Here is a 60,001-nt window from a genome sequence, read left to right as displayed (position 1 = left end):
GACTTAAAGGCGTGTTAATATGGAATAATTGGGATTTCAACTGTGTTTTCTTTTACTATCCAAAATTTCGTATGCCATTCTTTAAGGAAATTGTCTATTCCATTTTTTTCTAGCTCTTTATTTAATATTTTGCACATCATGATTCTGGTGTTTTTTAATACCGGATACACCGCTTTATGGGGCTTTTTTTATATTCAGCATGCCCTCTTATTTTCCCCAAATTATACATTATTACTATGGTCAGTAATTTTTCAAAGATGCTTTTCTTCTTCTCTTCTTTGGCTAGATTTGTTCTGAACTTGGTATTGGCTATCTTCCAAACGACTTTTGCTGAAAGGCATTCTTTGAATGCATGTCTTTGCGATTCAGGTTGTTTGCAGTTAGGACATTCCTCTGTTGGTGTGATCCCGAACCGTGCAAGTCTTATTTTTGTCAGGAGAACTCCCCACCGTCTTTTCCATTCAAAGTCTTTCACTTCCTTCGGTAATTGCGCTTGTTTCCAAAATTTCCACTTATGTGGTAGACTTTTTGGTACATGTTCCATATTCAACTCCTTCAGAGCCATTGTAGCGCTTATTTCTGCGGTCTTTGTCTGCTAGTGGGGTTTCTGGACAGAGTTCCTCGATCGCTTTTTTTGTGTTCACTGCTTCTTTGTAAAATTGAAGCGGGATTTCGGTTCTTGGGCCTTTCCAGATCTTTGTTGTGACAAAGCGATCAAGATTGCTAATCCAATATCTCAGTAAAGGTTTTCCAAGGAAGTTATTCTCGTTAATTAATGAGCTTACTGTTTTTGCTGCCAGAGTTCGTGCTGTTAGAGAAACGTTTGGTATCCCTAAACCCCCTCGTGATGGGGGTATTCTAGTAACTGTTTTTGTAACTGGTGCTGGTTTCTTTCCCCAAAGGAAGCTCCCTATGAGGGTAGTCAATCTGTTTGCAACCAGTCGAGGCATGTTTGCAATTCTTGCTACATAGAAGGCAGGAGAACATAGTTTTGTTTTCACTACTTCCGCTTTCTCTATTAGGCTTAAATCTTGATGGCTGGGTTTTCGGCCACTTGGGCAGCTTTCTTTAGGGGTTCGTCCCAACTTTTCGGCGAAATGTCTCCTGGTTGAAACTACAATCCGAGAACTTTTGCAGCTTGCACAAATTGCACTTCACCAAGTGATTCTTCTCCAAAATCCCCAAATCACAGTGCTTTGCTCTTTTTTTGATTAATTCTTGCTCCAGATATTATAGCATACTCTTCGAAGATTTGCAGAAATGTCTGGTAGCTGCATTCATCTTTAATAAATAAAAATATATCATCCGCAAAGGCTGAAATTTTTATTTCCCCCCAATCCTGGCAAAGGGAAACCTCTCATTCTTTTTTCTTGGTCGACTCTTCTCAGTAGCGGATCCAAAGTCAATACAAAGAGTCCCGGTGAGAGTGAACAAACTTTTCGCACCCCTCTCGTAACCGAGAAACACTCTGTGAGCGTGTTGTTAATTTGTATTTCACTTGTAATATCTTTATATATTAATTCGATGATGTCTATGAAGTCTTGAGGGAAACCGAATTGTTTCATAGTCTCATATATGTAATGATGGTTCACTTTATCGTATGCTTTCTCTTGATCTATCGTGATGAAGGCACCTTTAATTTGTTTTTGTTTGACATAAGTGAATATATCGCGGGTTAAAGTCAAAGACGCGAATATCGATCTCCCTGGGACTGCTGCTGCTTGTAGTTCTGATATAACCATTGGCAATACATCATTTAGTCTATTTGTTAAGATATTTGCTGCTATTTTATAGTCTGTGTTTAGTAATGTGACGGGTCTCCACCCATTCACATCTAGTAGGTCATTGTTTGGTTTAGCTAGTAAAATAATTCTTCAATTTGCGAAAGAAGGAGGTTTCTTCTTTTGAATGATAAAATTGTTTATCACTTTTACTAGTCTTTGTCCGATTATGACGAAAAAGGTAAGGTACAATCCTGTCAAAATACCGTCTGGTCCTGGTGCAGTTTCTCGCGTCATTTTCCTGCTTGTTTGAAATACTTCTTCTTTGGAGGCAGGGGCACACAGTTGATCGTGGTCTTCTCGTTGTACTTGTGGAAGGTTTTCAAATAATCTGGTTGCATTGCTATCCTGTATGGGGTTGATTCCTTGTAATACTTTTTGGAAGTGATCAAGGAATACTTCCTTAATAGATTCTTCATTTGTGGTGATTTCACCTTTGTCTGTCCGTATTGCTTCTATTCTTCTCTTTCCTTCGGTGTCTTGGTTCAGTTCATGAACTGGTTGACTTGAGTTCATTTGATCACATTGCTGTGATTCTGTGTGGCGTTTCCCGTTTTGTCTTATCTCTCTCAAGTGATGTTTATATTTGGCACGTAAACACTCGAGGTATTCTTGCATACAACAAGTCTGTTCTCCTCGTTCTATTATAGGTATTCGACGTAATATTTCATTCAGGATCTTAGTGTTCCTTCTTTTCATGTTTTTCCCAGCTTCTATTAGGATTTCTTTCCATTCTTCTTTTAGATCATCCCAGTTTTCATTTGTGTCATTTTTGTGTAAGCTTTTCTTTAGTTTCATTTTTATGTCTTCGCACGCTGTTTGGTCATGTAATATTAATGCATCCATAGGCCACATTCTTGGGGTGTGGGCTGGTCCTTCTCTTCCCTTTAGTGTAAAAATAACCGCTTTATGGTCACTAAAAGTTTTCGTTCCTTCTGGGCCGCTCATAGTCTTTATTTCCTCCAGCTCTGTTAGAAGACAAGGAGACATATAAGCTCTGTCAGGTCTGCTTTCTGTTTTTCCGCATGAAAGCGTGTATTCAATTATGTTACCATGCAACCATAACCATGCATCTGACATATTGTAGTATGTTAACAATTTTTTTAATTCTCTCGCGTGGTAGTTTGATTTCTCCTGTCCTGGTCCGCGAATATCTCGATTGCTATCCAGGACGCAGTTGAAATCTCCAACCACCACGCAAGGTGGTTTTTTAGGCAGGTAATTCCATAAAGTTTGAAAATACTCGTTAGTTGAACTCCTTGTTACAGGGGCATACACATTAATAAATCGCACTTTCCGGCCACCTAAGAATGTATCCACACATGTTATCCTGCCATCAGAGTTGTAGGTACAAAATGCTTGTTTCCGGTATCGGTTTGAGACGAAAATAACGCCTGTACCGCATGATCTATTGCTCGTTAGTGAAAAGAAGCCTTCTACCCCGTTGGTTTCCTTAAAAATGGCCACATCTTGTGGCGTGCGGAAGTTTGTTTCTTCATTCATTCATTCAAATAACTTTATTGAGTGCCCTGCGATTTGGTGGGGTGGGCCTAGACCCCGCCTAGGCTTCGGCCAAGGGTTGTTGGCCCTTGGCGGCTTCCTGGGCTCGCTGGACAGCCCAGAGTTGGTGCTGCAGGTCCGAGCTGAGCAACGCAGACTCCCAGCGCGTGGAGGCTGTCGCTGTTTGAGGCTGCATCACTGTTATTGTGTGTTATACCCGCACATTCCCATAGGATATGCTCTAGGGTGGCTCTAGAGTCGCAATGTCTGCACTTGTCAGTCGTGTATAAATCTGGGTGTATTATGTGCATGATAGCTGGACTCGGATAGGAACTGGTTTGTAACTGCCGCCATTCGACAGACTGTTTTTTGTTTAATTTTGGATGAGGCGGCGGGAATGTGCGCCTCTGCAATCTGTGGTGTTGTGTAATTTCATGAAATTTGGTCATTCGATCTTCCCACTCCCACTCGTCGGTAGTCGCTGAAGCGGGACTGACCGAGGCTCGGTCCGTAAGCTCTCGAGCCATGCGGTGCGCCACCTCATTACTACCGTCTGGTAGTGTGTGAGCGGGTGTCCAGATGAGATGGACACTTCTGACGTGGTTGTCACCTAACTTTGGGAGTCGTAGTGCCTCTGGGGAGATTCCACCATGGGCGAAGTTTCGTATTGCCGTCTGGGAATCACTGATGATTATATGTGCTTGTGTTTGTGCTATGGCTAACGCGATAGCTATTTCCTCTGCGGTTTCTACGTGTGGCGTGTTGACTGTAGCGCTCGTCGTGCATTTTCCCTCGTAATTTATCACCACTGCTGTGTAGGCGCATTTGTGTCTGTACCTAGCTGCGTCTACAAATATGGTGTCCTTGCTGTTACCGAATTTCTTTTGTATATCGCGTGCTCTGCTTTTTCGCCTACCCTGATGGTGGGTGGGATGCATATTCTTGGGCATTGGAGGGACGGTTATCATGCCTCTGATGTGTCTGGGCATATCTACTTTGACACCATGTTGGGCATGATACCCTATACCCAGGCGATCCAATATTTGCCTACCTGTTTTAGTTTTGGACAGGCGTTCATATTGTGCTATGCGTTGTGCCTCGATTAGCTCATCCAGTGTATTGTGAAGACCTAGCTGCAGTAGTTTATCGTTTCTGGTGGTGATGGAGAGTCCAATTGCTTGCTTGTAGATTTTTCTGATTAAGCAGTCTAATTTGTATCTTTCTGACGAGTACCATCGTAGGTACGATGCGACGTATACTATTCTGCTTATTACAAACGCTTGGACTAGCCTAAGCAGATTGCCTTCTTTCATTCCACTGTGTTTGTTGGCTATTCGCTTCAGTAGTCGCATGATTTGAGATGTTATATTGTCTAATTTACGTATGGTCTCTCCAATGTAGCCGTTACTTTCAATGATGAGCCCCAATACTCTGATCTTGTCAACCTTGGGTATGGGCGTACCATCCGCGGTAGTTAGGCGAATTTCCGGATGGTTTCGTTCCTCGTAGTTGCGTGGCTTTCGGCCACGTCGCGATGGTATATAAATGAGGAGCTCAGATTTCTCAGCCGAACACGCCAGTCCCGTTCCTGCTAGGTATTGTTCACCTCCTTCTATTGGACGTTGTAATGTGTTTTCAACCTGTCCATCGTTGCCATCGCTCACCCAGAGGGTGATGTCGTCAGCGTAAATGGTATGATTGAGGCCATCGATTTCCTGTAGTTTTGTTGGTAATCCAATCAGAGTCAGGTTAAACAGCATCGGTGATATTACTGAACCTTGGGGCGTACCTGCGCCTCCAATCTGTAGTTCTTCGGAGTTAAGGTCTCCTATCCTAATGTATGCTTTTCTGTTAGTAAGGAAGTCTCGTATATAATTGTATACTCGCTGGCCTAGGCCTAGTTCATTTATTCTGTTTAATATTGTTTCGCGGGTAACACTGTCAAACGCCTTCTTTAGGTTAAAATCCTGATAGCTTTGGTGTTCCGACTGATGTTATCTATAATTTGATGTTTAAGTTGGAGCATTGCATCCTGTGTAGACAAATTTCTCCGGAAGCCCAACATTGTAGGCGGGAGCACGTCGTTGTCCTCGAGATAGTTGGTCAGTCTCGCTAGGACAACGTGCTCCATGAGTTTGCCCACACAGGACGTGAGTGAAATGGGCCTCAAGTTCTCCAACTGCAGCCGCTTGCCTCGTTTAGGTATTAGAATAATCTGGGCCGTTTTCCATTGTAGTGGTATTTTACCGGATAGCCAGCATGCGTTTATATACTTGGTAAGTTCTTCTAGAGAGGCATCATCGAGATTTCGGATCGTCTTGTTAGTTATTCCGTCTAGTCCTGGCGCAGATGTAGTATTTAACTTTTGTAAAGCTGCTCTCAATTCCGCTTCGCAAATCTCTTCGTCTAATTGTATGTTTTGGTGCCTGTGTAATCTGGGTGAGTTGTTGGCTTAGCCCGTGATAAATACCTTGTGGCTACCTCATCGATAAAAGCTTCTTCAGTTTTGTCATATGCATGCAAGATTTTGTTTATGTTTTGTCTGTACGTGGCTTTACTTTCCTCAGGATTCAAAAGGTGCCTGAGGAAGTTCCACGTTCTGGATAATCCTAACTGATTATCCATATTAGTGCATGTTGTTTCCCATTGTTGGTTACAGAGCTGTTGTGCGTATGCTTCTATATCTCTGTTAAGTCGGGCTAGCCTGCGTCGGAGCGTCCTGTTGTGTCTCTGAGTTTTCCATCTCCTCAGGAGACCTTCTTTAGCTTCCCACATATGTAGGAGTTTACTGTCTACCTGCTCGATTTGCGCGTCCTGGGGGATTATTTGTGTGGCTGAGTTAACATCCTGCTTCAGCTGCGTGCTCCAGTCCGCGATGTCGGTGATAGTATTATCCTTGTTTTCGCGAATTTGTCTGAGTTTGTTCCAGTCTACAATTTTCAGTTGTTTGCCCTTGGATTTGCTTGGCCCTGCTTTAACAGTGATTTCGAGGATATTGTGATCGCTGCCGAGATCCTGTTGGGTGTTAAGCCAATTCGCATCCCTAATGTTCTTTGTAAAAGTGAGATCTGGCGTAGTGTCCACACTAACACTAGACCCTCTCCTCGTATGAGTCGACGGGTCTGTGATGAGGGTAAGGCCCTCTTGTTGTGCGTCTAGCCATAGGTGTCTACCTTTGGGGTTTTCAAATCTGTATCCCCATGCCGTATGTTGTGCGTTGAAATCCCCTCCAATAACTAAGGCTCTGCCTTTTGCGATAGTGAGGGTCTTGCGGCGAAGTGATCGGAAATGGGGAAGTCGGTTTCTTGGGTTACTATAAACATTAAGGACAAATAGGCTTTGATTGTTTTTTCTAGCAGGTATTAACTCGATTAATATTGTTGCAGGAAGAAAGCAGGCCCACGAGTGTAGAAGGATGTATATTTACAAGCGAAGAAATATGGCGTTCAGGCAACGGCCAGAGACTTCGTCTTCCTCTCGTTCGCGTCACCTTCTTCTTTCCCTTCACCGTAACATCACCCTCCCGGTGGGGTTAGCTCCGTCCCGGTGCAGGTTATGGAGCGTCGCTTAATGGGGAGACATAGGGCTTGAGCCTGGCGATGTGAACAACATCGCTGGTGACGTTGGGAGACACTGAAGGCTGACCGACTGCGGCGATCTCGTATGTCACGTCGGACAGTTGTCGTAAGATCTGGTATGGACCAGAATAACGGGGTGGAGTTTTTCCGACAAGCCGACTCGACGTGAAGGCGTCCAGAGAAGGACAAGGGAACCAGGTGAAAAATGGTGGTCTCGGTGCCGAAGGTCGTAGCGTCGTTTTTGAGAAGCTTGCGAGACTGTGAGGCGATGACGCGCGACCTCTCGGGCCTGGGCGGCTAAGGCAATAGCATCGCGAGCGTAACCAGTGCTGGGTGATTGTACTGCTACAGCAATCCATTTGTTTCCTTTCATAGAAATAGGAAAGGGGCCAAGGAGGTCGAGGCCCACACGGAAGAAGGGCTTTGTAGGGATAGCAATTGGTTGAAGCAAACCAGCAGGAGGCATAGCAGGCGTCTTGCGGCGCTGACACAGGTCGCAAGAAGTGACATAACGGCGCACAGAGCGATAAATGCCAGGCCAGAAGAAGCGGCGCCGCAGGCGGTCGTAAGTACGAGTGATGCCCAGATGTCCAGCAGTAGGAGCGTCGTGAAGTTGCTGGAGCACGGCCAGTCGAAGGTGCTTTGGAACGACTAGGAGCAGCTCCGGGCCATCAGTACGAACACTACGACGGTATAAAGTTCCATCGCGCAAGGTGAACATCCGCAGAGACGGGTCATTAGGCGAGGAGCTGAGGCGTTCCATAAGTGTTCGAAGAACAGGATCTTGGCGTTGCTCGTCGCCAATATGGAGAAAGCCGGAGAGAGACAGAATACTGATGTCCGAGTCTGCATCGGTATCGTCCGGTTGATCCACGGGATTGCGGGACAGGCAGTCTGCGTCTTTATGCAGGCGCCCTGACTTATACGTAATAGAAAATGTATATTCTTGTAGACGCAATGCCCACCGTGCAAGTCGTCCAGTTAGGTCCTTCAAAGAGGAGAGCCAGCAGAGGGCGTGATGATCGGTTACGACGCAGAAGCTCCGACCGAAAAGGTACGGCCGAAATTTCGCGACCGCCCATACGAGCGCGAGGCATTCCCTCTCAATGATGGAGTAATTTCGCTCGGGCGTGGAAAGAAGGCGGCTGGCGTAAGCGATGACACGGTCGTGGCCCTGTTGGCGTTGAGCGAGGACAGCGCCGATGCCATAACCACTCGCGTCAGTTCGTACTTCAGTAGGCGCAGAAGGGTCAAAGTGTGACAGAATCGGGGAGGTTGTAAGCCGCTCGATCAGGGTAGAGAAGGCTTGCTCCTGCAGTGGTCCCCAAGAGAAAGAGGCATCTTTCTTAAGAAGGTCAGTGAGAGGACGAGCGATGTCGGCAAATTGTTTCACAAATCGCCGGAAATAAGAGCATAAGCCCAGAAATCTACGGACATCGTTTGTGGAACAAGGTACAGGAAAATTGCGCACAGCGTGGACTTTCTGTGGATCAGGTTGGATTCCGGCGGCGTTTACGAGATGGCCGAGCATGGTAATTTCACGGCGACCGAAATGGCACTTGGAGGAGTTTAGCTGAAGGCCAGCCCTGCGAAACACAGAGAGTATGGTCGTGAGGCGCCTCAGGTGGCTCTCAAAGTTCGACGAAAACACAATCACATCGTCGAGGTAACAGAGGCATGTAGACCACTTCAAGCCGCGCAGCAGAGAGTCCATCATGCGCTCGAATGTAGCTGGCGCATTGCATAATCCAAAGGGCATGACTTTAAATTGGTACAGACCGTCCGGTGTGACGAAGGCGGTTTTCTCGCGGTCCATCTCGTCGACGCTAATCTGCCAATAGCCGGAGCGGAGGTCAATTGATGAAAAGTATTGGGATCCGTGAAGGCAGTCAAGAGCGTCGTCAATGCGAGGCAGGGGATAAACATCCTTCTTTGTTATCTTGTTGAGGTGACGGTAGTCAACGCAGAAGCGCCACGAGTTGTCTTTTTTCTTTACTAAGACAACCGGTGATGCCCACGGGCTACTGGAAGGTTCAATGATGTCCTTGTCCATCATCTTGTCAACCTCCTTCTGGATTATGGCCCTTTCTGTTGCGGAGACACGATATGGCCGCCTATGAATGGGGCTGGCGTCACCGGTGTTGATGCGATGCGTGACAACAGATGTCTGACCAAGTGGACGGTCGTCCAAATCAAAGATATCCCGATAAGATGACAGGAGGTGACGAAGAGCTGTTCTTTGCTCGGAAGGAAGGTCAGGGGCGATCATCTTACAAACATCGTCCGCAGGCGTCGAGCACGAAGGAATGGGTGACAAAGGTGCGTTGGTACTCAGGAAGGATTCGGAGGCCAAAGAAGAAATCTCAAATTCATCCGAAGGAGTGATAAGTGCGACGGCAATGCCGTGTGGCAGCACATGCGTCGAAAATCCAAAATTGAGGATGGGCACCCGAGCGCAGTTTTCCAGGATCCGGATTAAGGTGCTCGGTAGGGTAATATTTCGTGACAAAACCACGTCAGTAAGCGGAGACACGACGTACTCGCCATCAGGTACGGGAGGACAGGGCGTCAGGAGGACATTGGTAGCCGCCTGTGGAGACAGCCGTGCAAACTCAGCAGAACATAAGCGGGGTGAAGCACAAGTTGTTGCGTCTGCGTCGGCAGGAAGCGGCAGATCCAGCTGTACAACACCTGCGGAGCAGTCAATTTGGGCAGAGTGTTTCGAAAGGAAGGAAGTGGAGGCCGAGAATTAGGTCGTGTGGACATTGCTCGAGGACGATAAATAAAACAACGCTATAATGGCCCGCAATGGTCACACGTGCTGTGCACATTCCAAGAACAGGTGAAGTACTCCCATCGGCGACTCGCACAGTGCACGGTACGGCGGGAGTCAGAACCTTTTTGAGCCTTCGGCGGAGAGCAGCGCTCATAACCGAAAGCTGCGCTCCTGTGTCAACGAGAGATGTGACAGGAACACCATCAACTTCAATGTCCAGTAGGTTTCCACGTGTAGGCAGGGTCAACAGAGGATTTGTGGGCCGGGTCGGAGTTGCAGCTTCACCTCCGGGAGCTGCACCGCCTAGTTTCCCGAAGGGAAGCGACCGGTTGCAGATGGGGACGAAGAGCGGTGAACGAGAGGCGAACGGGACCGACGGCCTTGCGGAGACGGAGAGCGGCTGGATCTTGGTGGAGCACTGTCGGCGTTGATGTTCCGAGGCGGCGTGTAGGGCGAGAAAGTGCGATTGTCTGGTACTTGGCGGTAGTGACTCGGAGACGACCACCGAGGAGACGACGACCAGCGATTACGGCAATGACGGGCGATGTGTCCAATACCGGAACAATTAAAACAGATGGGTCTGTCATCCGGTGTGCGCCAGTCAGCGGGGTTGCGGCGGAGTGGCGGGAAGCTTTGCGTCTGGGAGCGAGCGGCCGGAGAAATCTGGTAGGTGTTCGTACGGCGGACCGAGCAGAGAGATGGAATGCCCAAACTCGCTATTTCTTCCCGAACGACCGCTTGTATAAGCGAGATAGCGGGCACACTTTCCCGACAGTCGGAACGAAGTGGAGCCGGAGCCATGGCCTCAAGCTCACGGCGAACGATACGCGTTAGATCTTCTGATCCTGTCGGCTGAACGAACCGCGGCGGGTCTGCGCACGAAGATGTCGCGGCAGTATTGGGCAGCCTGTCGAAATGTTGAGGGACGCGGCGGCCTTTCGCTTGTTCGAAGCGCCTGCACTCCTTTATAATTGCATCCACAGTGGCACAATCCTTACACATCAGGAGATTGAAGGCGTCGTCTGCAATACCTTTTAGTATGTGACCAATCTTGTCCGCCTCGGTCATGGTGTTATCAGCCTTGCGGCAGAGAGCCAGCACATCCTGTATGTACACGACATAGGATTCTGTGGACGTCTGAGCGCGGCATGCAAGTTCTTTTTTTGCTGCCAACTGACGACCGACAGGTCTGCCAAACAGGTCACGCATTTTTTCTTTGCAGACATCCCAGCTTGTTAGGTCAGCTTCATGCGTATCGTACCATTGCTTCGCAGTTCCTTTCAGATAAAACATGAGGTTTGCTAGCATCATTGTTGGACCCCACCTGTTGTTGTCGCACACTCGTTCGCACATCACAAGCCAGTCCTCGACGTCGGTGTTGTCCGTGCCACAAAATGTCCCCGGGTCCCGCAGATGAGTGAGGATGACCGTTGGCGTGGACTGCTGAGGCGTTGTCGGTTGTGTCGGTTGATCTGCCATTGTGGCGGCAGGTAGATGACGTCCACTGCGAAGTTCCGTGATTGTACCCAGCACCTTCCACCAAAATGTTGCAGGAAGAAAGCAGGCCCACGAGTGTAGAAGGATGTATATTTACAAGCGAAGAAATATGGCGTTCAGGCAACGGCCAGAGACTTCGTCTTCCTCTCGTTCGCGTCACCTTCTTCTTTCCCTTCACCGTAACAATATATTGTCTACATCCGCAATGCCTGTATCATACTGAACGACCGTGTACCTACGTTTGACTAGAGTGGTGACAGCTCTCGTCTCCCCGTCGGCACTAGAGAATGATCTGTACCCAGATAATTTGGCCTTACAGTGTGGCTCCTGTAGCATTATGACATCAGGATGTTCCTTATTAATTAGGTGTTGATGTAAGTTGGATCTTTTTCTACTGTATCCACGACAATTCCATTGCCAGATAGTATAATGGTCGTGTCGATCCATGGTGGCAGCTACAGTTTTCCGGTTCCCTCCACCGTAGGTGTCGAGGGTTTATTATATGGCTTACTGGTTGTTTTGATGGGGCCACCTCCACTGGTTTGCGGTCCCCACGTCTTCATACGAGATTCAATGTCGGCAAATTTAGTATTAATTGTGTTAAATTGTTGTTCTATTTGCGTCATAATAGCCTGTGTAACTTGCTGGGTAATTTGTGTGCCCAGATCTGTAAACTGTGTACTTATGATATCTAGCTTGCTTTTTAGAATGTCAATTTTGCTTTCGAGTTCATCCTGTCTTTTCTCAAGAGGTTTAACGGATTTGGTCTTTTTAACTGCGATCGTCTTGGTATCGTCTCTGGCTTTGCGTTTGGCTGGCACGTTAGCCTCTTCCTCCATGTCTGCCTCTTTTTCCTCAATACTATCTAGTGTGACACCTTGCCCGTTTTTAAGACTAGTGTTCTCTTTCCGCAGTCTACTGTTTTCTTCTTCTAGAGCGACAATCCGCTGATGATGTTCTAGCATCATTTGTTTCATCTGTGCTAGTTCTTTTTCTAACGCTCTATTTATAGTGTTAAGTGCAGCCTCTGCCTCCGCGCGCGCCCCGGAAGCCACGTCAGCCCAGCTCACCTGTGATGGGGGTCCGGTGGTGTGGTTGCCGATAGTGCCCTTGCTGTTGCCAATGGCCTGGGGTGACTTGGTGGGGTTGCCACTGCGGGGTCTGGACCTTGACCTTGATCGGTTGCCGGAGTGTGATCTGCTTCTGGTTCTTGGGAGGGAACCCGATCTGTTCCTGCTGGCTGTACTTGGGCTTCTTTGGTTGTCGACGTAGTTCTCGTATTCCACTTGTTCCTCTCTCCGGGCACGTTCCTATCTTCGTCTTTTGACGAGGTATGGGATTCGGTACCTTTCTTGGCATCGTTTATCCGTGGTCGGGTGGTCAATTCCACATAGTTGGCATTCTGCTTTGCATTCGTGGTCTTGCTTTGGATTCTTGCTGCCGCAACTCCGGCAAATTTTGTCAGTAGGATTGGGGCATACTAGAGCACTGCACGGGCTCGGGCTTACCCGAAAGCCCGGGCCCGGCCCGGCCCGTGGGCCGGGCCGGGCCGGGTAGAGGAGTTTTTTCACGGGCTCGGGCCGAGCTCGGGCACGGCGTAAGCTTTTTGACCCGGGCCCGGGCCGGGCTCGGGTCTTTAGAAGCGGGCCCGGGCCGGGCTCGGGCTTTCTGCGAGTTATTCTCGGGCTTCTCAACTCTGAAAAACATGTATTTTTCGGTCTCGGGCCGGGTTCGGGCCGGTTTCGAGTCGGGCTCGGGCCGGGCTCGGGCTTAAGGTAAAGGGGTGGCGGGCCGGGCCGGGCGGGTAACGTAGATTATTTCCGGGCCCGGGCCGGGCCCGGGTCTCGCCATAAAAGTTTTGATCGGGCTCGGGCGGGCCACCCAATGTAAAAACGGGCCCGTGCAGTGCTCTAGGGCATACGTCCGCTCGGTGTCCAAGTCTTCCGCATTCGTAGCAGATGTCAAATTGTTTCTTGTAAAGTGCGCATCGAACAAGCGCAGCTCCGTTGTTCACATAGCTAGGAACGTAATATCCATCAAAAAGGACGATTACGTTGTTTGTATTGCCCATACGTTTGGCGTAGAGGACGCTTGGGCTACGTGGAGTGACCAGCTTCCTAACGATGTCTTCCGGGCTTTCATCGGCAGAGATACCTCGGATGACTCCTTTCGAGGTGTTCTCCGGTGCTGCGCGATAAGCACAGGCTTCATATTCCTTGCTCCCAATGCTCAGACTGGTTATCGCGACATACATTTTGGCTCTTTCTTTTGATGGTGTGCTGAGGACTATAATGTTCTGCTTCTGGTTGAGGCAAAGATTATCTTCTTCATCCGCTGTACGTTCAACATTTGCAGCACGTCGTACGCTGTGGTAGATGCGGTCTGTACCGTGTTCAGTGACGTTGAGTCCCCCTCTTGGTCTAATAATGATCCTGTAGTCGTCTACTGGTAAGTGTGGCATGCGGCTTGCGACGATTAATTGTCGAATCTGCCGACTGCCCTTTTTCTTGTTCCATGAGGTTTCGTTAGCTCGCTGAAGTGGTGTTTTATCACTACGTGGCCGGTCCACGTCAACAGTGAGTCTTCGATGATTTCTTTTAATTTCGAACCAATGGCCTTGGTCCAAACTCTTATGGTTGAATATCTTCGCCTTCTACACGTACAACGTCCATGTTTGGCATGTTTAGAGGCGTTAGGCTCAGCACGTCAGCCATCGCGGCTGGTGATACATCGCGACGGGGATGCTATCGCTAGGCTTAGGCTTCCCAGTCGGCGTGGCAAACTGTTTGCAATGATTGCTGGAAATGGCCCACCTGGTTGATTAGGTGTCCAGGTGATCCTTGGATCTTCCTGCTTCTCCTGCGATGTGAATTTTCTCGTTATAGTCGAAAAACCGCCGGCAATCATTCCAAGTTTACGGAGCCGACGTGAAACGCATCCGCTTTCGGTCTTCTTCTTCTTCCTTCTTCAGTTTGTTTCTTGTAAGAAAATATTATCAATTTCCTTTTCTCGGGCTAAACTAATCAATTGTTTCTGTTTCTCTGGATTTCGGAAACCCCTAACATTAAAAGACATGCACTGGAGTCTTTCAACTATCATTTGAAGTGAGAATTACATTTAATACAGTCACAATTATTGTACGCAAGAGTTGTAATTTTAACATCAGAGATCTTAATTTTAGGGTAAAAGGCTTCTCTCACTTGCTCCCCACACTCTATATTTTTATCATTTGAACGATATGTTTAGAGTAAAGGGCTTCCACCCTTTGCTCCAGCTCGCGCATGACTTCCATGTCACTAGCCGACGAGTCAGGCGACGGTGAATGTTTTCTTTGTTTTTTTTTATTGTTTTTTGATTGGTATCACCATCAGTGCTGGTCGTTTCATCTTTTGGTCGCCGAAGCGTGTTTGGACTACCGCGTTCTTTTGATGATTTTGCCCTTCTTTCTCCTTTCCCTCTGGATCTTCAGCGGAGCCTTTGCTTTCCAGATGATTGAACCCCTTGCGGTGTGTCATTATTGGATGGTCCATCTTCACTCACAGCTGTGTTTCGTTTAGGATCAGTTTGATCAATGTTTCTCGGGTTATCTTTTTTTGGGGGGGGGGGGGGGCATCACCTGCCTTGCTTCACCGTTAGAAGTTTCACTGCTGGAAATCAATGCCGATTTTGTTGGTTTTTTCTTTTGCCTCTCTGGGCAAAGTGACTCAGGCGTGTCCTCTTCATTTTTTTTCTACTGCGTCTTCTGATACGCTGTTGTCTGTGTCACGGGAGGAGGTCTCAGACATGTTTACTAAGGGACATTCCTTAATCACTGCTGTATCAGATGTGTCCGCATTCTCTGTGCAGGATGCAGACGACAGTTCGCTTGTACTGAACTCTTTTGTAGCCTTGTTTGATGCTTCTTCACTGCTATCTTCATTTTGTACTGAGACCTCACCATCCCAGTAATTATGAGTTTTGATTGGTGACTTTGAAACACGGGGCTGAAGCACTTGCATTTTTGGTAATGATGGCAATGGGGGGAAATCTTTGTCTAATTGCGTGTTTCCCAATGGCGTCTGTTCTGCAAGTGGTTGTTGCCATGCAGCACCAGCATACGATTTCACGTATGTTTTTCCGCGAAAGCACGCCTTGGTACCATGGCGTCCACCACACTTTCTACATTCCTCGTCACACCCGGTTTCCTCATGTCCAAACACACCGCAACGCTTGCAGTAGGGGGCGGTACACGAAGTCGCCATATGGATATCGTTACCGCACCTCGCACAAACGCGGCGCATGCCGCGGTATTCGCAGATTACCCTATTTCCTTGAATCGTAAGGAAATTGGGTATGGGCTTAGCCATTTCAATGCGTACAACTCTTACTCCATTCAACTTATTGTTTCTATTTGCTACCTTCGCAAAAGCAACACTTTTAACTTTGCCATATGGTTGCAACGCATATGACAGGGTGTCGGCAGGCAAGTATACCGGACATCGGTATACATTAACAAAAGTGACAGGTGGGCCGACAGCTTCTACTGGCACTTTCACGCGATTCACCCGGAAACCTTCTGCGACCATTAGTCTCGTTGCCTGACTTGAGTTTCTTGTACATACTAGAAACTTGGAACCACCCCATGTGTTGCAGTGCCAGTACGCTGTCGTCCCCAGCGGCGGCTTCAACTGCATCAATCAAAACATCAATCGAAATGTCACCATCAGGCGCATTAAAAAGGAAACAGTTTTCCCTTGAGGGTGTCTCACTCATATTATCCATGGTGATGAGGACGTTGCCGCGCGGTCGCTGGCTGCGTTGCCTCGGGGTTACAGGTAGGAACTGGTAGCACTAGTTGTGTGCAGCTGGCGCTGAGCGCTGCTGCACTCTGGTGGAGCCAGGAATCAGTGAAGGGAACTGACTCTTCGGCAGGCTTGTAGGGTCTTAGCAGTTGCAGGAAGCGCCAATGAAGACCCGGACAGTGCCAGGTTCATCAGCCGCTTCGCTGAAGCCCCCAGGGAAGACGCCTGGAGTGCACTGCAACCGAGCAGGTTGTACTCGGCAGGACCCGTGATCACAGCCAGGCAGACCACCAGCAGACCAGCCAGGAAGGTCCACGTCAGCACCACTGTAGGATCCGTGATCTCAACCAGATAGTCCGCCAGAAACCCAGCGAGACTCTCCAGTAAGGTCCACGTCAGCACCACAGCAGGATCCGTGATCGTAACCAGGTAGTCTGCCAGTAACCCAGCGAGACACCCGGGGTGGGCCGATCCCGAGGGTAGGGCAAAGGAGGTCCAAGCATGGCCGGGTCCAGGTCCAGGGTCCAAGATGAGACTTGACAGGAGACTAGTTGACTTGCTATAGCATGTACAGCCGGAAAGCTCTTGACATCGCTGTGGAAGCGAATTTTTTATAATGCTAGTTACATACATCATAATCGTGTGTTGCAGAACTAAAGATATAACGGATAAAAATGTATACAATAAAATTCCAAAATAACGAAATGGCTAAAAACTAAGGTTAGTAATGTTAGTGATGTTAATGGATAAAACTGTAAAAACTGTAAAAATGTGTAAACGCTTATCTAATAATACATGTTATGATTGGCCAATATGGGCTCTGTAGATGCGGGTCGAGGAGCTGATGATGATGATGATATATGTTGTTTTGTGGCGCAAGGGCCAGCTATGGCCAAAGAGCGCCAAGACGTGGTGTACTGAGTGAGCAATGTATTATCAGTGACAGTGGATAGGTGTAGGGTGGCTGTAAAGGGGCCTAAAATCCTGCGCACTAAAGGTGCGTAAAAGACAAAATACTAAGATCATGACAATGACGTGATAGAGGCGCAATGAATATAATATAGTATAAAAAAGTTGCAAGGGATACAAGGCACTACTGCCTCACAGGGACCCTTAGAAGCAAGGGCCTGGAGGAGAGTGCATTTCAAATATGCTGTCGCAGCGGCGTCCTCTGAAAGAGGATGCCACTACGAATCTCTCGGGCGAAAAACTTGCAAAATGTCGAGGTCGTTTAAAAAGGCTAAAACTGAATCGTGCGGAAATATCGGGTCATTATGTAAAAACATAGCTGGGTGAAGGGGTATATTCTCTTTATAGGCTTGAACAAAGTGCTTTTTTCTTTCAGGTTCTATTAATGGACACTGTACTAGGATGTGAAGTACAGTAAGTGCTTCCCCGCATCTAGTACAGGTTGGTGGTTCGCCTCCAGACAGCAGGTAATTATGCGTGCTGTAAGTGTGTCCTATTCTGAGCCTACAGAATAGGACATCATTTCTTCTAGATTTCGTGGTTGATGGCCAGTTTCCTAAATGGGGCTTAATTAAATGGAGCTTGTTATGAGTCTGGCCGTCCCACAAACTCTGCCAATGGACCCGAAGTCTCTTGCGTAGATATGGCTTCATATCATGAACAGTGACGGGCATAGATGTGTTGCCAGCTTTTGCCTCGATGGATGTGGCAAGCTGTCTGCCAGTACATTTCCCTCGATGTCTCGGTGTCCTGGCACCCAGCACACCACAACATGCTGCCCAGACGCATAAATACTACATATGAATGAATAAAGCGATACTATTACGGGATTTTTGTGCCTTTTAAGAGATTTTAAAGCTTTTACTACGCTCAGCGAGTCTGTGTAAATGATTGCTTTGGGTATTTTAGAGTCCTTGATATGTTTAAGAGCCGACAGTATTGCATAAGCCTCTGCTGTAAAAATGCTCGTTTGTGGGTGCAGGGCGTCGGCATCTGAAAATGATGGGCCAACCGCTGCATAAGAGACGCCAGCATGAGACTTTGATGCATCGGTGTAAAATTCCGGACAGGAGTATTTATGCTGCAGTTCGAGGAAATGCATTCGAATGTGTGCAACCGGGGCGTGCTTCGTAACATGTAAAAATGACAAATCACAGTCGACAATCTGCCACTGCCACGGTGAGACCTGTATAGTGGGTGTCATTAGACGATGTTCAAAGAGTGGGACATCCATTTCCTCAGCCAGACTTCTCACACGCAACGAGAAGGGCTTTCTTACTGCAGGTCGGTTATGAAAGAGGTGGGAGCTGGACAAATCATTTACGGTGGAATATGAGGGATGTTCACTGTTTGCATTCACTCTAAGAAAATACATGAAAGCTGTGTAGGTCCTCTGCAAGTGGAGGGACCACTCATTGGATTCCACGTAAAGGCTTTCCACAGGGCTTGTCCTAAAGGCACCTGTAGACAATCGAATACCTAGATGGTGGATGGGGTCCAGCATCTTCAACGCGGTTGGGGTGGCTGACTGATAAATTATGGCCCCGTAGTCTAGGCGTGTTCGTATGAGGCTTTTATACAAATTTAACAGACACTTTCTGTCACTACCCCATGTAGTGCGTGACAACACTTTTAAAATATTCATTGTTTTCATGCATTGGTTTTTTAGATGTTTTAGGTGTGGTATGAATGTTAGCTTTGTGTCAAGAATTATGCCTAAGAATTTGTGTTCCGTTTTTACAGGTAGACTCTGTCCTTGCAGGTCAATGTCGGGGTCAGGGTACAGTCCTCTCTTTCGAGAAAAAAGGACGCAGGTGCTCTTTTGTGGATTTAGGCAGAACCCATTCTCGTCTGCCCATTTAGCCACCCTGTTGAGACCAAGCTGAACCTGCCGCTCACAGATTGCAAGGTTGCATGATTTAAATCCAATCTGTACATCATCGACGTACGTTGAATAAAACATGTTGCGTGGGATGTATAGGCGCAAGGAATTCATTTTTATAATGAAGAGAGTGCAACTGAGCACCCCACCCTGTGGGACTCCAGTTTCCTGCACAAAAGGTCGTGATAAAGCGCTGCCAACCCGAACACGGAATGTGCGATTCAGCAGGTAACTTTCAATGACATTTAACATATTACCACGTATACCAAAGTGGGAAAGGTCTCTCAATATACCAAACCGCCATGTGGTGTCGTAGGCCTTTTCCATGTCTAGGAACACAGATAAAAAGAATTGTTTGTGAACAAAAGCTTCACGTATCTGTGCCTCAATACGTATCAGATGGTCAGTGGTGGATCGACCTTCGCGAAAACCGCACTGGTATGGGTCAAGGAGCTTGTTTGATTCTAGGAAATGTATCAGACGGCGGTTTATCATCTTCTCGAAGACCTTGCAGAGGCAGCTTGTTAGAGCTATGGGCCTGTAACTCGATACGGACGATGGATCCTTGCCCTGCTTCAGGATGGGGATCACTATGGCCTCTTTCCAGGCAGAGGGGATCTCGCCGGAGGTCCATATAGAATTATAGAGACAGAGAAGGGTTTTCTTCGTTTCAGAGGGTAGGTTTTTCAACATGTCTTATAGTATACGGTCAGGGCCTGGGGCAGATTGCTTGCAACAGGTGAGTGATGCATGCAGCTCTGCTAGGGAGAAAGGTAGGTTATATGGCTCGTTCCCAGTGCTCTTTCGGTCTATTTTTTGTTTTTCTATAGCTGTTTTATATCTTATAAATGCTGGTGAATAGTGTGAGGAACTGGACACATGTTGAAAATGTGCACCCAGATGGTTCGCTTGGTCCTCAAGGCTGTCTCCCTGCGTGTGTACCAGGGGAGGTGGATGTGTTTGTCGTCCTCTTACTCTATTGACCCTGCTCCAAACCTTGGCCTCATCCGTGTACGAGTTCATACTTGATAAAAATGTTTTCCAGCTGTCTCTCCTGGCTTGTCTGCGTGTTCTCCTACCTTGGGACTTGATTTTCTTGAAATTTACAAGGTTTTCAGCAGTAGGATAATCGCAAAGCTGCCTCCATGCTTTGTTCTGCTGCCTACGTGCATTCCGGCATTGTTCATTCCACCACGGAACACGACGTTTGCTAGAAAGTCCACTTGTTTGGGGAATACACTTAGAGGCTGCATCAATTATGAATTTAGTAAAATACTCGACGGCACCATCAATTCCGAGCGATGAAATGTCAGCCCACGAGAGTTTACTGGTAAGAGTTTGGAATTTATCCCAGACCGCTGCATCAACCTTCCACCGGGGGGCATGTGGTGGTGACTCATATTGTCTTGTTGCTCTCAGCAGTACTGGGAAATGGTCGCTCCCGTAAGGGTTTTTTATAACTTCCCATTCAAGTTCTAAAAATAGAGACGGGGAAGCTATGCTAAGATCAATAGAAGAAAAGGTTCTATTTGCGATACAGTAAAATGTAGGTTCCTTCTTATTCAGGAGACACGCACCAGAGGAAAAAAGAAATTGTTCAACAAGACGGCCTCGCGCATCGATACGAGAGTCGCCCCACAGACTGCTGTGTGCATTGAAATCGCCAAGAACAAGATAAGGTTCTGGCAATTCGTCTATAAAGGACTGAAATTCATGTTTGTGTAAGTGGTAATGTGGGGGTATGTAAAGCGAGCAAATGGTGATGAGTTTGTTCAGAAGGACAAGTCGAACTGCCACTGCTTCAAGGGGCGTTTGTAGCTGCAAACGTTGACATGCTATGCTTTTGTGAATTACAATGGCAACACCGCCTGATGATGCGAGAGCATCATCGCGATCTTTAACATACTGTCGGAGAAAATTTGTATGTTTCGATTTTAAGTGCGTTTCCTGTACACACAGCACTTTTGGATTGTGTTGGTAAAGAAGTTCTTGGACATCGTCGAGGTTCCTAATAAGGCCTCTGACGTTCCATTGAATGATTTGTGTATCCATAATGAAAGTAAATTGGTGCTGTGTGGACAAAAAGGAAGTGTTGCCTTAGATTACAGAGCCGTTTGCGGCCCTGTAATTTTGGTTTTGTCTTTTCTAGAGCGGTCCAAAGAATTTGGCCGCTCTTTAGGTGCTGGTTGCACCACCTTGCTTGAGGTAGTGTCCATAGCCTCTTGTGTAGCGCTGGACACTCGCTCTAACGAGCGATGTGTACGTCGTGTAGCCTTCGCCTCGAGGGACGAAGGCTGTGGCCTCACCAGCCCGGAGGCCGATGGAACCTCCTTAGCCTCTGAGCTGCGATGGCTGCTGCCAGCGCTAGTAGAGGCCTCTGGTGTGGCCGATTTCGAGGGAGGCAGGGCAGCCTCAGCTGCTCCCACCATGGGGGCGGGTGGAAGTCGCCTCAATACGCTGCGCGTGCCTTGGGCGACCGCCGGGGTCCGTCGTGGTGCTGCCCCCTGTTGCACCACTTCGGCAAAAGAAGTTTTCATCGAAAATGCAGGTGAAAGACGCTGTCCTGCTTCCCGGAAACTGATATTTTCTTTGACTTTGATAGTAATGATCTCCTTTTCTTTCTTCCAGGCTACGCAAGATCTGGAATATGCAGGGTGGCTGCCATCGCAGTTCGCGCAATGGGCCTCAGCAGTACAGTCATCAGCAGAGTGATCTTTTGTAGCACATTTCGCACAAGTTAGTCGTCCTCGGCAGCTTTGAGAGGCATGACCAAACCTCTGACACTTGTAGCAGCGTCGTGGATTTGGGATGTAGGGTCTAACACGCAGTTTGAGGTAGCCTGTTTCGATTGCATCCGGGAGTGTGCTAGAGCCAAAAGTAAGTACTATGTGTTTGGTTGGTAGTTCTTTGTTATCGCGCCTGATTTTTATGCGTTGTACATTTATAACATTTTCTTCTTTCCATCCATTCAGGAGTTCTTCATCAGTCAAATCCATGAGGTCGTCGTCTGAAACCACACCCTTGACGGTGTTCATTGTTCGGTGTGGACTAACAGATATGGTTTTATCGCCAAATGCCACCAGGTTTGTTAGTTTCTCGCACTGCATCTTGTCTTTTACTTCAATGAGAAGGTCCCCAGTTGCCATCTTGGTGGCTTTGTAGCCACTTCCAATTACCTCCGTGAGACATTTTGACACCAAGAAGGGTGAAATGTTTGTTGCTTTTTTATCAGTGCTTTCACAGTGAATCACATGATACTTTGGGAATGTGTCTCGTTTCTTCAAAAAGAATTCAAAGGTTGCATCGGTGCGCCCCCTTTTTGGGGGACGATCAGGTGAGAAGGGTTTCGAGGGTCCCATGGAATGAGTTGTTTGTTCGGTATCAATGCCAGTCACCCACCACCGAGCCCAACGAGGGGACACGGCAGAGATTGTTATGAAGCAAGCACTGCCATGCCAACTGTACATTGTTACTATAACCGCATATGTTATAATCAAGGTAGATCATAACACACAAGGTTAACCCTTGCTGCCAGGAATGTTGGAAGTAAATGGAAGAGAGAAGAAGACAGGAAAGATTGAAGGTGAGAGGGATAGGCGAAGATTGGAGAGAGAGAGACAGGAAAAGGCAACTACCGTTTTCCCCCGGGTGGGTCAGTCCGGGGGTGCCGTCTACGTGAAGCGGAGGCCAAAGAGGTGTGTTGCCTCCACCGAGGGGCCATAAAGGTCCAAGCACTCAGCATTGGCTCAACCCCCAGGATCCCCTTTTCCCCGGACACGGCTAAGCCACGCACGGTTAAGCGTGGGAGGGTCCGACCCCCATGTGCTCGGGTCCGTGGTGTCGCAACCCACCAAACGCCTGCTTACGCAGGCGCCCCTGCGGGCGCGGGTCGAGGAGCAGATCACGTCACTGACACACAGTTTTTATCGTCCGCAGGTACTGCCGACTGCAGATCCTGCGGAGGACGCGATAGTTCGCTGGATCCCATGTGCCCAGGCAGCCCACGACGATGGCGTCGACCGTCACGCGCTGGAACCGCCGGAGGAGATGTCGCTGTACCGGGGCGTACTTCTCCTCCTTTGGCTTCCGGGCTTCCTGGAACGCCTGCAGCCGGTTTTCAAATGGACAGCAAACGTCCAGGATGATGGCTTCCTCCCCACGGGCCAGCACCAGGTCGGGCTTGAGAGATGTAGTGCCGACGACCTGGTTTTCTGCAATCACCGTGAACCTTGCCAGGGCAGCCTTCTTGATGCGTTCGACGATGGCGTTCTGGCACTCAGTCATTGCCCGGCTCTGCCGCATGCAATGGCACAGGACATGCGGCAACGTCTCCTCCCCATACCCGCAGCGCCTGCAGCGTTTGTCGGCTGCGGATGCCCAAGCTCGCGTGCCGTTCAAGGGGAGGAGGTTGAGCTGGGCTCGATGGATGAAGCGCCAGTCCATGAATGGAGTGTAGCGGCCGGACCTCATGAAGTGGGCGTTGGCCCGGTCCGCCGCTACGCACGCCATCGTCTTGCCCTGGCTCGGCTTGTCTTGCAGAGTGCTGTGCCGTTCCTTGGAGAGGATTGCCCGGATGGTCCTGGTGAGCCTGTGGCGGTTCCGCGCCGACACGGAGGCCTCTCTGCATGTGACGCGGGCCCCTTGTTCCAGCAGCTCCCAGGCAATGGAGAGTCGACGGGAGGCTTTCCTGGCCTCCGTCCACACAGACTGCAGCTGTGTGGACGTCTGACGGAAGTCGCCCTCCGTTTCGCCTGAGAGGTAGGCCTCCATGTCCTCGGTCTCTGCCTGCCGCCTCAGCCACCTGAACACCACCCGCTCCAGCTCGTACCCCGCTCGCTGCCGGACCTCCACGTCTGTCGACGACAGGAGTTTGAAGGCTCCGTCCACCCGGCAGATGTCGCTCAGCTCCGCCGCAAGTGGGATCCCTGCAGTACCAGCCTGCGTGCTCCCGTACACGTATTCGTTGGAAGCTCTGGCTGGCACGTACAGGGTCTTCTTGATGAGCGGGCGGAGCTCCTCGTCCAAGCGCTGCCACTCTCCTTTGCTGGCGACGCCCACCTGCATGGCAAAGTTTAGTGCTGGATACAAAAATGTTTTGATTGCATCCAGCCTTTGCCACGGGGCAAGCATTGAGGAGAGTAGCTGTCTGCCCAGGTGGATGGCCTTGTCGACGGTGGTGTCGTCCGGCAGCACCCGAAACCCCACTGGTCGGCCCAGGAACTTGTGCCCCTCATAGTCTGCTAGTGCCGGAATCTGGTTGCCGCCCACGGTTAAGGTAGTGGGCCTCGTGCCCACGGGGTAGCGACCAGACAGGTGGAGGGTCCGGCACTTAGCAGCATTTAGTCGCAACCCTAGCCGGGCCGAGAGCGTAGCCACCGTGTCCAAGCGGCGCTGCAGGGTGGCGGGATCCGCGGCCAGCAGCGTCAGATCATCGGCATAGGCAAGGATGTTGTGCTGCCTATCACCTCCCTGTACTGCACGGATGACCAGGTTCACCACCAGGTTGAAGAGCAGGCCGCTTAGAGTGCAGCCTTGCCTCAGCCCAGCACCGATGGTGATGTGCTCTGTAGTGCCTGCTGCGGCCACGGCGCGGTAGAGGTCCTCCACGATGTTGGCAAAGGCCTCCCCCGCGCCGGCGCCGCGGACAGCATCAACGAGGGCCTGATGGGCGACCGATCCAAAGGCATTTGCAAAGTCGAGAAACCCCACGCACAGCTCCCCACCTCCCGTCCTGGCGTCGTCTAGGCGTCCCTGCAGCACGAAGTTGTGTTCGAACTCGCCGTCGTGCGGCAGGAAGCACTTCTGACACCTGGACAGTACCGCATGGTCGCCCAACCACCTCTGCAGCCGGGTGGTGAGACACCCGGCATACAGTTTGGCAATCGTGTGACCAAGGGCAATGGGGCGCCAGCTTGTGGGGTCCTCGCGGTCGCCCTTCTTGTAGATCAGGATCGTCCTCGTTGATTTCCAGCTCAGGGGCGTGCGGCGGTACAGGAGGCATAAGTTGAATACCGCCGCCAGGAACCTGCCCTCGGTATCCACCTGCCTGCAGTGGTGGTACGTGAGGCGGTCCTCCCCTGGAGCTGTACTCTCGCACTTCCGGAACTTGGCTGCGACTTCTTGCTGGGAAAAGGGGCACATGTCGAGTTCCTCTGAGGTCGGGACTCTCGACCGGAGAATGCTGGTGTCCACTGCGGTTGGCGACCAGAGGTTCGTGAAGTGTGCCTGTAGAGCACCTGGGTCGATTGGGCAGAGCTGAGATGGGCCTTCGGTGATCACCAGCACCGCCGGCGCCGGTTCCTCCTATACAAGGTCTGGATCTGCTGGGGATTGTCGGGGTTAACCTCGCGCCTCCGTGACTGGCGTGAGTTCACCTCTGGCAGCCGCAGGTGTTGAGTTGCGGCTGCAATGGAGCGGTCCAGGATGTTTTCGAACCGCGCCCAAACCTCAGCAGACTTGGGCAACCGGCTCAATGCCCGCAGCTCCACCGTCGCCTCTGCCAACACCCAGGTGCTGCCCTCTGGCCGCATGGTCCCAGCACTCTCCTCTTGCGTGCTAAGACCTGGCTGCTGCTGCTGTCCGCGTTCTGTGAGCCCACCACATCGGTGGGAGGCCCCTGGGTGACCGCAGGCCGGTTTGCGCCTGCCACAGGACTCCTGGGACTGTCCTGGGAAAGCGGTGTTGAAGGCGCTGTGGGAGATTGACTCCGGGCCGTGGTCACCCCGATCGGTACTGGCGCCTGCTGCATGGAGGCATCTGCCACCTCGCTGTCGCCACCCTGCTCAGCGGGTGTCTCGAAAAGTGGCTCCTGGTCAATGTCTTGCGTAGTAGCCACTGCCGCCTCTCTCGTCAAGTCCCCATCACCGGTGCTGTGTTGCTCTGGGGAGCCGCTGTGGCTGTCTTGTCCCGACGCACCATCACTGCCATCGGGGCAGTTGCTCCTGCGGCGAGATTCTGCCTGGCCTGCAGTGCTGCCTGCCTCCTGTGCCACTGGTCGTGGTTTCTCAAGCCCCCCTTCCGGGTAGGGAAGGACATTGAGTAACGACCACATTGGTGTGGCTGGGCTACAGGAGGGGCAGCAACATTGGGGGCAGTCAGGCATGCGTGGGATGTGGGCCTGTTGCCCAGCGTCTCACCGCAGAATGCGCATTCGTAGCTGGTGCGCCGGATCCTGGTGCCATGTTCTTGTTCAAGGTGCCACTGGAGGGACTGCCGCCGTGCTGTCCATTGGGCTGCGCCATAGGCAGCTTGGCATCCCTCATAGCAGCACCGGACGTTGTGGGGCACGGGGAGGTACACCGCGAGGATGCCATCCTCACGGGTCGACTGGCGTTCCTGTCTGGGACGAGGATCGGGATCGCCATCGTCCTCGCTGTCATCACGGGTCCCATGGCCGTGGTCCCTGGAATCCATTTAATTGAGTTGCCTCCCGGACCATGGGGCTTTCCTTGGAGGATCCCAGGTCCGTTGAGGCTAGGGCACCACAGAAAATGGCAACTTGGAGGCCGGGCCCATGGTGGACGATGGCGGGAACAGAGACCAGCCGCTTGTGCCCCACTGTAGCACCAGGAGCAGGTTAGGCAGCAGGTCCCCCAGGAAAAGCACCAGGGAAGGGCTCCGAGATCGAGGCAGGCAGCGCGGAGCAGTGGTAGCGCCACGAGGCTGAGCTGGGGTAGTAGGCAGGAGGCAGCACCAGGCAGCGGCGGGATCAGCAGGCTAGGCCAGTCTAGTGAGCACCAGGGTCAGCAGGTGGCAGCAGCAGGGTGTCCCGTAGGCAGTGCAAAATCGGGCCGCAGCGGACCTCGGGAAAAGTGGGGTGGGTAGGGTGGGAAAAAGACGCTGCTGTAACCGGGCAGGTGCCCGGGCGCTTCTACAGAAGACAAAGGTAGGAAGGCCGGACAAGCCAGCAGCATGCACTTTGATCTTAGCCAAAAGGCAGAGAAGCGTAAAATGGCGTTGCATGCATACGCTCAATTGCATGTCGGCTCTTGACCTTGACTCGATTGGCACCGACCAACGCCGTGACCCGTGGATCGCTTCTCTTTTCGGCTATCTTTCTGGATTATCGACCTCCCCTGTACCCGATCCCTCCGGGGCCAAGCTGTTCATTTCGCCATTCGTGATCAGCTGCTCCACCGACGCAACTACGCTCCCGAAGGTCGTAGATGGCTACTCATTCCCCGCAGCTTAAGATCCCAAATCTGTGCCTCTTTTCACGACAATCGGCAATGTGGCCACGCCGGAGTATTTAAGACTTACGAATGTATAAGCCATCGCTACTACTAGCGGGGAATGTACACTTTTGTACGAAAGTTTGTTCAGTGCTGCCCTGACTGTCAACGTCGCAAATTACCACCTTTACGTGCGTCTGGCGCCTTGCAGCCGCTTCCGTGCCCTGCCAAACCCTTCGATCGCGTAGGCATTGACCTCTACGGCCCGCTTCCCATGACACCGGATGGCAATCGGTGGATCATAGTTGCTGTGGACCATTTGACACGCTACGCCGAAATTGCTGCTCTATACCAAAAGCTACAGCGCGGGATATAGCCTCTTTCGTCCTGCATCGCTTCATCCTTCGACATGCCGCGCCTCGAGAACTCCTCAGTGATAGAGATCGCGCCTTCCTCTCCGAGGTCGTCGAAGCTCGGCTTTCGGAATACCACATTATTCATCGAACGTGCACGGCGTACCATCCGCAAACTAACGGGCTCACGGAACGGTTTAAGCGCACTCTCAGTAATTTGCTTGCGCTGTACGCAGCATCTGATCATGGGAACTAGGACCGAGTACTTACTTTTGTAACGTTCGGATACAACCCCACTATACAAGCTACTACGAGATTTTCACCTTTCTTCCTCCTATGTGGACGGGAGCCATTGCATACCATCGACACTCTCCTTCCATACCGTCTTGATGCTTCCGAGTGTCCACCTGTGTACGAAGCTGCCCGACAAGCCGAAGAGTGCCACCAGCTCGCGCGCACCTTTACTTCACAAGAACAACAGCGCCAGAAGGAAGGACCCGCCGACTCACTGCCCAGTCCCACGTATGCCCCAGGGGTCTTGTATGGATGGCTGTTCCTTGCCAAACTTCTCCATTTGACGACATGCGCCGGCGTTGACGTGACCTCGTCCACGTGGCGCGTCTCAAGCCCTACCATGACCCTCTGCCAACAACCTCTTAGGTCGCCAGGATGGCTCTTTTTCTGCGGGGGCGATTGTGAAGAAGAAGACGCACCTCCATCCAGCGGCATCGCCAACGCTCGGCCCGCTCCACTCGCGCTGTTGGTCGCTGGTGTCTTTGGAGACGGTGCTCCAAGCTGCCTCGCCGTTCCCGGAACTCGTAGCGTCCTTGCAGGACACCGCCAATAAACCTCTGCTCAATATATATATATATATATATATATATATATATATATATATATATATACATATATATATATATATGTGTGTGTGTGTGTGTGTGTGTGTATAGAATATGTACGCCAAGCTCCGGCTTCCACTTCCGGCTTCCGGAAAATGCTTCCGGCGTTTTGTCCGAATGATCCCCCGGTGCTTCGCCCACTCATCATCATTCACTTCGTGGATATGGGGTGTTTTTTACTCAGTCTGTCATTTTTGTTGAATCATGCTCATGACTATGACTGCTACCATAATCTTTAGTGTTTCCTTTACTTAGTCCATACGTCAGAACTAATTCCAGCGGGTTTTGAGTGTTAATCATTTTTGCTGAGTCATGCTCATGACTGACTTGTACCATCATCGTTTAGTGTTTCCTTCACTTAGTGCCCACACCCGAACCCATTCCAGTGGTTTTGGAGTGTTAATCTTTTTCGTTGAGTAATTGTCATTTTTGCTGAATCACGGTCAATATTGGGTGATTATTGTATTCTACTATCATTATCGTTACTATCACAATCATACTTGCACCCATGAGCACCATTATTTCTCGATTCTTTGCCACTTTGGCTTTTTTAACTATGAGAGCACCGAGACTTCGGCGGCTGTTTCACGATTATACATAACATGCATGACATGATAACCAGGTTGTCACCTATCATTTATGTTCGTCATAAACTCTGGTCATACCATGCGAGTTTTGGTACATTCCAAGTTAACGAAACGACCATGAGAGCACCAAAATGTAGGCGGTTGTTTCATGACCTACATGCCACACAGATCATGATATTCATGTCATGACCTATTATTTATGTTCGTCATACACTCCTGTCATACTATGCCAATTTTGGTACATGCCAGACTAGCGAAACGACCACGAGAGCACCAAGACGTAGGCGGATAGATGGGCAGATAGATAGATACTGTCAAAGTGGCAAATGTTCGCCGGGAAATGATTCGCATTTAATAGCAGACCAATATACTGAAGCTGCATTGCATTTAGTATGCGCAGGGAGTTTGCACTTCGTAAGTGTCACCACCTGAAAGCAGTATGCCGGAATTCTTATTTTGGATTTAAACATGGAGGAGCTGGCGCGTACGCCGAGCCCCACTACCAAAAATTACATGTCCCATCTGCCCCGGTTTGGGGTAGTGGCGCGCTTCAGCCAACCGCAGTGCAATGGTAAGCCTCGGCACGGAGCCCCGACCTAAATGATCATCAAGAGCCCGACACCAGGTAAGTATGAAAGAAAGCCAATCAAGACGACAGCCCATTTCAAAAGGCCCTTCATGTGGCACTGGCTGCGAAGAGAGAATCGCGTCATTTACTGACCGTTAAACTACATTGCAAAAATATACAAAACCACTTTTCATGACGCAGAAGCATTGTGCCTAAAAAACTACAATCCTACTTTTCACATCTTTGAAATTTACTGCTACCTTTCTCATTAACATGGCGCGGAAATCGAGTAAAACGGCTCGAAAACCAGCACGTGTCCGTTTGCGTTTCTTTCTTACAGATTATGTGGATCCCGCATGCATTTTGATAATAATAATAATAATAATAATAATAATAATAATAATAATAATAATAATAATAATATTGAAAAAATTTAAGCCAGTTCCACGCTTGTGCAATCTGCTGAAACAGCGGAGCTCTGGAAGGCGTAGGTGTATGGTGTCGGGGGTATGACCCTCGCATTTGGACCGTGAGTACCCGGGTTCAAATCCCGCCTCTCTCTTTGTGTCTCTCTCTGCCTCTCTCTCTCATTTTCTCTTACTCTCGCCCATAGCAAGATATGTTGCAATCGCCTGTAAAACGCAATCATATGGTTCCCATAAATTCATTTTCTGCAAATGATAATTACTAATATTTCCATGCAATAAAGAAAAAAAATGAGTGTATAGCCCAGTGGTCATGACGCTCGCCTTCGAACCATGGGCACCCGGGTTCAAATCACGCCTCACCAATGAAGTCTATTTTGTTTTATTTCCCTCGCTCTCCTTCGATCGAAACTGCGAATACCATCGCTCCGTAGGGATCAACATCGACCTTAAGCAGCTCGGCTAATATAACAATAGTGTGTACCCGTGTCCGGGGCTTCAAACATTGTCATAATATGTCCTATGGCAGTGGCCTAATGAAGCTTCGCACTCGTAATCGGTTGCTGCCTCTGTAAAGTTGAGTATTGTGATGACTTGGACAGTCACCGTAACGTTGACAGCAGAGGAGTCGGCCAGCCGCTTCTCGATGGTTCTTTTATTTTCTGTGTCCATATATTTGTATTATTTACCTCTAGCATTTCCGAAATGTCAAATCGCATGGTGAGTGTCCGGATACCCCCCATATTTGTCGCATGCGCCTAGTCCTTCTTTACCATGCACGTAATCCATGTAATGTTGTGAAGGCAGTGATTTTGTTTATGCTTGTCGCCATATGACGCTCTCCTTTCTAGTTAGCGTCATTGGTGGTGCCGGGAGCGTATTGTGCTCTGCGTGTCATTATCCTAATTCTTGGTGCCTATTTTGTTTGGTTGGTTGTTTCAATTCTCTTGACGTTAATTGGTTGTCCCACTTAGCTCAAGGCCAGGAACCATGACGGGGAAAAGAACATGTACCCTTTCATTCCCCTCTCTGCCTATGTGACTTGGAACCTAGCTAATGCAGGAATATCATTGTATCTGGGTGATTGATTATCTTTGTGTGCCATCAATACTTCATGGCCCTTCCTCGGTATGTCCCCCGTTACGTACGCCATGCATGCCGCTTCGCTGTTTGTTCTAATCAATATGTCGACAGTTCCAAACGTTGGATCTGTGACGGCTTCTGCTATCCCTGTCGCTTCTGCTGCAGTTTGCGAGCCCAGCCATATGTGGCAGTTTGAAATCTGTCTCCTCTCGTTCTCGGCGAGGTGTCTGTGTATAGTATGTTTATGGCTCAGCTCCTTTGTTTGTTTATGTAGCTTGCGCGAGGCTGCCTTCTACCTGGGTCTATTTGGGTATGCATCTTATTTTTATCTGCGAAGCTGTTTAAGCTATCCGCAACTCACTTAGTGGTCCGCGAAAAATTGCGCCGAGCTATGACATCACCTCGCGTTGCCTAGTAACCGCCGCTCACTTCGCCCGACACAGACACGGCTCCGTCGGGCGCCCTCCTGCTGCGCATTACTGCGCATGCGCCGTGACGCCATCCCCGCGCGTCTGCGCTCGCCGCCCATATATTGTGCTTAGCTTTCGCCCCACTTTCCCTACGACTGCGCCAACAGCTGCGCACTGCTGTGCATGCGCCGCGAGTCAGACGTGACGTCACGGCCAGCTGTGCATGCGCTTCTTCCTTCCGTATGAAAGCCGGTGCGCGGCGGCGGCACGCCACCAAAGAAGATACGCACTGCCGAGGAAGACTCCGCTTACCAAGAATCGCGCTGGGCTGCTGAGCGAGACGGCCAGCGTCCACGCCGATTGGACCCAGCACGGTTAGTTGAAGCCGCTGCAAAACGACGACCGCGAGCCGGAGACCCCGAGTACGTCCAGCGAGAGAATGCTAGGGAACGGAAGAGAAAGCATCGGCTCCGAGAAGATCCCGACGTGAGAGGAGCCGAGAACGAACGATACCGATCAGCTCCGCTGTGTCTTTAGCCTTGCGCCACTAGTGCAAGCTACACCGATTTTTTTTTTTTTTTGTTACAGGAAGCACTTATTTGTCTTAGTTTATTTACCAAGGTAGCGGTGGGATTAATATTTCAGGCATGATCTTGCTGTCAATACCAGGAATCTGGGACATCGCCGAACAGCGCCTCTAGCGGCCGCCTCTGAAAACATGCGCATTTTCTATGGGAGAGCGTCGTTTTTCCCAAATAACTAATGATAGAAGCCATCTTTCAAAATATTACCGTGGAAATAGGCTCTAGGAGCTTAGCCCGACATCTCATGCAAGCGGTACCATTACTTACGACAGAAAACCCGTTCCAAATTGCGGGCGAAGTTCGAAGTATGGGAGTCTATGGAAAAGGCCAAATTTTGGAGGCTTTTTTGGCCAGTAAAAAGCAATTTGCGATGAGCCTATTGCATCGATTGACGTATTATTGGGGATTTATCAACTTCAATGACTCGGCTTTCAGCTAGTTGCAGCAGCAACTCTTGAAATGGCAAAAAAGTCGTTCCAAAATCGCAGTTTTCATAACAAGGTCGCAGAATTTATTGTGGTACGTATATAAACCTAGTTTTTGCCTCCGGCAGCACTCAAACCGATAGCCGAGCGCTCTGCGCGACCACCGATAACGATCGCTGATACAACGATTGGCAGTTCGCAGTATCGAAGACAGCGGCGCCGCTATTTTTTTATCACTTTGTCGCTGCTTAGTTTGGCCGTTTCCCGTCAGATGGCATATTCCGAAACGCAGGTCATTTAGTTGCAGTTCTTGTTTCGTTTCTTTCTACTGTACCAACGTCTTCCTAAAAAAAATAGCTGGCTGGTTTCGTGAACATGCGAACGTGCTTCCAAACTTCTTTTGCACTTTAGGTGTAATGTATTTTAGACAATAAACCCAACTTTGTGTTTTCAAAGTCGATTTCTTTCTTAAGGCAAACATTTATGAAGACATTACTAAGAAATATTTTTGCCTATTCAGCTATGTCATGGAAAGGCGTGTTTGTGCGACTTTTGTTCAGCCTGAAACGTACCACAAAAATAAATAGCTTCCCGTGAGTGCAATTAAAAGACGTAGAAGTAGAAAACTTGGCTGCAGCCCCAGACGTAGTATTCTTACAAAGGAATACAGAAGCTATTTGACTGAGTTTATTTGCATTATATCAAAGCAGAATTTTTGCGTTCCGGATCTTCGGTGCAAATGAAGGCTGTCCGAATTATTTCACAAGCTTTTTTGCTTAGTACAAACCAATACCTCGAAACATACACATTCTATCCTCAATATGCAGCGCACGTTTCTTATCATTTGAACCATTCCCATATACCTTCACGAAATTCCCGAAATACTAAAGGTCTTCATATCCTTTTACCACGACTTACGCAGAGGAGTATTGGAAATAATGCAAAAAGACACCGGGGCGTGTTAATGTAGTTTGTCGTGTAAAAATAGAGAACTATTCCACTCACAGACCACACCCTTTTTGAGTTATGCCCACAAAGCGTTGCAAGAAGACATTTTTTTCGGCTAGAATCACCAAAGTTACTATGGCATTATGCTGTTCTGTTCTTAACTAACTCTATTGCTGAATCAGGTCGCAGCACCATGATATAATTACTGGTACAATTCTTCAGTAATTCTGTAAGAATTTTCTCCTACGCTAAATTTAACTTGTTTGGATAATTGAAGAAACATGAGAAAGGACCGTGAGGCTTGCAGAAATGTTCCCTTATTAGAATCGTTTATCACCCATATCGGTACGGTGGTATTGTCATGATCACTCCAGCGTCCACGGACACCATTTATCACTTTACTGCCTGTAAAAAAAATACAAAAGTGTCGTTCCTTGTGCGTGAGTAGCACAATCGCAGCTGATCTTTTCATATGGGCCCACTAAGCTACACCTTCCCTTTTCTGCCATGGTGCCACAAGAGGTGCCAATTTCACCCTGGAATTTCTCCCTTTCAGTTTGCTAGAAAGTATAGGGACGTACACAAGACGAACAGGCGAAGTTTTGAAGTAGTCCTGAGATTTTAGTAAAATTTCATAGGCAATGTTATTATCCTTTATTTGTTTACATATTTATTACACCTGATTGGTGACAATAATGACGTGCTACATAATAGTTCAGTTCTTCTACTTAATAAGTCATGTCTGAGTCTGCTGTCCTGAAAATTAACCAGGTGTAAGCACTGCATGACGTTGGCTGGAAGGCCATTCATTAAAAAAAATTGTGTGCAGAATAAAGAAAATGCAGGTGTTCAATCGCACAGTCGCCGCCAAAATTTTACGCGGCCGAGGTTCTGCGAATAAGTTCATTTTCAACGCAGCTACCCCGCAGCCAGTAAAACTATGCAAAACTTTTGTTTTGTTTACTCTAGACCAGTATACGCTGTAAATCCGAATACTACGATGCGTGACTAAGGCGTAGAAATATAAATATTTTTTCACCTTCCGGGGTACGAAAGCTTGTGACGCTGACTATACGTTCTGAAGGCGAGGTTGCTTTTTAGCTTATTCGTGATGACAAGCGCCGAGCTCTTGGTGATGGGATATTGGAGCGTAGAATTGTAGAACTTGTGCAAGCTCAGGCGACTTCACGACGCAAACCTAGCGATAGAAGCTCAGAAGGAGGAATAAACATTTATTGTAGAGCCAGCACTTTATGACGGCCGGGCCTAAGCCTCCCATGAGGGGACGTCGAGGGCTTGCCTCGCCGCCGCCTCACGGGCGTGCTGGGTCGGCCAGGTTTGGTCGTCCAGGGCGGAGCTCCGCAGAGCCTCACGCAACCTCGACGAGGGGGTCGTGGTGTTAATGTAGGTGTACAGTGCTGGGCACTCCCACAGCACATGCGGAAGCGTAGCCGGGTGAGTGCCACAGCACCGGCAGTTGGGGGTATTGTAAACTTCAGGGAATATAAGGTGGAGGCGGGCGGGTGAAGGGTACGTATTTATTTGTAGCAGACCCAGGGTGGTAGCCTGCGCCCAGCTGAATTTGGGGTGAGGTGGGGGGAAAGATCGACACAGCATGCGTTTAGTTTATTAACACTGATGATAGATGAATAGTCAGAGTAAATGAATGTTGCTGTCTAATTCTGGACAGACTCGAGTGTAATGCATACGTTCTAGATCACTGTAGGTTCCATACTAATTCCATACTACGCATTCCTATTCGAATTTTGGCCTGTCTTAAGCCTACCGAGTCTTAAGTAATCAAAATAGGTAGGAAATCGCTTCTTGGGATGTAGCCGAGGCCATGGTAGATGTGATTAGTAATGCGCTATATGTGAGTAGGCTGACTGGGATTATTACATGAAGTGCGCCAACGTACCTACGTAAAGCCATGGTGGAAATTATGGAGCCCCTTATTGTAAATATATTGAAGTCATCTGAGAGTGTCTCTGGTAAAAAGTTATAAGTTTATTAATATGAGGACTGATTAGCCTTCTGTTAAGCTGTTAGGAAAAATGCCATGTACGAAGTGCTATTGTGGTTAAAATTACAACGTTATCAGCGCTTCCAAAAGAAAGTGACTGTACAAGTCCATTTTTCTCGGGCGTTCATGTCACCTAGGTATCACCGCCTGACCCAAGACCTTTATGTTTTAAAATCTCCCCGATGACGTAAGTTACGTTGCGGAAAAAAATAAATACCCTTTCTAAAGAATGAACCATAACAGCTTCCCGACAAAGCGCAGTACGTTGCCGCAAGTCGTCATTTGTGATAACGATAAGAGCGACAGCCCGTCGTTAAAAATGACTTGTCACTCCCCGGTTGTTCTTTTTTGCTCAAGGATGCAACTAACCCGTACAAGGGTAATCCCTCCCTTCGCATGATGCTTGCGACCTTTCTGGTTCTGGACAAGCGCGTTGTCTGTGTATATTTCAGGCGCTTGGCATCGAAAGGCTTAAACCTTTAAACAGCGAAAGGCTGTCACAGTCGCTTCGGTAGCTGCACGGAAAGCGCGGACAATCAGTCTACTTTCAGCACATGCGCTCTCAACCAAGACATATTTGCGAGACAGGGGCTCCTATATTACCCATAGCGAGAAATGTATCCACAAATTACACGTCACTATCCCGATGTGTTTATGAGCCGCACTCTGGGCCTGTATTCCGTTTTATGAGAAAAAATATAGTTTGTGCAGTGTCAGTAGCCTAAACATAAAACAGGAAATTGAAGTCCTCACATCAACTATCATATATCATAAATTGAAAGAAATAAAACTGAAACTGTACTTCATAATACTCGCACTGCAAACTTTTATGCATGTGATTCATTTCGATTTCCTATCTGTTCCAGGGTAGAAATATGCTGTTCAGTTCGTAAACACAGATTATTTTGCAAAATTTGCTAAGAATTTTTGCCTCCAACATGTGTTCCTATTGGTCATGCATATTTCTCTCTATCGAATATAAGGTCGAAACATCACAAAGTCGAATTGTGAATCATTTAAAAGTTGTGCAAGCTGGCTTCTCCACATAGGGGAAATGCCGTTGGAATTTGAGAATGTAATAATACAGAATCATTTGGTTGCATAAACTTCCTGGCTATAGGCATGTAATGAAAAGCTCAAATGTATTACACGGCTTTGTCTTTTCGTGGCAATTTCATCCACTGCATTTGTAAAGCAATGTACGTTTTTTTTTTATTTTAGCGCGTGAGTCCAAAAACACAGAGCAACTTATTTACCAAAGCGATATAAGTTTCAAAAGCTTGTTAATTAGGTTGTCATTTGAGCAAATAAAACGAGAGACTTTCATGTACAGACAAAATAAGCGGCTAAGAGGAACAACTGACTAGTTATTTCAGAAGAATAACTCAGTTTAGCTACGTAGTGTTAAACTATGTAGCTTTAAATAATGCGCATATTTTATACATCGCCGGATAGGGGTCATTGGAGATCCCTGGGCGAGGCCTTCATCCTGCCATGGACATAAATATAGTCTGATGATGATGATGATGAAACATTGCCGGAGGTGACCACCTCTCATCCAAGAAATATTTTTTACAGTTTAATAATTTATTTATTTGCGCCGTCAGCACTCGAAGGCATTACGGAAGGAAGTGGGTTGAGCAGGCTAAACAAATAATGCAATGATTAAAAAGTAAGTTTCTAATCATATAATTTTAGCTGGTGGTACGTGGAAAAAAGTTCAGTGCGCACTACGAAGGCAGCTTTACAATTATACCATATTACCTGACCTTACAAAGAATTTAAAATGAACCTAGTAAGTAATTAACAAATTCAGATTAAACAACGTACGGTAGTTGATGTTGCATGAAACTTGCGTTTATTTGTACTCTTTATGATTTCTTTGGGGAGGCGATACCATTCAAGGGCAGTGTGAGGCTAGAAAGAGCTGAAGGAAGTTAATGTGACTAAATCTGATACGTATTTTGTACAGCTGATCAATACGATGCCATATATATGGTGACAGAGATACAGTCGTACGCGGATATATCAAGCTAACGTATAACGAATTATTCTGTATATCGAACAGCTGTAAAACCCCCTTGAAAATTCCATGCAAATGTATCGGGCTGGTGCACGCGTATAAAGAACGCTCGTTCACCAGCACATTCGATATATCGAACGTGGCGCCACGCAGAAGACCTCATAGTGCACTCCTTTGTACACTTTGAGGTATTCTGGCACCTGGAGGTGGAGAAGAGATAGTGCAGTCAGTTGAGCCCCGTCAGGCTGTTCAGATAGCCCTCATGCTACCTCGGACGTCAACATTCCTTCTATCCGATTTTGGAGGCGTCGTAGTGTGGGTTGAGTTCCTATTCACGAGTTTATTTTCCGCAAGCGATGGCCGCTACAAGTGTAAAGAAAGAATCAGCTTGGACTTTTCAATGAAGTTGAAAGTGAACCAGCATTTTTTTTTTTTGCGGGTAAATAAAGTGTGCTTGCTTTTTTCCCCCATGTTGCGTGCAGTAAGTTAGCGGCTCTCAGATGCACTAACCGGTAAGCCACCACTTACCCGAGGGCCTATTATTTTATATACCGAATTACCTATATAACGAACTTCTTGTGATCCCCTTCAGATTCGATATATCCGGGCTCGACTGTATCAGTTTACGGGTTACAAATTCAACTTTAGCTTTATTTGGGGTTAGAGTAGCTATTCAATCATAAGTTGAACATATAAAACGAGTGGAGTAAATTTGAGTTCTAATGAGGTAATAAATACAATGGAATTTCACACATTGGATGTATACTCAAATTTTGTTCCTATTAGTGTTTTCTATAGTAACATGAGAGAGGATGGTGGCATTATAAGTGTACAGGAGCCAATAACCCAACGTTCGATCCGCAGTGTTACTAATGTCGATATGCCAGGTAAGATTAGCGGTAATAGGTTGACCAGGTAAGATTAGCGGTACTATGAACACGTGAATACTTTTACGAATATACAGGCTGTAACTCCGTGTTGTTAAGTAAGTAATACCCGTGTCACACGGGCGTTTGGAAGGCCTTCCAACCGATAGTGAGTTGACTCAAAGGTCAAGTTCGAGCTGCTACACGTGCGGTTTGCAGGCCGCCGAGTCAATAGTCTATCGAGTCAACGGAGCACCCTACAACTCTATTGAAATCTGGATGGCCTTTGAGCAACGGAAGCGGAAACAGCGCGAACATGCCGTCTCGTTCACAGTGTGCTCGTACTCATGTTTAGAAAGAACAAATCCAACCAAAATGCTCTAAAAATACTATACATGAGTGTTAATTATTATTCAATAAACTATTTTCGCCACTTCATATGTGCGAACTGCACATACTCTCGACAACAGCGACGTGCTTGTGTTCATTCCTTCCTCCATGTTGTCTAGTACACTCTCCCTCTACTCCATGTGTTACCGGATTCCGTCATATCGCCGCCATTTCGCAACATAAAATAAATTATAGCGTTTTTAAGTGGTTTTAATGTTCTTTAACTTTTGGTTACATGAAAACGAAAATAAAGATCCGCAGCGCCACACAATTTTGCGAGAAACGCCTGAACCACTCAACGGCCTTTCAAAAGTGCCGTGTAGCAGCGCGACAACTCCTTCGAGTCGATAGAGTTGTGGCGTTTCGAAGGCCGTCGACTGGAAGGCATTCCAAATGTACCCGTGTGACACAGGTATAAGTCGAAGAGTTGTTTTGAATGGAAGTTGCTCAGATGATGTTGCTGCTACGTCTGGTGTGCCGCAAGGCTCCGTACGGAGTTGGGGCCGATTCCTTTCCACTTTTTTAATGCGAAAGCATTATATGCCCCTTTACGCGAAAACCCGTAGTTGTAGTCGGCGGCGTGACCGATTGACGCTACCAAAGATGGCCGACGGCAAAGAGTAAAAATGCGTAAAAAATGCTCGAATTGATGACAAATTTAGCTGGCAGGTTCATGTAAACAAAGTAAACTAATGCCTTTGAAAAGAAAAATAGGTAAATTTTGATCTGGGCGGGAATCGAAACCGGACCTGCGGGGCGCGCAGGAGACCCGACTTTGTCCCCTACGACCGGATAAACTCATCCTAGCCAACTCATCCTAGCTCGACTCGCAACTCGCGCTCCACCGCTACTCCGAATTCCGTCGCTGCCGAAAATGTATGCAGCCATCTACGCCTCAAGCTCTGGCGAGGAGCCCCAACTCTCTGCCCTACGCCACCCCAAGCTACCCATCAACGATCATAAAATCATCCTCCGTCCCCGTGGCGGCCTCAACCTTCGGACCGTGAACGCGGTTGCGCTTCGCGATGGGATTCTGCAAGCAGCCCGCCTCGGACACCAAGAGGCCAAGCCAGACACCGTAATCATCAACACCCTCCAACACGTCGTCCTCATCAACACTCCCGATCCACAACGCCGACACCACTACCTCGAACAAGACTTTTCGAACAAGACTGGGTGCCCAAGCACATCTACTACTCCTCTGCACTATATAGGTGCTACATCTGAAACAGCCTGAAACCGTAGCCATCTCCTGAAACAGCCCTCCAACCGTACCAAGCCTATGGCCTGATCCCACTCCTGGACCGGACTCAGGCAACCCCCAGTTCCAGTCCCCCCAAAAAGTTGTCGCACTTTCACCTGAAAGGTGAAGCATCAATTGCGATAGCAAATTTGAAGAGAGCTATACGGAGTAATGATAGCAGCTTTATCAGCTGTATAAACTTGGACATGCAGCAGCACCGGCAACACGCAGAACTGTTGTCGACGCCGCCGGCGTTTTGCCCGCGTTCGCTCAAAATGCGTGCGGCGTTGGTGACTGTTGCCGGAGACTCTGATATAAATAGGCACTTGGTGCCGCAGCTAAACGTCGCCTCCCTTCCCTGCCCCTCCCCCACAGCCTTTCGCGCGTCGGAAGAAGGTACGTTTACTCTACATATATGGTGATTGTAGAGGAGGAAAGAGACGCCTACTTCTGCAGCCCTTAAGGGAGCACAGCGCAGAACGCGCGTTTGTTCTCCGCCGTGCGTTCACTTCCCGTGAAAGCGCGCGTCCCTCGCGCTCTTTCACTCGCACATACAGCGTTCGGCGGCGCGCGGCGACGATTTCATCTCCATTGACGTCATACGGAACCTCACGGCGACGGCGACGGCGACGCCGACGGCAGAAATCTGCTTTTGAGTGTCCATATAATTGCTATCGCAATAAAACGTTGGGAGGCGAGAAGGTGGTAAAGACTTCCGACGCTGCTCGACGAGTTTCCCGTTCTGATATCGTCGAAAACGTCCGAGCCGCCCCCAGAGGCCCTGGCGACAGTCACCAACGCCGCGCGCGTTCGGTGCGAACGCGGGCAAAACGGCGACGGCGTCGACAACAGTTCTGCGCGTTGCGGGTGCTGCTGCATCTCCAAGTTTATACAGCTGATAAAACTACTATCCTTACTCCGTATAGCTCTCTACTAAGTTGCTATCGCCATTGGTGCTTCGCCTTTCGGGTGTCTCCTTGCCTGACCTCTTGTATTTATGTCCAATTGAACGCCGCGGAGCGCTCCTTCGAACGAACTCGTGGGCAAGCGAGTGCGTTCAGACGTTTAGCGCGTTTTCATTTGGCCTCGCCGAAGCGCCGTTAGAACGCAGGGGTGAACTCGCACGGAGGCGGAACGTGCGGAAAAAACATTTCACCAAAGCAGCGTTGTACACGTTCCTCTAAAACACCTTCCCAATCTTGGAACGAGTTCCCGTTACAAGATACTTTAAGGCGAATGGAACGCGTTCCAGTTACATTTCTAACATTGTAACGTGTCGTTACATTTACGTTAGCTTTGATTTTTTGAAATTAAAATGTGGTGTCGGATAATCTTGCGACGAAATAAAGTGTGCAATTTAAATCTCACATCAAACTAAGTATATTATATGAATTTGAGCATTGCCGGCGGCACATTATCTGGAGATAAAAAGAATCCAAAGCAACGCTCCCAGACGAATTTTTTTCAAGCAGCACCGGACATACTCCAGACATGTTTAACTGCCACTTTGGTGCTCGTCTATTACAAGTGCAACACATACGGCGCTTTCCACTTCGGTCTTCAAATGCGCAGTCAGGATACTGCGCTTCAGACAGACAGACAGACAAGAAACTTTATTTTGTCCTAAGGGACTATGTCGTAGTCGCGGGCCGCACCTGCACCGGGGGCGGAAGACCGTGATCTTCGGCCCTTTCGCAGGCCCTTTGGACAGCCCGAAGCTGGATTGAAAGGTCGTCACTCTTGACGGCTTCTTCCCAGTCTTCTTGCCTGTTAAAAGGCGAGTGGTGCAATGCTGAACATTGCCACAGCATGTGATTAAAGGTGGACCTTTCCTCGCCGCAGTCGGGGCAGCGGGGATCCACACCCGGAGTGTAGTGGCTCAGCCTAGATCGAGACGGAAATGAGCCCGTCTGCAGCATTCTCAACACCGAGGCCTGGGGTCTGCCGAGCTTCGGGTGAGGAGCCGGGAACTCCCTGCGTCCCAGCTGGTAGTGAGCCGTGATGTCGTGAAAAGTAAGCCGCGGGTCCGTGGTCCGGTCGATCCCCTGCGAAGCCGGGCCCCTCAGACCGGCGCGGTTGACGAGACCTCGCGCCTGGTCGTGGGCCAGCTCATTGGGGTTGATCGAGCCGGGAGAGACGTTCCGGCCCATGTGAGCCGGGAACCAAGTGATGACGTGACGGACCGTGCCTGGCTTGCGGGTCCTAAGCACCGCCGCAGCCTCGGCCGAGACCGAGCCGACGAGAAAGGCCATCGCCGCCGACCTCGAGTCTGTGAAAATCTGGGTGCGCCCGGGATCGCACAGAGCCAGCGCCACTGCGACTTGCTCTGCGACGGACGCCGTTGAGTGTTGGATGGACGCTGCGTTCAGGAGTTTGCCCTGGGGGTCAACCACCGTGGCCGCGTACGAGTTTGATCTGGGATACTGCGCCGCGTCGACAAAGGACGCGAGCTCTGGGTTCTGCAGGGCAGTCTTGATGAGTGCTCGGGCCCTGGCTGCGCGCCTGGCCTCGTTGTGTTGTGGGTGAACGTTCCTCGGGAATGTGGAGACTCTAAAGGCGTCCCTTTCTTCCTGTTGGAGGGGGACGGCGCACGACTCCGCGGCCATGGCGGTGAGGCCCGCCATCTCGAGTATTCGGCGGCCGGACTTGCTGGCAGACAGGCGAACGATCTGTGCCGTTTTCTGTGCTTCTACGATTTCGCTCAGGGTGTTGTGGACCCCGAGCTGCATCAACTTATCCGTGCTGGTCGTCACAGGGATACCGAGCACTCGTTTAATGCTCTTCCTGATGAGTGCGTCAATCTTGTTTTCCTCAGACCGCGACCAGTTTAGTGCGGAAGCCACGTAGTTGATATGGCTCATGAGGAAGGCGTGGTAGATCCTTAGGAGGTTGGCTTCGCTGATGCCACCCCTCCGGCTCGTCACTCGTGAGACGAGTCTGAGCATGTTTTCCGTCTTCGCCCTCAGGCGCGCGATTGTTTGCATGTTGCTGCCCTTTGCGTTGATGACCAGTCCGAGCACCCTGAGATAATCAACCCTCGGGATGTGCTGACCCGTCTTCGTTCTGAGATCGATCGGTACTTGATCCAGCGGCATGTCGAACTTGCGGCCCTTTCTGTCGGGCCGGTACAGCAAGAGCTCCGACTTGGTCGGCGATAGGACCAGTCCCGTGCCCTCGAGGAATTTTTCCGTGACGTCCAGGGCCTCTTGCAGAGCCTGCTCCACCGCTGCGTCCGACCCGCCCCCGCACCAGATGGTGATGTCGTCCGCGTAGAGAGCATGATTGAGATTGACGCCCCCGATTCGGTTGAGTCGGACCGATAGGTCTCTCATGGCGATGTTGAAGAGTAGTGGGGATAGCACCGCACCCTGAGGCGTGCCGCGGGCTCCCAGCGCGTATCCGTCCGACTTGATCTCGCCCAACTTGATCGTGGCCTTACGATCCCTGAGGAAAGAGCTGACGTACGCGTGAAAGCGTTCGCCGAGGTTCAAACTCGACACAGAGTCGAGGACGTGCTTGTGTTTGACGGTGTCGAAAGCCTTCGCGATGTCCAGCGCCAAGATGCCTCGGACGTCTCTCGTGACCACGTCTACTATCTGCCTCTTGATCAGTAGCATGACCTCTTGAGTGGACAGTGAGGGTCTGAAACCGACCATGTTCGGCGGGAGGAGCTGACGTTCCTCGACATACCTCGATATTCTGTTGTGGATGACATGCTCCGCCACCTTGCCCACGCAGGACGTGAGCGAAATGGGTCGCAGACTGTCTATGGCCGGTGTCTTGCCTGGCTTCGGAATTAGGATCACTGTGGCTTCATTCCAGGCATCCGGTACGGTGCCGGCCGCCCAGGCCTCGTTGATTTCATTGGTGAGCAGTTCGATCGAGTCGTCGTCCAGATTTCGGAGGAGTCTGTTCGAAATTCCATCCGGCCCGGGAGCCGATCTTCCGTTGCTTCAGATCTGCAAATAGAAAGTTACTCGCATGTACCAATATAATTGAATGTCTGCACAAGAAACCGCATCGAAAGGAACAATACTTAGGCGTTTAATGAATGCTGATCCAATATTGCAGTATGAGCGGAAAAAGAAATGTCCAGAATAGATGTTCTTAATTTAGTAAAGACCCTTGTTTGAACTCGGCAAGAGTTACATCTCGATGTTAGTGTCAGACAGGCCGCCATGGCGGAAAGAAACTACAGAAGGGAGCGTCAGGTGGCAATCTTGAAGCCTAGTCATTAAAAAAATATAATGCAGAACTCGCGAAAAATAAAATGCACCATAGTCACTTGACAGACAAGCGGTAGTTCTTTGCGCCTTGCATGATGTGCTGCATACGTGCGTGCGTCGGTGCGCCTGTTTAGTGCCGTGGAACGTTTACAGAAGGAACGCCGTTCCCTTTGCCGTCCCTTTGTAAAAATAACGAGTTACCGTTACAGTTCCACCGAGCCTTAAAGGAATGGTGGCATTCCTCCGTTCCTCCCAAAAGGAACTAGTTCCTGGAACGCCGTTCCGTACAAAACTGCACCAAAGGGAATATATCGCTTTCGCATAGCCACCCGTAAGCAGTTTGAAATGTCTCTGCCAAATTTCATTTTTTAACAGCGAAGCAGTTTAAGCCAGCCGTAACTTGTGGTGCGTATCAAGAAACTACCAAAAAAAGAAATTCATAAGCTTTCTTGCAGAGGTGGGTTTCGAGGCCGCGTACCTCCGGTCCCAAAGCGAGCGTCGGAACCACTAGGCTATACAGCCACGCTGCCAGAACATGCATTTATGCTAGCCATATGATTGCGTTCGAGCGTCGTCGTATTCCTCCACAGCTGGCGCGTTTGTACGCTCGTGCTCTGCGAGGTGAAGAGGTTTTGCGTGCTATGAGAGCGAGAGAGAGAGAGAGAGCCACGCATTCACGGAGCGGGTCTCCTGGAACGCGGTGGCGGTGTTGCAAGCTGCGCTGTGCAATGCGCAGTGTCGGCCGTAAGTCCGAGACGCGCGAAAAGAAATTATCGTCTACATGAGTAAAAGTTCGCGCGCACTTCCGGAAAATGCTGGGCTACGATTACACAGCTTCGCTGTTTCAAGAGTTGCGCGGCCGAGTGCAAGGTTTTTTATTAGCAATATGTGTGATATTATTGAACCGGGATACAATTTTTGTGGATGATTGTGTACTGTGTGCAAGGGCATCTAATGAGTCATTGTTTTTATTGGCGGCCGACTTGAAGCGCGTATAAAAATGGTGGGTCACTAATAGCATGGCCCTAAACATAAATAATTATGTAGACATTAGCTTCACTACAAAAATGTTACAAAATCAGATATAAGTATTTGTTAAGTGGCCAGTTGAAATAAAAAAAAATAATTCACCTGTGAAATATTTAGGTCTTATGCTGTCAGAGGATGGCTCTTGGTCAGAACATCTCAATACCGTAGTTAGAAATGCCCGGCATGCCCTTCACTTGCAACAAAGTTTAAAACACATAAGTATTAACGTAAAAGAGCAGCGTAAAAAAACAAATTTTACCAATGTTGGTGTAGGCATGCCCCGTGTTGAATGCGGTTTCTGATGTCGATATCAATGCAGCATTGGGTGAACGTTAAAGAACCCCAGGTGGACTAAAGTAATCCGGAGTCCCCCACCACGGCGTGCCTCATAATCAGATTGTCGTTTTGGCACGTAAAGCCCAACAATAAATTTTTTGCATATTAATGCTCTAGAAAAAGACCAATTCGTCGCGACACTGTTCGACCTGGGGATATACAACCACTTTCTAAGTGTAAGAGGAAAAAATAACTTGACTGGATCCTTTTGCTTGAACAGGGAAGCAGGTTACGTCTTAAATTGTTTTACTCAATCTTTCATAATCATATTGACACGTATACATGTTTATCTTTCACCGGTGACCGCTTTTCACCGGCTAAAAATGTTAAACGTTATCGCTAGGCACAGGACGCGCCTGCACGTATCGGGAAGTTTCTGGAACGTTATCGATGCTTCTATCCGTTGTCTCTTGTCACCGACGCTCATGTCATCTGATTGTATGAGCGAACGCGAATTATCCAGAACTTTCTGGAAGACACGCGGGTACCACGGATTATTCTGGGGCCTTCGATGACTCATGTATAAAAGCCGACGCGTTTCGCCGCTGATCAGATTTCGACGATCGCCGACTGTGTTCACCGCTTTCGTTGTGCTTTGAGTGTAGCTTGCTTTTGTGGGCACATGTTCGCCCAATAAAGAATCAGTTTCGTCATACACAGTTTTACGACTGTTTACTTCAGCGTCACTACTACATGACAGTATGGGAATCTGCTGATCAGACTCTCTGAAGTAGAGCATTGCACGGGCCGGTTTTTCAGGTCCGGGCCTGGCCCGAGCCCGAAAGTACCATTCTTTGGCCGGCCCGGTTCTGTTCCACCCATTAGCCCTTTTGCCTTTACGAAGCTAGCTCGCGTTCTTGATTATTGTGAAGATACTGTCATGTGATCAACGGCCGCCGGGCGGTCTTCAAGCTGCATCATAGCAAGTTTTTGCCCTGCATCCCTTCTTTATGGTTACTTGATAATTTAACTGTGAGAGAAATGAACATTTCATTACTAGCCGAACACCCACAGATTATTATGTGAATATTTGGTATGAAAACAAACCATGCAATGGACAGTTAGGAAAATAGGGAGGGATCAGGCTGGCAACAACCACCGGGAGTGGGAGAACCCCGGCTTACATTTAGGGATGAAGTTGTAGAAAAGCACATCGGTTGATCACCATGCTCGTGCTTTAAAGTGTGCGGCAACATACTATAGCGAAGGCATAGGTGAACACTACCATACACGCCACCGCCCGCTATTTAATCTCACTTTTTAATCTCATATAGTCATTCGGATGTACCTACAGTGATAGAACTCGAGCCACTAATTTTGGCACGAATGTAAATTTAGATACGCTGGTTACTGGTTTTCAGAAATACGATAATACACGGCCACTAGAAGCTTTTTTTTTTCATTAAACAGAAATTGTTGACCCACAAGGCTAACGCTCATCATAATTTCACGCGGAGCATGCCATCTTTATTGCTTTATTCGGCTTCATTATAATGATGTCAATTTTTCAATCGACAATTTAGGCACACTTGTTTACAAATATATGCAAATTTAGACTCTGTTTAATTGTGTTTCAGTACAGTGCATCTACAACGTAGGCTTTCCTTGTTTTTTTTCTCCGCCAGATTAAAGTATGGTCTGCTTGCTTATTCACGTAAATTCGCAGACAACGCACCTAGTGCTACAAGAACATATACAAGGCTTCGAACACGAGGGTCGCGCCACTTAACGAGTGGAAATAGCATTCAAAATAAAAATTTACGAGGCAATAAAGTGCTTTGCATTTCTATTTTGTTTTTTTACTCATTCCTTCTGGGCATGTCCGACACACCAATCTGTGACTCGTGCAACTGTGAGGAGACGGTGGAACACGTGTTGTGTTTTTGTCATCTTTATGAGACCGAACGTGACCTTCTCCGGAGTGTGTTAGACCGATTAGACAGCAGACCTTTTTCAGAGACAAAGATTCTTGGACCGTGGCCCCACGCGTCGCAGGCTTACAAAGCGACGCGGGCACTGTTACAGTTCATGAAGTCGACTGGCCTCAGTGACCGATTGTGAAGTGTTGGACAACCGCACGTGTTTATACTGCGAGTGCTTTCTTCCCTCTTTCTCCTTTCTTTTCATCCCTTTAAACCCCTTCCCCCGTGTAGGGTAGCAAACCGGACGTGCTTCTGGTTAACCTCCCTGCCTTTCCTTCTTTTTTCCTCCTCCTCCTCCTCCTATTTTGTTTTTCATGTTCCCCTCCCCAATGTTGAGAAATTTTGCAGCATCCGCGTAGTCTTAAAGCATTTGTCCAAGAACAATATACACTTGAAAGTCTCAGTTTAATTAGTTGGGCTAATTGTGATATAACCTACGGCAGAATATCCAACTCGCTTGAAAATATAACGAAGAAAATTAATGGAAACCAGTAGTAAGTTGCCCTGTGCCTTAGGACACAAAAAAGTTGCAAATTAACTTTTCAGAATTTGTTTGCTACAATTTTATCAATGTACTCTAAGTACTTCTTGAAAACTTATTGAATTTTTGTTTTTCCGCTAAAATGATCATGCCGAAAATCTAGATAATTTTGTGCAGCAACAAAATACTGCCGTCGACTCTGCCTCTAGGCACGTCTTCCGCTCTTGAAAAAAAAATCACAGCATATCCACGGGGTGAATGATGATGAGTGGGCGAAGCTCCGGAGGGAATCATCGGATCTCCCGCTTAAGGGGACGCTAGCACAAACGCGTTAGAAACGTGCAGTACTCTCTAGTAAGGGGGAGCGGCCACAGCGTCTTACGCAGCCATTTACACATGCCGGAACGCGCACCGCGTTTGCCGACGCCATCACATGACTGCTGAGAGAGTATACCCCCTGTATTCATAAACGCTCCTCGACTTGAACTTGACTTGCCACCGCTTTGGGCAGCGCGTTCGAAACGCGTTGAAGGTAAGGTGGAGAGGCCACAGCGTCTTACACCAGCTTCTTACACGGGCCGTAACGCGCTAGCACAAACGCGTTAGAAACGCGCTAGAAACGCGGCCTTTCGTTAATGTTGGGTATTTAGAGCCATCGTGGTGCGTTTGTCCCTGTGCGCTTCGTGGCGTAGTGGGCTAACGCCGCGCGCTCGGAAGCGAGGGGTCCCTGGTTCGATTCCGCGCTACGGACACAACTTCGGAATTTTTTTCTCATTTTTCTCAGACTGGTTACACACTACTACTACTACTACGACGGGGACGGAACGGGTGCCGCTATAAGGAGCTTCGCCCCTAAAATGTAACGAGCTCTATCGAAACTCATCTCATTGATTCCCGTTAAGGATAGGTCGGATACCTGAGACAGTCTAATGAATGTTTTTGCAGCGAGTCTCGCACCAATCCAATAGTTTTCAATTTCTTTAGCGCGACTGCAATGCATATATATTTCTAACTCTTTGTCAGGTTGATTCAAATCTGTGATGTCTAGCAACTCATGAAGTGTGCCTTTCACCGCTATTCCCACCCACCCAAATGTGTTTCTCCTGGTCGATAGGCGGCGCCGCTGTCGAAATCATACCGCTACCTCCATCAAACTTCGGGTCGTCCGTCACATGCCTGAGCATGATCACCTCTAGGAATTCGAGGTGTTAATAGGCTGGGAACAATGTGGACAAGAGTTCATTAGTGTCGCGAAGACGAAAGAATTCCTGCAGAACCCATGTTAAGACGATTATCGAACTTAATGCGATTAGCATTTACACAATCCAGCGAACAAGAAGCGACACACCGTGTTAGCTAAGACATCTTTGTTTAGAATCCATAGTGTTTCTCCTCATTTTCAAGTGATTCGGCTATATGCGGCCATACACTGTCTCGCTGATTGACCCGATTTGTTATGACCATCGCTCGCCAATGTTACCTCACGATGGTAGAACAAGGACCGCAGGCCGACAGCGCATTCAGTGACGACGATGGAATTACGAGGTAGGAATGATGTCGATAGAACGACGAAGGCATATAAGGACGACGGCATGACGACGATGAGAGGATTCTGAAGTGACGGCGATAAAGAATTGCGATGGAATACAATGCCATGACACCGGTGTTCTAATCTCGATTGATTGACAATAATAGCACAATACTAGCGGAATGAAATAGAAATTATGCTGATGGAACGGAAGGTGGTATGACGACCAACGCATTTAGCAATTTTTAGCCAACCAGACAGGCTTCTGAATAACATACCAGCCTGCTCCCTTTCTTTTCTCCTATTCCTTCCCAAGACGCTTTGCAAACATATCCTCTGCCGTTGAGCTCAGTACGCCAGTGCTCTAGCTCATTAGGCCACGATCACACGTTTACAAACGTATCTTGCCAACAAGTATATTATTCAAGCTCGAACTTAGGGGGAACATTGAGCTTGGGGGCTCCTATCGAAATACATGGGAAATCGGAAATAGTTTCTCAGAGCAACCAATGCACCAAATTTGATGAGTTATGTTGAATTTAGAAAAAAAAAAGTTGAAGTGTAGTGATTGCCGAAAGGGATATTTTATTATAGGCGGGTCTACCTTTCTTACGTCAAATTTTAAAGAATTGCTAAATTTCTAAAAAGAAAACTTGGCGTATAGAGCTATGTAGCTCAGCAGCTAAAAATGATATCGGAATTCTGTAAACTGCGCCTAATAATACATCGAAAGCGGATAGCAATCATATATCAGACACCATCCTGAAATATACCACTATGTTGTGAATGTTGCATTTGCAAAACCCTTCCAAACATTATAACAAATTCACGTAAGTTTTAAGTTAAAGCAAAAAAATTGTTCGCTTTTGATGCTCCAACGGGTGCAGTTTATAGAAATGCCATGTTTGTTTTTAATGGCTGAGTTTCGGATTTGTAAACTTAATGCTTCTATTTTTTTGAAATTTACGAACATACTGCAATTCTTTGAAAACATTACACTATTTAAACGAAAATTCTATTTGCTGCAGTCTCTGCAATTTAACTTTCCCTCTTAAATGCAACACATTTCATTCAAATCGGTTCAGCGGTTTTCTCATGAAAGCATTCCTGCATTTTACATGTATTTGATAATCCGGCATCGAAGATAGGCCCGAGCTAAAGCTTCCTCTTAAACAATGGATCACGCCAGTTTTATAGGAAACCCATGAAACAGAACCCTGACGTATACGCAAGACCGTGGCCACAGTGGTGTACAAATAAAAAGTCTGCTCAAGGAAAAATATATATATTCATCGGAAGCTTCGCGGGAGCCGTTATCTCGATCAGACATCTCTCCAGAATGCGGACGAGCTTTCTGGCCAGGTGTCTAGCAAAACCGTCGATTCATTGTCAGTAGAGCAAGTAGCTGGCCGTCTTCGAGATAACGCTGATACACAAGCGCGCTCGTTTCCAAGCACCGAGGTGAAGCCACAGCTTCAGGGTGTGTTTCTTTTTATTGCGCTTTCTTTAGTTGTGCGTCATAGCATACGTCATAGCGGGAATTTCGAATTCTTTAAGGTCGATACGCCACGTGGTGGCGAAAAAAGGAAACTGTACGAAATGTCCCTAATTCCTGGTATTGTTTAGCGTTCAGTACTAAAACTAAGCAAGTGTGCGCCGCCCTTTACGGTACTTATAGCCAGCTGCCTTTATTTACAGGCACGCGTTGCCGACTTGTTCACGGAAAATAACATTGCTGGCGCCTTCATCGAAAGCAGCGCGGAGGTATTTGTGTGGGGTTTATCGAGGTGGTTGCAGTTGTACCCAGATCAGGTGCAACACGCGGCTTCATAAATTTTCGGCACATTTCAGACGCTTCGCTCTGGTGTGAAAGACGCGGAGACACAGACAGATTTCCTGCAGATCTCCGCGAAAGCAAGCAGTTTCCACAGCGTCGGGAATGCGAACGGAGTGAAGGCTAAACCACTGGGCACGAGCGTTGGTAAGTACACCCGAGCTGTTACCTAGCCTTTAGCGAAAATTACTAAAATTCTCTGTGACGGAGTATGAACAAGCAGCAAGTTTGCTTTGTTTGGTAGCACCACCAAAGAAAATAAGACAGGGGAGTTGAACCGTGCCTACTTTAGCATGTTTTCTAGTGCCTATGCCATGCAAATTTAGTCAAAACTGCTGTCGTTTCCCTGACTTTCGGGAACTGCTTGACACAGTGTCGTTTTCTCTAAGGCTATTGTTCTGGCGCTCTTTTATTGAGACCTTTGCAGGGTCTTTTTCTGCTCTCCGGCTATTCAGATGAACACAACTCTAAAGGAAATTAAATACAATGCCCTTCAGGTTAATGTTCAAAACATACCTATGCCAAAGATATCAACTCCGATAAAGAGGCGGCGCACCACTTGCATCAGGAAACCAGTCAAGCACCAGTCAATTGTATATGTCGTCGGCATATGCGCTAATCTTTACTGTGTTGGGAAGCTCAGACGCAAGTCCAATCAATGTCACATTGAAAAGAGTCGGAGTAAGAAATACTCCTTGGGTAACACCGCGCTGAATATTATATTGACCGGTGTCTCCAACGCTTGTCGACATATATACGGTACGGCCATTGAAATAACTAACAATCCAATTATATAGTCGGCCACCAATGCCTAAATCGTCTAGCGCATCAAGGATCGCGTAATGCAGAACATTGTCATAAAAAAGTGAAATGACACTCAGAAATGACATAACACAGCGGCCGTTCTCTTGCTGTATGGCGCATGCTAATATCGCCTTGTATTGACACGTATACATGTTTACCTTTCACCGGTGACCGCTTTTCACCGGCTAACAAATGTTAATGTTATCGCTGGGCACAGGACACCCCTGCATGTATCGGAAGTTTCTCGAACGTTATCGATGCTTCTATCCGTTGTCTCCTTGCACCGACGCTCTTGTAATCTGGGGCGCGATCTTGTACGCGTTCCAAAATGGAACGGAGGCGTTCCGTTCCATCGAGCCGCACACGATTGGTCAATTTGAACGTCGCGGTTCAAATTCACCAATCGTGTGCAGCTCGATGGAACGGAAAGCCTCCGTTCCATTTTGGAACGCGTACAAGATCGAGCCCCTGATGGTATGAGCGACGCGAATTGTCTAGAACTTTCTGGAAGACACGCGGGCACCAGGGATTTATCTGGAACCTCCGATGACTCATGTATAAAAGCCGACGCGTTTCGCCGCTGATCAGATTTCCACGATCGCCGACTGGGTTCGCCGCTATCATTGTGCTTCGAGCGTAACTTGCTTTTGTGGGCACAGGTTCGCCCAATAAAGAATCAGTTTCGTCATTCACAGTTTTACGACTGTTTGCTTCATCGTCACTACATAGAGAAAGAAATTCAACAAGAGGGGACACTCGCCAAAACTGGCAACAGGAAACATGTCACCATACGTCACGCTATACTTTTGACACTGAACGTTAGCTCGAAAATGCCGTGAGCATCGAAAAAAGAAAGTGAACTTAAGTTAACAGGCATTGATTTATTTTTTTTAATTCTTTGCCGCGAAAACTAAAGCGTTTTGCGTATAAATGAACTTAAGCTTTGCGACTTATTTTTCTTGCCTTACCTAGCCACAGGTCAATGACGCGCCAGATACATGCGTCATCCGCCAGACACTCCCCCGAAGCCAGCGAGGATGGCTGCGCGCGCGTTTGAGCGCTCGCGCCCGGCGACCCGTCTGTCTCCTTCTTTTTTTCTTTTTTAAATGTAACCTGGTTTATTGGGCTCTCGGCGTATTCTTGCGTTCCTTCTGCACTGGGACGAGACACCACTGCACTATTGGACTACGGCAAGGTGAGAAATCTTGTTTCACAGTCTACGACGCAATTAGGCTTACTGCACGGGACCGAGACTTAAGACGCAGTTAGCGAAAAAAAATGTGGTTGATCCCTCTTATATAGGAATCGGTATAGAACACGAAAGTGAAACGTGTCTTCACAGAAGTAGTGTAATGTTTATTGCACATTGATATATAATGTCTATTGGTGTTTTGTGGCTAAAGCGCCCTTAGGCGTTGATGCACCCACGCTGACGCCTGGTGGCACGTCTCCTCCATCACGACTACCAACGTCGATGACCATGAGCAACCGTCGTGCATATGGAAGCTGCACTACGCTGCACACGCTAGCACAACGCGAAAGACGAAGCACGTAACTGACACACTAATACAACGCGCAAGACAAAGCACGTAACTGAATCGTCACCGAGTCAAATCAGCGCGTACAGCGCGTCGTAATTGCAGCCTCCGCGATCAACTTCAGAAACATTTTCAGAGCTAATTGCGTAGGCCACGCTCCGCTGTGCTGAGTACGGTGAACGCCACCTAGGTGGCGTTGGTAGTGCTTCTTGATGCCAGCGTCCCTTCGAATGCTGGCATCGAGGCGTCGTAGTGCTGAGACCACCAAAGCGTTCACTGTCGGTGCGCGTTAGTGTCATAATGCAGTACTTCTCTTTTCTGCTCGTAGGCGGCGGCACCGCCCCGAGCAAGAGCGCGGGTACACGGAGGAGTGTTAGATATATAAGGCGCGTCTGTGTAGCTCTCTGCAAATGCGTTTGTGGCGCAATGGGTTAAACGCTCGGCGATCTATCGTCGCGGACCGAGAGGTCGTGGGTTCGATTTCCAAATTTCGCATGTTTGTGGAACTTTTTCTTCTGGTTTCTTTCTTTGTATTATGTTCGTGTACATTGTAAGCTGACGTATTTCCGTGACGGAAATACGTCAGTGAAGTCTTGGTGGACCCCGGCATGAAACACTTTCGTGTTAAAACAGCTCGGCCATCCTGGCGCAGTTAATTTGGGTTAATGAATCGTGCTGAGACATGTTTCCGACGCTTCCTATGGGACTATTGTAACTTATTTCGGTTTTTGAGCCACACTGGCCGCACAGGGCGCCGTGTCGCAGTTAGCGAGAACGCAGCGGTGGTGTGTAGTCTAGTGCCTCTTGCTAGGACAAGTTTGTGTCGCTTTCTCTGACGCCAGACATTACTGAAAAGTAATTTCGTTACTTTCTGGTGTACTTTTGAGGCACGCTGGCCGCACAGCGCACTGGGACGCAGTTAGCGATAAGCAGCTCGGCCGTGGTGATAAAGTTAGTTTGGCGTGTAATGAATCTTAGAGGGACAAGTCTGTGACGTTTTTTTTGTGGCTCCGCAACAACATATACCTACTTTCGGTACTCACGCCTGTTGAAAACGCGATGGGCGATTGCCAAGAGTGATAACATGGGGTGTGCTGCTGGCGCCGGCAGAACGCGCGAAAGATAACGCCGAGGAACATATCACACTCGTAATTCGAAAATTCCATCTTCTAAAGGACTGAAAACAGGCTTTGCACCCACGCATTTGTCTTGAGTGCCTGTTGCGTCCGTCTCTGTGTATGTCACGTACCGTCGCGTCGCCCGAGGCCAAGTTTTGGAAACGCGAAGTCACTCGTGTATTTGTGCTGCCAAAGTGCAGGAAATAATGCCCGGAAATGGGGGGAACGCTTGGAAATCAGATGTTTTCATATATGTTTGGGATGAGTCAGGTATTTTCTATGCCATATATGTAAAAGCGAATTGCTTTTGTTTGTAATGCCGCCCATTCACCGCTTTCGCACGTTTCGCCTCTACACGCAGTATTCCTATGTCTAAATACCAAAATGACTCATGCTTGTAACATGCTATTACGTGCTTGCAAATGTAACATGCTTTAATTTACTTTTTTTTCAGCTTACACCAGCAGCCTTACCTGCTGGTGTCACAACGTTGGATGAACGCACAAAAAGAGCGGAACAAGCTTTTATATAGAGCAAAATAAATGTTTCCTCATTGCACAAAAGGTGTTGCGTCTACTTTGTGAAATTGCCCGTGGCACAGATTCGATGGGGCTTTACGAGATCGTTCGCAATCATTTTTAATAAATAATAAACCGATTCTGCACGAAGAGAAAAAAAAGGGGGAGGGGGGGGGCGTAGCCGGCGTGCTAGCTTGCGTTCAAAATACGCGCGCCCAAAACCGAAACCGGAAGTGATGTAAGTGATTGACACCGACCGCTTGGCACGCTGCAGTCAATTCGGCCGCTGGGCCCTATGGGAGTGTCCCCTATTGTTGAATTCATTTCTCTATGGTCACTACTGCGTGACAATCTCCGGCTATTGGCGTTGCGCTGCTAAGCACGAGGTCGCGGCTGCGTTCATTTCCTTGCCGCAGCGTCAGCGTTTGGATCAGGTGAAATGCATAAACGCATGTGCACCCATTACTTGGGCGCACGTTAAAGAACCCCAGATGCTTAAACTTACTCCGGAGCTTCCAGCTACTGTGTGCCTCATAATCATACTGTGGCTCTTGCTCCAAAAGTCCTGTAATTAAATTTTCCCCCTGCGTGTGCTCCTAGCTATGAAGAGCATATGCAGGAATCCCTAGCGTATGCTGCCCCGAAAAGCAGCGTTGGTAACGGTACCACTGTGTCATCACGCCAACCTAGATTGCGCTAGATACTGCTTTTACATATCGAGCAGTTAGGCCGCATTGCGAATGAACAGTAAGACGTCGACCAGCAAAAGACGAGCGTTTATTGCCAGCACGTTTACGTGTAGAAAGCAGGGCGAGGCGAGAAGGGAAGAAAGGAAATCTCAAGTTGCATTGTTACTTAGCGCAATCAAGGCGCAACAGCGAGTGTCGGACGCTGCATATTGCTGCAATTGCAAATTTGGACTGGTTGGTAGATGTTATAGCTAGATTGTGTAACAGTGAATGGAACAGCACAAACAGAAGCAACGGCAAAAGTTTCGTCAGTTCCTTCCGTTTGTGCTATCCCACGGGCTGCCGCTCAATTTTGTTTGTGCCGCCATATCGAGGGAAAAAGATTCATTCATATCAGCCTTCTATTATTCATGAAGCTAAGGAAGAATATTTATAGAATAAAGCAACAGAAGGATGATATTCTTCGTTGAAAAATTCATAAAGCCATTGCCAAAATTTCTAGACAACAGTCTTTGTGGAAAATAAAGAAATGCGAGAAAAATCAGAATAAGGAACTATTTACGTGGGCAAAGAAATGCTGCCTAAAAGATGCAGCATCGTGCAAGTGACGAAGGGGTAAAATAACGGTACATCCAAACTATCGGTAAAAATTTCAGTCATAGAATGTTTTTTTAGTGCGTAATAAAATGTAAAGCTCATGTAGATTAACAGCTGCTTGGAGTTGATTGAAGTATTGCTTGACATGAAGCATTATAGAGTGTCCTTGTCTTAATATCGTAATACTGATGCTTCCTTTGGTAGTACTTGTACGATTCGTTAAAATAGTGGGAGCAGCCAAGGTGTAGTTTCGTTCCTACGGATGAATTCTTCACTCGTAGGTCAAGTCTGAATACTGAAAATAAAAGAAAAAAAGTATAGTCAGGAAAACAAGCTTCACTGAGAACTGCTTTCTCTACATTTGCAACTATAATGAAGTTGGGTTACGCCAATTTCATTTTGCTGCCATGGCGTATAACTTTCCGAAATGATATTATACCACCAAGGAAGCAGAAAGCTGGGATTTCTGGGGATGAGTAATGGAACATACAGCTCCTGAGCACAAGGTAAATGAGGGACTAATGCTCTGTATGTCTGCTGTTCTTTGTTCTCATGCTTTAGCGCAATTTCATCAACTTTTATTCTTATATTCAGGCATTGCTCGGAGCCAATATGAAATTTTCCTGCAGATTCCTAATTATTTTGAGGTGATAATCTGACTTCTATAGGAACATAGAAAACGAATGTAGATTCGTAACAATAATTGATAGAAACCACAGTTTTCTTGCTGGCGCCCTGTTGACGCTTACGGGCGGCACGGCTTTCTTCATCTGACTGGATAACCTCACACTTACGTACTTTTAGTGGATTTGTGGACGACGAGCATGAGTGTTCCTCGATTGGTCAACAATGGGGTACTTTCCAGGTGTAAAAAAATGAAACAAGCGATTTCATGTTTTCTGATGCTACCTGTTACATGGCCCATTAAAACAATATTGCGCTGCAAAAACGCGAGATTAAAAGCAGATTCCGGCCTTATCGGTATTTATTTTCGCAAAACTTGGGGTAATCTTTTTAGTTTTTATTTCCACCTTTACTTCATTTTTTGGTGGAAATATATTCTATAACTGACGTTTCACTGTCCTTTTAGGTGCATCATGTTTCGAGTCGATATTACTGTTTTTGTTTCTTTCTGCAAATATCTGGCTAACTAATTTTACTGACCCAGAAACGTGTTATATGACTGCACATTGTGCCGCTCAGCACTTTAGTTCTATGCCTATCGGCTGTGCAGTCAGTAAAGACTGGAAGGACTGCGATATACTCTAGACTACATAACACATGTTGTGCATCTGCCCGCGGTATAATGTTGAAAGGCAGTCACTGGCATAACACTTGTCCAAGTTCATTCAACCTCTGAAAAGGTTCTCTGAGGACTTTGGCCGGACCCGTGTCGTCGGCATGGTATTTTATATACTATCGTCAAGTTCTTCCACTGCAATGTCCTGGATTAAAGATTGAAGTGCCTCGCGATTAAAGTTTATTATTGCGATATCATTTATATAGACACTGCAAGCGGATTTCTGCCATCGGAGTCGTCGTTGCCGTGGTCAAGAGGTTCCGTATAAAGTCCAAGGGTGATAAAATCGTAGTCGCGCATCGTCTGCTGTATGTGCGAGTGAAAGCGAACCCATGGCTGAGAGCAAACGCAACGTCTAGTGAAAGGCCGCGGGGGGATAGGAGAGAGGGAGGCAGGGCGACGTCGTGCTGCGGCACTAATTGCGTATCTTGCAAATGGGCGCAAGGGGAACTGGCGACTCAATCTCGCACGCGAAAGGAGGAAAGTGGAAAGGCAGGAGGGAGGGTATACGGATTCTACACACTGCTGCCACCAACTACGTACTTGTACTTTGCGCGAATGAGGGCGGTTGTGCGCACCTTATCTCGAAAGCGATCTTCACACGGCTCCTACCTTTGTATGCGCTGTGCTTTCGCCGCTCTGTTTCCGTTGAAGCGATAGACCGCACGAACCTTCGTTCGCTGCTGCTGCCGCGCTTGCACACAACAGCGTTTTGACAGTGGTTGTCTGCAGTCATCGAGTGCGATGGGTTCATGTTTGCTTGCGCGCGCTGACACCATGCTTCTTAATTCATTTAGTAAGCGAATATGTCCAAGTTTATACAGCCGCTAAATCTACTATCCTTACAGCAAATAGCTCTCTACTAATTTGCTACCGTAAGTGATGCTCCGCCTTTCGGGCGAAACTGCCACTTTTTTGCACCACCAGTGTAATTCCCACTCTTTTACTCACATTTATTTCTTAGAATGCTCAGTAGCAGTTCAGGGCTTCTATTCAGGTCGAACTCTCAGCTTTCTTACATAATAATTGTTGCAAGGAGTACAGCAGGCATACGTGAATATCTTGGCAAATATCTTCAAGGATTCCACAGCTACCTTGGTTCTCCACAAGAAAAGTAGAAAGTTACCTATCAAGAAAGGGGTCAAGCAACGAGACATAATCTCGCAAACGCTATTCACTGTATGCTTAGAAGTATTGAAGCTCTTAAACTGGGACGCCTTAGTAGTGAGGATAAACGTCGAATATCTCGGCAACCTTCGCTTTGCGGATGACATTGTCCTATTCAGCAACAATGGGGACGAATTACAACAATTGGTTGAGGACCTTAACCGAGAAAGTTAAACAGTGGGGTTGAAGATTAATATGCGGAAGACAAAAATAATGTTCAATAGCCTGGCAAGCGAACAAGAATTCAGGGTCGCCACTCAGCCTCTAGAGTCTGCAAAGGTGTACATTTATCTAGGTCAGTTACTCACAGTGGACCCTGACCATGAGAAGGAAATTGACGGAAGAATAAAATTGGGTTGGAGGGCATAATGCAGGCATTTCGAAATCCTTACTGGGAGCTTACCACTGTCGCTGAAAAGAAAAGTGCACAACCATTGCATTCTACCGGTGCTAACATAGGGGGCAGAAACTTGGGTGTTAACAAAGAAGCTCGAGAACAAGTTAAAGACCGCAGAAAGAGCGATGCAACGGGAAATCTTAGGCTTAACGTTAAGAGAAAGGAAGAGAGTCGTGTGGATCAGACAGCAAACGGGGATAGCCGTTCTTCTAGTTGACATTAAGAGGAAAAAGCCGGCAGATCTCACGCCCTGTGGGAATCGAAGCAGTGTGCGGGGTGCCTACCAAGTTAACGAAACGACCATGAGAGCACCAAGACGTAGGCTGCTCTTTCATGACCTACTTGACACACATCATGACATTCATGTCATGAGTCCTCAGTAGTCTCTTTAGATACATCTAAGAGACCTTAAGGCGAAAGCCTTGGTCATGCTCGTGACTATGACTTCGACCATCAATCTTTAGCCTTTTCCTTCACTTACTACCTCGCCGGAACCCACTCCATTGGTTTTTGAGTGTTAATCTTTTTTCGCTGAATCATTCTCACTTTTTGCTGTCATGGACATGACTATGACTTCTGCCACAATCATTTAATGTTTCCTTCACTTAGTGCCCACATCCGAACCCATTTAAGTGGTTTTTGAGTGGTAATTTTTTTTGCTGAGTCATTGTCATTTATGCTGAGTCATGCTCGGGACTATGATTTCTACCATCACCCTTCAGTGTTCCCTCACTTAGTACCCACGTTAGAACCCA

General features: G+C 48.1%; 1 non-coding gene across 1 annotated transcript; it reads right to left on the bottom strand.

Moving 5' to 3' along the window:
- Positions 1-29,245: 29,245 nt before the first annotated feature.
- LOC119435385 (U1 spliceosomal RNA) lies at positions 29,246-29,407 on the bottom strand. The gene has a single exon (XR_005188827.1). It is a non-coding gene; the product is annotated as a U1 spliceosomal RNA (small nuclear RNA).
- Between the last annotated feature and the right edge of the window lie 30,594 nt (positions 29,408-60,001).

This window comes from Dermacentor silvarum, unplaced genomic scaffold (assembly GCF_013339745.2).
Source record: "Dermacentor silvarum isolate Dsil-2018 unplaced genomic scaffold, BIME_Dsil_1.4 Seq668, whole genome shotgun sequence".
Classification (NCBI taxonomy): Eukaryota; Metazoa; Arthropoda; class Arachnida; order Ixodida; family Ixodidae; genus Dermacentor; species Dermacentor silvarum.
The sequence above is the reverse complement of the archived record's forward strand: the minus strand, read 5'-3'. Positions and strand labels throughout refer to the sequence as shown.